This window comes from Hydra viridissima, unplaced genomic scaffold (genome assembly GCF_058129835.1).
Source record: "Hydra viridissima isolate aposymbiotic clone 2 unplaced genomic scaffold, HvirCarnegie_v1 scaffold_9, whole genome shotgun sequence".
Taxonomy (NCBI): domain Eukaryota; kingdom Metazoa; phylum Cnidaria; class Hydrozoa; order Anthoathecata; family Hydridae; genus Hydra; species Hydra viridissima.
In genome coordinates this window covers 8,392,282-8,444,505 of record NW_028324308.1, presented here as the reverse complement: position 1 = coordinate 8,444,505, position 52,224 = coordinate 8,392,282, and the positions used below count along the sequence as shown (strand labels likewise).

Genomic DNA, 52,224 nt, shown 5'->3' with positions numbered 1-52,224 from the left:
ACATATATTTCGTCTGAAGCTCTTAATCGATCATTAGCCATACTATTACGGGCAATTTCATAAGTGTTCATCATATTCAACTTCAGCTGCATTTTTTTCTTCATCTACTGATTTTTTTTTTTTTATTAACAAATAATTACTGGTTGCTTAAAATGTAAGTTAAATTTTTTCGAGAATATATGGTAATAAAACTTTTCCTTTACTGGTACAATTTGCTCTTTATTACATTGTTCGACATACAGGTTATACATTTTTGCAATAGAAAGGTCTGAATTCAAGTATCTGCATTTGGGATTATGACCTCTTGTATAATGGCTTGAAATAACAGGAAAGGAATTTATATGTTTTCTTAGATGGGAATCATCTATTTTGTTACCTGGAATATGTTGCCCCCAGTGGTCCTTCAAATCTTCCTTTGAACAGCAATTATATAGTTGCCTGTTACTTATTTGATATGTTTCTATAAATTATTTTTTGCAAACACAAACATCTTGGCCGTTAAGTCTAATAAAATATTCAAAAGACCGAGATCTTGGTCCTTTGGTGTTATTCCTGGGTTGTTGTCTTTTGATAGCATGAACTTTAATTAAACCACTTAAAAAAACATTTTGTTTATGATGATCATTAAGGTGGCTTCACAGGAAATAAAAGGTGTAAAATCAAAAAAAAAAAAAAAATTGAAAAACATGAATTTTGAGACTTTTAACAATGCTGAAAATGATGGTACAATTATTTTTTAATAATTTTAATTTTTTAAGCAACAATTTTGCATTTTGCAGGTATGATATAAAGTAGCTTCCTTAGCAACGCCTATAGCAACGGAAAAAAGCAGTATGAAAACTTTTGTTTAACCACTCTTTTGGTTTGTTTTCGTGTTCTGCAATTATAAAAGATTTATTTTAGAGGCTAACCATGTTCAGTTTTAAAAATAAAACCGTTCCACTTATTAAAATTGCATCATTTCACGATCGTTTAATTACTTCTTGTGACAAAACCATCATACTAACACAAGTTGTGTTGATACAATGTTTACTTGAAATATTTTTTTAGATTAATAAATTAAATATATAATGGGTAATTATAAGAATACTTCAAGATCTAAGAAGAGAAAATTTAGTGGTAACAAGCACACCATATGTATTAAAGATACGAATGTAACTGGTAACTTGTCTGAAAATGTTTCATGTATCAGTTCTAAAAAGTTAAAGTTTGATGTCGAAGATACAAGTAATGGAAGTGGAAAAAAAGTAAAAATGCAGATGCAGATGAAAACTATTCTCCTAAATTAAACTTGCCTGAATGGATTTATGAAATTATTAAGAAAGACTTTGATGAATTGAGTAATGACAGTTTATTGAAAAAATGTCTTCATGGGCAAACTCAAAATTGTAATGAAGGACTAAATAATATCATCTGGTCCCGATGTCCTAAAAATGTTTATGTAAAGACAGATGTTCTTGAAATGGGAGTAAACTCAGCAGTTCTTTCTTTTAATGAAGGTTCATCTGGTATTTATCGTGTATTTAAACATTTAAATCTAGACTTTGGAAAAAATACAATAACCAGTTCAGTAAAAAAAGACCGAAAGCGGTTACAGAATATGGTGAAAAAAGGACAACCAAAAAAAAAAAAAAGAAGAAAAGAGTTGAGAGGAATTAGGAAAGGTTGGATTGATAAAGATCAAGAACAATTATCAAAAAATAGCTACAAAAAGGGATGTTTTTAAAACTTTTTTAACTTATTTGCCTTATATCTGAAAATGAAGATTTTAACATAATTTATAAACTCAAAACACGATATCTCAACATTAAAAAATGCTTAGACCTTCAAATTTTCCCTAATTGTCCAATACATATATATGTAGAGAATGAACTAGAATCTTGATAATTGAATGAATATTTATTGATTGCTAAGTCTTTTTTTGAACCCTACCCCCTAAAAATTAGTCAATTTTCAGTTTTTAGGGACTTAAAAGAAATGTTTTTGTTTTTATATATTGATCTTAGTTCATCCTCTACCTCATATATCAGATAATAATATTGCAAAGTTGCGAGTTGTTTTAATTAGCCATTCTGGTTTAATCGTGTTTTGAAAAATAAATAAATATATGCTTTTTTATGCGTTTTTTATAAATAAAGTCCTTTTTTTTTTTTTTTTTTCAATAAGCATTTATATTTTATTGTTATTTTCATTAAATTGAATTTATAAAACTGATTTTAGAACAGATTTAAGTTATTTTACTAAAAAAAAAACATTTCCTGTGAAGCCACCTTAAGCTTGTAAAAATTTTTCATCACCTGTTTTCTTTGATAAAAGGTTATCTTGCGATTACTAAGTCGTAAACAGTTACAAGGTTTTTTATCAAATTTCTTTGCAGGAATAAAACTCCAAAATAATAAAAACTCCAAATTTCAAGTTAAACGTAATTTTAAATTTCGAATAAGATCAACTTCTTTTTAAAGAGAGTTTTCAAGTTTAAAATTTTATCAAATTTCTTTGCATTTATTTCTATTTTGATATTGTTTACCTTGTATCCTTTTTTGTTTCTCAAAATTTCCAGACCAATTCCCAGGATTCCTGCTGCGTTTTCTACCAACTTTTCCGTTATTTTGATAATTTTCTATATCTTCGTTATCTGACAATGTATCAGAATCTACAGTTAACTCTCTCTTGAATTAGGATGAAATATCATATCACTTTCACTTTCACTGTGTTCTATTTCCTTTAACATTTTTAGATTTTATACCCTTACAATAAATCTTTTTTATTATTTTAAAAAGTCAGAGTTTTTACAGCTATTAAAGAAAATTTATTTAATCTCTTGATAACACAATAATTTTTGCAAACACTTCAATGTAATATTTTTGTGTTTTAACGCACATGCATAAAACTCAAACAATTCTAATTAGAAGTAACAGTTACAGTTACTATGAATTTACTTGTTTTTCAGTGTTACCAACAAATATCAAAAGAAGAAGAATTTAATTTTTATTTCAAAGTTTATTTTAAAAAATATTGATAAAAGATGGACTTATTCAGAATGGCTTCTGAAATTATTATACAATATATTCAGAAGCTATTTATATAAGTGCTGTTTAACCTAGAAAAAAGTAACCAATGAGTAAATCCTTTAATAAGAAGATTATTTACTTCATCAAAATTTCCAAAAATCAGAAAATATCAAAAAATTGACTTAACCGCATTGGCTTCTGAGCAGCTTCAGATATATATATATATATATATATATATATATATATATATATATATATATATATATATATATATATATATATATATATATATATATATATATATATATATATATATATATATATATATATATATATATATATATAACGGGTGACAACTAAAAAACGAGACTGGATTTAAAGACACATATCTTCTCAAAGGAATAAGATTTTAAAAATAGGAAAACTGTTTTAGAAGGTATTTTTATTCTAGTTTTTAAATATTTTATGTATTTTTAGTTTTTATAGAAAAATGAATAAAAAAATAAATTCAAAACAAGAAGAGATTAGAAAACGTGTGTATGAATTTTATTCAAATTACAAAAATGCTGGTAAAAAGTTCACTTATGACCACTTTAAAGTTGAGAATATACCTAAAAGTACTATCTACAAGATAATTAAACGTGCTGAAAGTGAATCTGGGTACCAAAGAGTTCAAGGAAGTGGAGTAAAAGCTAAAAAAATGACCAGGACAAACATTGAAAGGCTCAAACTCATGTTTGACCATAAAGACGGAGTTTCTCAACGACAGGCAGCTAAAAAGTTCAACTGTACTCAGCAACACATTAGTAAAACATTAAAAAAAAGAGCAAATATTAAGTCAAGAAAAAAAATGACGATTCCAAAACGCTCTGACCAGCAAAAAGCAGCAGCTAGAACTAAGTGCAGCCAATTATGTCAGAAATTCAAAAATTGTAAACCAATCATTGACGATGAGTCTTATTTCACGTTAAATCACTCCAGTATCAATGGAAATGATATATTTTATACTAGTGATGTAAAATCTACTCCATCTACAGTTAAATACCATACAAAACAAAAGTTTCAAAAGAAATTACTTCTATGGATTGCTTTTTCTGAAAATGGAATTTCTCGGCCTTATTTTGTACCAAGTGGACTGGCTGTAAATCAAAAAATCTATTTAAACAAATGTATTAAGAAGAGACTTATTCCATTCATCAATAAGTATCATTCAGATGGTGCATATGTATTCTGGCCAGATTTAGCATCATCTCACTATGCAAAAACAGTAATCATGTACCTAAACAAGGAAAACGTGCATTATGTTGAGAAAGCGATAACCCTGCAAACTTGCCAGAATATCGTCCTATTGAAAATTTTTGGAGTATTTTGAAAGGCCTTGTCTACAAGAATAATTGGCATGCAGAAAATCTTAAAAAATTATGTTCTAGAATCAATTATTGCCTTAATAAAATTGATATTGAGCTCATACGGAGCCTAGCTTAGTCTATACCAGGCCTAGTTGATAAAGTCAGAAGAAATGGTTTAATTGAGAACAACTGATTATATATATAAAAACTAGAATAAAAATACTTTCTAGAACATTTTTCCTTTTTGTTTTATCCTACTTCTTTAAAGAGATATGTGTCTTTAAATCCAGTCTCGTTTTTTAGTTGTCACCCATTATATATATATATATATATATATATATATATATATATATATATATATATATATATATATATATATATATATATATATATATAGATATCAGGATTGGCCAGGAAGGCGTGGTTATATTATTGCACGCCATAATATGACCATGCAAATACTATTTCATTTTGAAAGTTTGACCACAGCTGTTAAGATGTCTTGAAAATTTGTATACATTTCAAAAATGCGCTGAAATTATCTTAACTACAAAGAAACTTAAAAAAAACTAATCCTAAAAAAAGAAAAGAAATCTTCTGAAAACAAAAAAATATAATAACAAAAAAGAAAAGAAAAATAACTTAACTAAAACTAAAATCAAAAAATTAAAAATTGTAACAATAAGATTATTTAAATTACTTTTATAATTACATTTGAAATACATAACTTTAAATATCTTATCTTTACTAATGTTTTTATAATATAATATTATGTGAAACCCTTTTAAATAAAGTAACAATTTACTACTAACGATTGTTTAATAAATACGCATATTTAAAAGTTAACAAAAAAAGATTCTGAACAATTCTTCGAAGTGACGTAAAAAAAAGAAAAAAAATTTATCGTTTATTTTGTCAGAAATGCGCCGCCTTTGTATAAAACTTAAAACTTAAATTTTTTTTTTTTTTTTTTTCAAATTACATTTATTAATTTATATATATTATATATCATACAAAATATATATATAACTAAGTAATGTAAATAAAAATTTATAAAACTTTCATTGATACTTTAAATAAAATCCTTAACAGTAATTTTTTAGTTTATTTAAAAGCATTTCGCTAATATAAAAACGTTAATAAAGGTAAAAGTGTCAAAGTTATTTATTTTTTACGTAATTAAAAACAATTTTTTTCAGCGCATTTTTGAAATGTTAAAAACCGTGGTCAAATTGTCAAAACAAAATATTATTTGCGTGGTCATGAACAGGCGTGCAATCGCAGGCTTTCCTGGCCAAGCCTTATATATACATATATATATATATATATATATATATATATATATATATATATATATATATATATATATATATATATATATATATATATATATATATATATATAATATCAAAAAGTAATTTTTATAGTAGCCTAAAGAGCTTAATTACACAAAATATATCAACATAAAAAATTTTTACCTCCTTAACATTAAGCACCAGGCTTTTATAATGCAACCATATTATTACAGGTGAAAGTTGAGTTATTAGAAGCAAAGTTCTTTCACTTTCCAAAGAAAATATCCAATACAAACATTCACATAGATTTACCTAAAAATTTATTGTAGGCGAATAGTTTCGTTTAGTCAAACAGAAAATAAAAATTAAAAATTATATACCAGTATATAGGTCTAAACCTTTTCATTTCGATGAATAAGAAGATTTTGAAAAAACAAGTTTTAAATTCAGAAAAACCAACCACATTTAAAAAGTGTTAAAGCTAAAATATTCTTATGCTTTTCATTCTTGGTTTATATGGAAAAAAAAATTGTAATAAAATTTACTAGCATTAAACTGTTTGATTCATCTAAGATTTTGATAATCTCATCAGTAACTTTTAAGATAGCTTCTTCTAAAAGTTTCTCCAATTGATCATTTTTTCTCTCCTGAAATAAAATCAGATTTATTAATTATAATTGTTAAAGGAAAAAGTTGAAATTGTTAGAAATATTCTTTTATCAATTTATATTTGTTTAGTAAACAGTGGTAAAAATTAAGAATATTTTAAAAAATTAGGACAGGTTTTTTTTCTTTCAAAACATTAATTTTAAATATCAAAAAAATTCATCTAATAGGGAAGATTTGTCTTTCATTTGAACTTTGAAACATTGGGATTTTTATTTATTTGTAAAAAGAAAAGGAGGATTGAAGCAAGGAGAATATTTCAGGAAAGAAGGTTATCTGAGGTAGTTTTGAAAATTAGTATTTTGAAAAGAAAGAATGGTTGGTTTGAATAGTAAAGAAACATTTACATCTAAAGTTAAAAAGAAAAAATCCAGCAAATAAATAAAAAACATCAAGATTACCTTATAAATTTCCAGTAAGATTTCCATTAATTTATTCAGTGACATGATTAAAACTTCACAACATGATTAAAACTTCAATAATAAAAAAATTTATGAATATTTATAAAAAATTTAATTTCTAAAATGTAAGTTAGGAGTTATAAATTTAAAAGAGCATCTTTAAAGATTGTGTTTTTTAAAAATTAACTCTATGAAATGAACTTGGTAAAACATATATTTCAGATGCAATAAATGCAACTCCACAAAAAAATTTTGCAATAAATATAACAGCAACTTGGTCTCTCTTAATCATAAAAATTATTTATATAGAACAAGATAATAGCATTATTAATCTAGTTCTGATTTACATACTGATGAGGGGGGGAAAGTCATAAGCTCGCTAGACATATTTCAGTAGATCAGCAATACAACAAAAGTAATAGCTTAAATAAACACCCATCACTTAAAGGAGAGCAATTAAAATTCTGACAAGTTACATTTCAATAAAAAATTATCACTTGAAGAGCTTCTACTTTTCCATTAAAATAAATACAGGAGAAAATGAAAAAAACCAAACTTTACAAAACGCTTAAAACTTTTCTTTACAAATTTTTTTTTGCTGACTAAGAAACCCTTAAAGAACAAACAGTATGACAAAATGTAACAACCTGAAAATGTTGTATTTCATAATAATAGGAATAAACTACAGCATAAATACATTATAAATGTAAACTGTCAGTGCAACATATCTCAAAATATATAACCTGCAAACATATTTACCTACCAGAAGAAAAACTTCAATTATAAAAAATAAATTAATTGTAAACCATGAAATATATTTAGAAAACGCAATAAACAAAATTTACAGGATTAAAAGAAAGGGAAAAAATTAAATACAAAACTTCTTAAAAAGAAATTGTAAAAGTACTAACATAAAGATTCTGAAAGTAAGAATTTTATTTTTAAAAATTCTTTAAAAGAAGACCTTGGGAATGCTTATAAATAACTAATTTGATAAAAGTATTAGCTACTAAACCTTTTAAGAACACAACATAATTGAGACAAAATTATGCCTGATAAGTTGTTGATGCAACTCGCCCACCATGACCAGTCCAATCTGCATGATGAAAAGTGCCAGGGCTACCAATTAGTTCATAGGTGTGAGCTCCAAAGTAATCTCTTTGTGCCTGTTAAAAATAAGATTGATGTTGATTATAAGAATTGTTAATTTAACACCTTCCAAATATTATCTCATGAAAAAACTTTTTTAACCTGAATAAGATTAGCAGGCAGTCTTTCAGTGCTAAAAAAAATTTTTACATAATTTAAAAACTAGCACTAATGCAACAGATCACTACTCATATACTTGAAACAAATAATCACCCACCGAAAACCATCATAAAAAGCAAGAGCAGATGAGAAGCATGGAACTGCCACACCAAGAAGAATGGCATTTGATACAACTCTTCGCCATGATAACTGAAAAACATACAATTTTGTAAATACTTTTTTAAGAATAGATTTTAAACTATTTTTAAAAATTTAAGTTAAACTCTACTTTGAAATCTATAATTACAAATGTTCCTCAATACAGTGATACCTGAGCCTTATGAATAGCTTCTGTGAAGAAATCATCTAATAGTAAATTTGTAAGGTTGGGATTTTTCTCAAAAGCATCACGAATATTACCAAGGAACTGACTAAATAAGTAATGTATAATAACTAAATTATATTATCTGTAAAACACAATAAAATGTAAGACTAAACTAGTATACTAAACAATACCTTCTTATTATGCATCCTCCTCTCCACATCATTGCAATATTACCATAATGCAAATTCCATTTAAACTCCTTTGCAACTTGTCTAAGTAGCATAAAACCTTGTGCATATGAAACTATCTTAGATGCATACAACGCCTAAATAAAGAAGGCTATAATACCAGTCACCAGTATTTTTTAATCTAGAGGCTGATTTTTTAAATTACTTTTATAAGGGTCACAGTCATTTGCAAAACATAATATTAAAATGAAATATACATTATTAATTACAAAATATATCTAAATACAGAAATGTATTTTAAATATATTTGTTTTGCTAGATACAGAAGTTTCCCAGAAAAACAGATTATAAAAAACTAAAAGCAACTGTTCCTTATGAGGATAAAAAGAAAAAATCTAAAATTTGTTAAAGCAGTTTCTAATAAGATTATTAGAAACTACTGTAATAAAAAAAAAATTTGTTAAAAAATAAAGTATAGTTTTATTAAAGTTGTTGCTTATCAAAAAGTTTAGCTTAATGAGGTTAAAAAAAGAAACTATTTTTTGATAATAAAGAAAAAAAACAACAACTATACTTTACTAAAATTATTGCTTTTCAAAAGTTCAGCTTAATGAAATAAAAAAAAAAAGAAAAAAAAAAAAAAGAAACAATTTTAATACAGAAACAAACAATAGGTCATAAACCAAACTCAAATCAAAAATCAAAGTTATAACCTGTCGTATATCTTCAATAAATTCTGCTTTATTCCCAGTGTAACTGTATTGGGATGGCCCTTTTAAAGATTTACTAGCTTCAACTCTTTCATTTTTTAACGATGAAAGACATCTTGCAAACACTGACTCAGCTGTTATTAAAGAAATGTAGAAAAATACTATTTTGTAAATGATTACAATAGATAACTTCCAGGCGGAAACATTCATTTTACAAAACCTTTTAAAATGTTTTAACAGTCAACTTTTTCACAAACTGTAGATTTTTTAAAAAGTTTTAAATTAGCACTTACACTCAAAATATAAACTATGAAAATGAAGAAAGTAAAATATTACCAATCAAGGTAACAGGCACCCCATAATCCAATGCATTAATTGCTGTCCATTTACCAGTTCCTTTCTTTGTAAAAAAAAAAAAAAAAAAAAAAGCATAGTAATAGTTTTAAAATTTGTATCTTTTTGATGTAAATTTTTACTGACCCTAAATATTCATACAAAATTCTGCTTAAAAAGTTATACAAAAACTAAGCTTCATAACTCTAATAAAACAATGACTGGTGCCAAACTGTATACATGAAAATAAAATGGTTGCTCTTATACTAAATTGGTAAATATGAGAAAACCCACTAATTTATATATATACTTGTCCTGCAGTGTCTTGTATCTTCTCAACTAAGTAATCTCCATTGTTATCTTTATATTGAAGAACAGCTGCAGAGATTTCAATTAAATAAGAGTCTAGTTCTGTTTTGTTCCAGTTTTCCATGACCTGAAGAAAACCAACTTTATGGCTGCCACAAACTTTAAAAAAAATTTAAAACCTATGATATTTCATTTAACTTAAAACTTATTTACTTTTCCAATCTCAAAAGCTGACATGCCAAGACAGGTTTTCATTAAACTGTATGCTTCACATATCACCTACAAAAAAAAAATGTCTTAAAATAAGATAAAGTCATAAAATAAAGAATTTTCTCTTAAAATATTTAGTGAAGAATAATTATAAGTGTTGAAAATTCAAGTGAGGATTTGATTTCAACTCTAACAATTTAATTAGATTTTTTTTTTTTTTTGAAAAAGAAAAAGAAAAAACAAAACCTGCATATCTCCATATTCTATCCCATTGTGAACCATCTTTACAAAATGCCCAGCACCTTCATCTCCTACCTATAAAATACTGTGAATTACTGAAACTCTCTTCATTCTGTAAAATTTTACAGAAGCAATAATTATGCTAAATTATCTTATTATGGCTTTTTAGAGAAAATGTGCCATAAATACATGCTTATTGTGTAAAAAGCATGACTGATGACAGTTATTCTGTAACACATTTTTGTTGTTTTATTTCATTTGTTAATAAAAAAATTATTAAAAATAGAGTGGTTTGGGTTTTAAAAGTTTAATATTTACATTATTTAATATCATTAAAACCTACAAATCAGTTATCATGTTGTAATAAATTAACTATAGTAGTTTAAAAAAAAAATCCTTTTGAGGAAAACTTCAATTGGCTTTTTAGAATCTTAAGAGTAGAAAAGTTAGAAAAAAGAAAAACATTCTCCTCAGAGACTGATAATTAAGAAAATACATACCCAATCACAACAAGGCTCATTTTCTTGTGTTTTTGCAGAGATTGATTGGAAAATGTGTTTGATATGTGGCCTAAAACAAAGTACTAATTTTACAGTCAGCCAGTTGCTATTCGGTTTATTTGAAAAAAGAAAAAAAAGCATCTAACTTTTAAATCTAAAACTAAGAGAGCTTAATAGATAAACATGATAGATAATTTACAGAATAAACTTAACTAATCACTTTTTAAAAGTAAGCTGCATTTTCTTGTGTTCTTAGATAAAATTATAAGATTGATATGAAATCTTTAGCAGGATACAAAAAAAAAACTAATGTAACTAAAAGAACATACCATGCTTCAGGTGCTCCACCTGGCATCAAGGATGGCCCATGCCTAGCTCCCTCTTCACCTCCACTTACACCAGAACCTACAAAATATATATTCTTTTCCTTAAGTTCTCTGTAACGTCTCTAAAAAAAAGAAATACAAATTTAAATATCTTTTATCTTTTTTATAACTTGTAGTAAGTTTTTACTTACTAAAGTTATAAAAAAAAGATAACAGATATCTTATTTAAGTAGTACTTTTAAAAACTTCCATTAAAACTAAGTTTACTACAAAGATATCCCATCTATTGTTTTCCTAAGTTATCTGTTTGAGAACATCATTCATTACATTAACACTCTCATTATCATCATTTTTTACTAAATATACAATTGTAAATATATCATCAATTAAAAACTTACATTAGAATCAGAGTATTCAGAATTTCCGCCATCAATTATTATATCTCCAGCTTCTATAAGTGGTATCTAAATAATACATTTTATTGTGAGAAAAGTTTTTAAAATATTTTATAGCATATGCATGTTATTTACTTTTTTTAAAAAAAAAAAAATTTGCTATCACCAAGTCACACTGACTGGTCTTTTATACCTTAATTTGAGAAGTCACTGCTGCAAGTATATTTGTAAATTAAAATAGTTGTAATACTCAATGGAAAAAAATAAAAAGCCAATTAAACTGCTTGTGGTCAGAAAGCCACTGAGCATAAAGATTTTTAGCAACAAAAAAGCTATTGTGGATATTCTAAATTCAGCAGGCTGTAGCTTACAATTTAATTAGCAAAATAAGAATTATTCTCACCAATTTTTCAATGTAATCATCAACAGCATCACCAGCTTTTACTAACAACATGATTCTTCGAGGCTTTTTAAGTTTAGACACCATATCTTCCAAGGAAGTGGCTCCTATTACATTAGTTCCTAAAATTGAAAAAAATTGTTTTAAAGAATATGCAAACATAAGAAAAGGAAACAAATGTAGAAACAAAGAAAAGAAACATAAAAAAATGTTAAAACAAAAATTTGAAAGATAAAACTAAAAATTGAAAAAAAAAAAAATTAGTAACAAGTATTAGTAAACCTATAATAAAGCAATAATTGAGAAAATACTTTAAGAAAACTTTACTGTCACCTTTGGCCTCATTAGCCATGAATTCTTCAACTTTTGAGACAGTTCTATTAAAAGCAACAACCTAAAAAATATTTTTTTATGAAGGAAGATCTCAGAGACCCTTGGGATTAATTTCAAAAAGAAAACAAACGTAAATAAGATTGAATAATATATTCTTATAATAAATTATATAGACTCATAACTTTCTAACGCAAAAATCTGACAGATGGTACAATCCCATCAGGGATTTTCATAACCTATAAAAAACTTTTAACTCTTTAAGTATCTAAGACTTTCTTTCAGTTTTAGACCTAACTTAATGCTGTGTACATTTTTAGATGTATGATTTAAATGCTCCTCATTTATTTTATTTGATTAATACCTAATTCAAAACAAATCATAGGATAGCAGCTTTAAAAAATGAAGAATTAACGAAGAATGAAGAATTAACAAAGGATGAAGATGTAATGAAGAATGAAGTGATAAAAATTAAACATGACTATATATTTGTTATAAAAATTTAAACTGAAAACAATCCGATTGACATACAATTTTAAATTTAATCAGTAAGTAAGTTTTACAGATTTTTTTTTTTTTTTTTTTCTAGTTTAGTACTTGAGTAACTAAATACTTACTATAAATCCATGATCATTCATGTTTAAAATCAAATTTTGGCCCTAAATAAAAAATTCTCAATATCAACTTAAAAAAATAAGAATTAGGTTGAAAACTGTGATTCCAGAATCTTTGGAGATAAGGTTTTAGTGCTTAAAATACATTATGAATTGATTAAAACAAGAGATTGGTTTCTTACCATAACAGCCAAACCAATCAATGCTATGTCCCCTCTAAAGCAAGATAATAAAGTTAAAGTAATATATGGAATACTTAACAAAAAATAATTAAACTAACATTCTCTTGCTATACTTTAAAATGTTCTGAACTTTAGGAGGATAAATATATTAACAACCAGTAAAAAATTTTTATATTTAAGATAATGTTTAAAATTTTGTTATAAATATTTAACTCAATGCTTTTAATCATGAATGATTGTTGTAGTGCTGCAACCAGGATTTTTTCCTGCATATTACAATAATTCGGACAAAAAAACTGTTTATTGACAACTAAATCTAATTTATATATAAAACTTTTTATTTACATACATATAACTGCATATATTGTATATATTGTGTAAATACACAATATATTTATACACTAGGATGCCACTAGATAATAGATCCTATATATATATAGAAAGAAATATGCTGTAATAATCCTTTTTTTTTATTTACAAATTCAAACTTGTTCAGACATGAAATTTTTTTGTTTACTTATTAACTTTAATAGAAATCAAAGATTCTAGAGATTTATGTAATTTTATGACAGAAAGTAAGCAATTTGATTGTAGTAGTAGAAATTGGTAGTTTTCTATATATACTATTATTATTTTTATTTGAAAGTTTTCCATTTCAATTAAGAATAGTGATGGTATAAAAAGATGCATACTAATGAAAAATTTGGTGTATTTTTTTTTATTATTATTAAAGATACTAGTGTCAGTTAAATCATAATGAAATATGTGTGATAGTATTCTTCTCAACAATTAGATTTTTTCATTATAAAGTATGGATTATACAGTATATAGTATGGATTAGCCTAATGGTATGGGTGTTATTTGGCATGGCAAGATATAGCTTAGTATTTCATGATGAAAAAAAGAAATATTTAAAAGTATATTAATATATTTATTCCAATTACTTTAATGTTTTTATTATTTCTAAACAAGAAATTTCTAATAGTTTGAGAATTTTAACACTGATAATAAATCTTTGGTTATAAACCCTATTGAAACTATGTGGCACAATCAAATAAATTTACTAAAAACTTAAAAAAAAAATAAATAATTAACAGGAACAATAAAAGAATTTCAAAAATTTACAAATCATTCATCAGAAGCAATAGATCATTTAATCAAGGTTAAGCTAAAAGAACCCATTTTCTAGTTCATTTTAAAAAGAAATGTACCATTCATATTTCTTTATAAAAAAACATCTTCACAAGCTTAGTATTCTATTTGAAGACCACGTTGGAAAAACGATCAAGCTACATTTTTATTGTTTTGAGTAAATTAGATTTTAAACTTCAAAAAACCATAGCTCACTTATTTGTTAAGCTAAATATCTGTGTAATTTGATCGGTTTTCTAGTTATATAGTCAATTATTATATAGTTAAACTGCAGCCGAATATAAAAGGGGCAAAAACCTAAAAAAAAGCACAAATGTAGCTTGATCATTTTTCCAGTGTGGTCTTCATTTTTATTGGTACTCTAACGTACAAATATATACACAAGATTCTGGGATAGTTGTTTAGATTAAATTCATTAACTACATTAATTCAGTATGACACTTTTCCATATTGAATTATAACTTGATTCCTTATTATTATTGTGGTGCCTGAAAAAATAACAGTACATCTAATTTTAAGTGCAGTTTACTTATTTAGAAATTTGTTCTATTAAGTGAAAATCTGAATTAAAAAACTAAATTAAAAAACTGTGATTTTTCTCTAATGTTTATTTTTAGGCTATTAATAACATTACATATTTTAAGCTCTAGCTTGTAACATTCACATCTTACAGTTTTTCTTACAAGTTTAACATATATTAGGTAGTTTGAAAGATCATAGTTATCTAAATCCAATAGAAACCCCATGCTAGAGATACTTAATTAGGGATACTTCTTTCAAAAAGTTTTTTAAACATTTCAATTAAATTCAGCTTACGTCGGTTCAGCCATGATTTATTCCAGAAAAAGGCTTTAAAGGATCTTTTGTAGGATATGTGATGGTGAAAGAAAGAAGTATGTACTTTGATAATAGAAGTAATAGGAGCCAATTGAACAACTGAGACAACCTTTTAAAATACCGTATCGGAAGTCGGAAAAAGTGTCGGATACATACACCTGATTATATCCTGATAACTAGATATGCTGGGTCACTGAGCCATAGCACCAATTTCCCACCCAGAAAATCATGTAAATCATGACCTTTTTTAATACTGCCTCCAACACCCATATTCAGCTGATGCATAAAAAGGTTGCACCCTGTAAATTTAAAAATCTTAATTTTCGCATTTGTTCATTTTTGTCGGTATAAAATTATAAAATGCAGCTTCAAACCTAATCTAGTGTTTTAAAACTATAGAAGCAAAAATAAAAATACAATAATGAAAAATAGTAAATTTTCTTTATGCTTATTTAACTGAACACTCAGAATGAGACGACTTTTGAAAGTCGGGAGTTTTCTAGCTCACTAATACAATGTGCTGCACTTATCCTACAATACAAATATTATTGTACAACGTTATGGATGTCCATGAAATTGTACAATAAAATTTGCGTATCGCGCGTGAAATGAAAAATGCTATTTCGTTCCCTGAGCGAAATTCGAGTTTATTGCTTGAATCTAATCTGTAACAAATTATATTAACTGTTTATAACGTAGATAAATAATAAAAAGTTTATTTTTTAAAGATTTGAAGATTGATTTCCATTTTAATCTTTTCCATCTCTCATCAATCAAAATCACTCTTTAAATCCTGTTTAAAATTACTAAACTCGTAGCAAAATTAAAAAAAAAAAATTTTAGGCATATTTTATGCAACTTTTATCCAATTTCTTTTGGCATATAAATAATATATATATTTTTAGCAATGAAGAAAAACACGAAGAAAGTTTGTTTCTTATGTTTAAAGAATCTAAATCTTGCCAACCTGTCACTACATCTTTGTTGAAAAGGATTCAAATCATCATAAAATATTGAATTGATTTTAGTGATCCAAGGGAACCTACTGGATTATGTGGGTGGTGCCGCTCTGATATTAGAAAGCACGAATTTTTATAACTTCTCAATTATCATAGACCAACCTTTTATCAGAGAATAACAATGTGATTTTCTATTTGAAAAATTGGCATATTGAAACAAGACATTTTGATTAAAAAAATAATCAATAGTATTGTGAAAAGGAGATTTCATTGCAAGCAACAATTACCCGTTAAGCAATTCGGTTTCGCAAGCAATTCGGTTTCGTAAATATTGTTTTCTGTTTCTAGGCACAATCTAGTGCACATTCATGTACATGGGCGTTACATCAAAAGAATGTGAAATATTTAGAAGCTTTGGGTTAGTTTAAAGCGATTTTTTTTTAGATTAATTTAGAGTAATTCATTCTTACGTAGAGAAAGTTTGATGCTATTGTGAATGCAAGCTTTGGCAATTTTCAATAAAATAGAGATTTTGATATTTTGAGTATAATTTAATTTTTTATTCTAAAAAAATTACATTATACTAAGTTACATTTAAAAAAAAATTAAAAATGTTAGAAAATATTTTTGCTTACAATAGGACATAAAAAAATTTTCAATAATTTATCTATTTTTGGTAATTTCATTTTAAATTTCAATCTGCAATTCCTCCCGAGAACAATATAACCAAATTTTGGGTTTTGTATCCTAATGACCAGTCGCTTCTCAGCTATCAATCTCATTCAAGATTTTTTTTAGGTCACGGCATCATGATTAAGTCACATTTTTAAAATCGTGGCTTTCAATATTCCAGATACTCTTAAGATGGCACTAGCAAAATAGTTAGATACACATTTAAGATGCACTTGGAACAATCACAGTTAATCGTTGTGTGAAGTAAAAAATCATTGATAACAATAATTCAACTGCATTCTTTACTGAATCAAATGCGCAAGATTAATTTTTATCAACTACAACCCAGGGCTTAGTATCTGTTTATAATAAGTAACTATTAGAAAACCTTAAGAAAGGCACCAACAGAAAAAAGCGGAATAAATTGTTAAAGCAGGTGATCAATCAGTCTACAGTTTCAGAAAAATAAGATTTTCCATAATTACGGCGTCTTATTTTAAGATTTTGATATTTTAGTATTATTATTTGACTAGATTCTTATTGTACAATTATTAATCGATATTTTAAATTCAAGTTGAGAATTGAAACAGATAAACAAATCAAAGAATCTTTAGGAAAGAAAAAAAAACTTGATTTGTTTTTGTTATTGAAAGATGTCAAAAGCTTCTCGTTCAAGTTGCCGCTTTATTTCAATTTATTTGAACTATTTGTATTTGAAAAATCAATTAATGATTGTGTGATAAAAATCGATTCAAATAAAAAAAGGTGATTCAATTAAAAAAAACTTCAAGCACATTCGTTATTTTCGAATCGCAAACCACGAACTTTCAAAATTGCAAAAAAGGACGCGGTAATTGCACAAAATCTCCGCATTCTTGTAATTAAAAAGGATATTTTACACTTTTATATAGTCAATTTTTTAAAGATCTATGTTTACAACTCTGTTAATAACAGTCTGCAAGTAGATGTACTTCCAGAACTTTGTAAAAATCCATTGGATTGACTCCAAGTGTTATCTTTCCCAAATTTCTTAAATCAAGTTCCATTTGTTACTGATACCCAGTAATTTATGTGAAGACAATTTAACATTCTAAGTATCCTCAAATTAAATAATGTAAAAACTGTTTAAGTTGAAACTCTTAAAATTCACATGGTGTTAAAAATTAATCATCAAATATTATTTTAGTACCAGTATACACAACAGGTTTCAATCTCATTTTCTTCTTTGCCTGCCAAGATGGATGTAAACTCTCAATATCATCAGTTTTAGACTTTGTTTGAGAATAATTTCTAAACTTATTTGAAGATTCTTTGAAAAGACCATTATTCTTTTTATATTTAGTTTCAGATTTTGTTGATTCCTTATATGTCTGAACACCCAATTTTTCATTCCTCAACTTCTTACGTGTACGTTGTCCCATTCGATTATGCCTGTTTTTAGTAACTTTTTTATTGCAAATAAAATTTTTTGGTTCAACATCAAACTCCTCATCTATATCATCAGTAAGTAGAGTAGGTTTTTCAAGAAAAAACGGATCTAAATGAGCTCTTATTTTTTCTTTTTCTTTCGATTGAATACCTGGCAGCAATTTTTTATTAACATCTGTAGACTCTTTATGCTCTAAATCATTTGCAACTAAGTTGTTCTGAAAAATAACCTCACATGATACTTTTAAAGAATCAGTGCTTGATTTGAGAAATTCACCTAATTTTGGTTTTGATAAAGCTTTAGTAGCAGGCTCAGAATTGTTATTTAAACTTACCAAATTCCTTTTTGATGGCTTTCTTTTCAACTTTCTGGGTTTTTTATGCGGTTTTTTTAGATTTTTACCACTTTCTATTGACTTTAATTTTTCAATAATATCTTTAGAAGAGAACATTTTCAAGTATGCTATTTCTTTATATTTGTCATCTAAGTTACTATCTTGCTGAGACAAATTTTGCAGCTTTTTTTCTGTGTCTGATTTTGATGAGGCAGCATTCCACACATCCTTGCAAAAGTCATGACAAATCCCTTTAAAAACATCAACCAGTTTTTCAGCCAATTGCTCAATAATTATACTTTTCATTGCCTCAATTTCCTTTAAAAGATTGGCAACTTTCCGCTTATTTTTTTCAATTTGAATTTCATTGCCTTTTAATGAACGTAACAGTTCAATTCGACGAGTTAATTTCCTAATTTCATAAACCCTTGAACGCTTTAGTAAGTTCCGTATTACTTCTTTTTGCTTTTGAGGGCCAATCTTTTTTTCTTTGTTAATAACTTTTTTCTTTTTTCTTTTCACCTTCTTTTTTACTAAGTTGTTTGTTAAAAGTTTTCCAGAATGAACATTTTCATCTTTGAAGATTTCTGTATTTGCATTTGTTGAGTATAAAATATCATCATCACCACTATTTATCACAAATTTATCTTCCTTAACTAAATCCATTATTGCACTACTTAATCAATTTAACAGCCTAAAACATTTAAAAAAATGTATTTTCACCTATTTATGTATGTGTGTATACATGTATGCATGCATGCATACATACATACATACATACATACATACATACATACATACATACATACATACATACATACATACATACATACATACATACATACATACATACATACATACACACATACATACATTACATACATTACATACATTACATACATACTTTTGCTTTCTCTACAAAATAGATACAAGTCTTCAGACTTTATAAGGCTCTTGATAGATGCAAGATTAGTAACAGAGCAGCAGGTATGATTGCAAATGCAGTATTGAAAGATCTAAACCTCCTAACATTAGAAACTATTATTGACCCAAGTAAAACAAAGAGACAAAGAAAGTTTTGGAGAGAACAAGAGATTTATTTCATAGTGATGAGATGAAGAAACTGGCATGGAAAACAGGATATGACTCTAGCGCTAAATGCCATGAAAATATGAAAGAGGACACTATGTTATAGCTTCCTTTCCAGAAAAAAAAAATACATTGATCATGTAGTTCCAAAAAGCAATCAAGCTACTGATGTTGCCAATGAAATCATGTCAGTCTTAAAAGAAACAGAGTCTATAGATACTCTTTAAGAAAAAGTTTGTGATGGAACAAACAACAATATAGGTAAGAACATTGGCATTTTGAGAAAAATTTAATAACAGTTGGAAAGATCACTAAAATGGCTGGTAAACTTAAATGTTAATAGATTCATGTGTCAATCACATGAGTCTATTAACATTTTTAAAAAAATTTTTTTATATTGATGATGGAAATTTGTTATATTGATTTGGATTGAATATATTGCTAAAGCAATTATATTTTATCCAAATGACATCCCAATTGTTACTTTTTTCCAATTTCTGGAAAGGTTGTTAATGTTGCTGATGAGGTTGGTAAAGATCTCAGCACAGATCAGAAATATTTTTTGAAATCAAGTTTAACTGTACAGGTAGGATGTAATTCAAATCAGCAAATGGCATTTCTAGAGTGTAGCCAACCAGGTGTTATAAATCATACTAGATGGCTCTTGAAAACTAGATGAGTCTTATGTTTGTAAAATTCACAAACAGTTGCATCAAAATCATTACAGAAACTAGTTAGTTTCATAGTTAATGTCTATAGACCTACATAGTTTCACATAAAGTGTCATAGTGGATATTAAGATGGATCTAAAAACATCTTTTTTCTTACGAAACAGTCAACAACTCAAACTAGGCCAAGATATTGTGTTTCCAGTAAACACAATATCTTGGTCTGGCACAATTATTTTGCTCATCATGAACATCTGCTGAAGCATATTTTGATATGATTGATTGGGATAGCTGTCAGGTAACAGCCTCCTCTGCTGTCACATGTATCCAGCAATGACCTTTAGACATGTTAGCAACTTTATCAATTTTTTCATGCCATTTACAAGCTGATGAATGGATAATAAAAGATGTTTCAGCATCTAGTTCAAAAGTCTATGACTAAAAATTGGCATTTACAACTAACACTTGCCAACTTTTAGTCACATTTTTATGACTAAAAGTTGGTAAGTGTTAACATTTAACAAAAAAAGTTGAATTAATATTTTTTCAAATCATTACTGCAACCAAACATTTCAATTTACAATTCACTATATATATATATATATATATATATATATATATATATATATATATATATATATATATCCTAAATGCCTTCAACATTTATCTTAATGTTATATAGAATACTATATAACATTGAGATAAATGTTGAAGGCATTTAGAAATTAAAAATGCAAAAACATTATTCTAGGTAATTATTAAGGATAAGCGTATCGTTTCATTTCCATATCATTATCATTCCGATATGATAACGGGAAAAAAATATCATCGGAATGACGAGAGCTTCGGTATATATCGAGATTTAAACTAAGTACAATGCCGGTAAAAATTTTTAGTTATTTTACATCATGATCATTCCGATGACACTTTTTTTTTCCGATATCATATCGGTATGATAACGATATGGAAATGAGACGATACGCAGACGATACGAGTCTTAGTAATTATATGTTAGTGTTAAAAAAAAAAAGGGTAATTATATATGTGTTAGAAAATATGATCATTTCTTCTAATATGCCTTATTTCTTTTAAGTAAAGACATTCCAAATACGAGTATTTTGACAGTTATACCATATCTTAATTCATATAAAGAAGCGGATGCGAAAGTTTGAGCCACCAGAATCTGGTGGTTATAGGAAAACAAAATTTAGATTTCGAAGTAACTTTTTATCAAAATTAAAGGTAATGAAGACGATATGGAGACATTAGATAACCATGCCATTTGGATTTACCTTGATGTGGATAATAACATTCAAGTTTGATTAGAGTACCCAGTCAGTGGCGTACCTAGGGTAAATAGCGCCTGGGGCAAACACCAATCTCGCGCCCCTCCTCCCCCACATAATTGCTTAATTACAATTTTTTAATAAATGATGACACAAGCTTTTAATAAAACTTTATTATTTATTATAAATAAACAATTTGTTTATGTAACATATATTAAAAATTTATTTTTCTAGCTTTATTTGCTGCAAATTTCTTAATAATATTGTCAAAATCAATTTCTTCGGTAATTTCTCACTCTATGCTTAGTAAAGCGAGATCACAGAGACGGCTTTGGCCCATCGGCGCTCTCAAGTAAGAGTTAATCAGTTTAAGTTTACTGAATGATCTTTCACAACTAGCTACAGACACAGCTATTGTTAGCAACATTTGCAATTCTATACGCATATTAGAAAAAACGTTTTCGTCTCCATATTCAACTATAAACATAAGTAGTTGCTCGGGACTTGATATTTTTTCCTTATGGCTAGTAAGCAGCATTCTTAATTTATTTTATATAATTCTCGCTTATTGTATCGCAACCAAGCCTCTTTTGCGCCCCTTTCAGGTTGGCGCCGATGGCACGTGCCCTGCCTGCCCTACCCTAGATACGCCACTGTACCCAGTTTAAAAACTGTTTTAGGAAAAATTTGGAGCTGCTCATGCAATACTTCGTTGGAACAGTATAAAAAACAGTTCCTAGCTGTTGTTATATTGGTTATACTTGACCATTATAGCTAGGAGCAAAAAAAAAACTTGTGATGTTTATATACACTAATATATATATATATATATATATATATATATATATATATATATATATATATATATATATATATATATATATATTAGTGCTTCTTTCAATCCTGTATTTAAAATCTAAGAAAATAATTTATGAGAGAAACATCTGCTTTCAACTTTCTCATTAATTTTAAAACATAAAAATAAACATCGGTTCATTTTAATTCACTGAACTGTCGGAAAATGAGAGATTTTTTTCAGGCTGTGAGATATGCACTCTTCGTAATCAAACCTTTTGCAGTTTAAACATTGCTAAATAAAAACAGTATATATCGCAAATATATCGCAAAGGGGCTATTCCTATTTTAACAAATTTTATAAGCTTGTATATTAAATTAAAGTATCAAAATTTTGCAAGAAAACAGGAAACAAAGTTAAAAAATGGTTTGTTAAAGAAAATAAGTAAAATACAAAAGGAACTTTTTTTGTTATTTTTTAAAAATGTAAATTTTTTTAAACTTTAAAGATAGCAATTATTATACTCTTTTTTTTTTCCAGGACAAAAAGTAGAAAAATTTATGTAAAAAAAAAATTTTAACAAAGGACCATTTTGGATGATCTTGAACAAAAAGATGTCTGTTTTCAAAATTTTTTCCGCGGTGAGTAAAAATCCATCAGATATAATTCAAGACAAATGTCGTTCAAAAAAAAAAAACAGCAACACTCTATTTGCGAAATCTGACGAGAAAAATAAGCTACGTCATCAACCAGATTACCGAATGGATTTTAAAGAGCACGCAATACGCTACGGAATGGATTTGCGATCAAAAAGAAATCAGGACATGAAGGAAAGAGATGCCATTGAAAAGAAGATGGCAAAACAATCAGTACCAAAAGGGGCTCTGAAGAGTAGGAAGCCAAAAAAAAATCAAACGAAAAATACGTTTGGTATAGGGAACTTTTTTAAAAAACCCAGCCAGTGATATGGATAGTCTACTAATGATAAGACTCAAAATTTCACCATAAGACTGTCACTGACAAAATTTCTGTTTAACATATTTTACTTTCACTATGGTGGAATTATTTAACAATTTTGAAAAATATACAACATTCATGATTTCTGTTAAGTGGTATAAATATCTTCATTTTGTTACAGAAAGTTCAAAGTGATGAAAAGTTTCATCATTAACCAGTATAAATAGCGTCGTTTTTATCATAAATAAAACGAATAGATAAATATTATGTCATCAAAGTATCGATAGAAAAATATCGATGCTTTATTTAATTAAATTACCGCTAATTCCACTTTGCCTTATTGAGCCCTGAGTAAAACACATTACCCGGCTTGAAGAGTACCTGGCTAGAACAGTCAAATCATCTTAAACATTTTACAGCTTGGTATATGCTACTGAAAAGTATTTTTATTTTGCTAGTTTTGGATGCTTCTGAAATTATTTACTTTACTTGGTCGAAGAAATGTTTTATTCATAAGCAATAAAAAGTTTTTTTCAAAATAAAGATCATCATGAGCCACAACCTTTTGCCAACGATCTGAAAGCTTTTGGCTTTAAATTGAGAAGTTCTTGACATGGTTTTTCATCTTCATTGAATGACTCAAATCTGAGAGTTTTCATAAAGTGTTGTCTTAATCAGAAAAAATTATGGTTTTGTAATCAGACATTTTAAAAAATCAAAAGTATTTACGAAACCTTATCAAAAACACACTAATATATATATATATATATATATATATATATATATATATATATATATATATATATATATATATATATATATATATATATATATGTATGTATGTATGTATGTATGTATGTATGTATGTATGTATGTATGTATGTATGTATGTATGTATGTATGTATGTATATATGTATGTATGTATGTATGTATGTATGTATGTATGTATGTATGTATGTATGTATGTATGTATGTATGTATGTATGTATGTATGTATGTATGTATGTATGTATGTATGTATGTATGTATGTATGTATGTATGTATGTATGTATGTATGTATGTATGTACGCATGTATATAAAGCATTACTTTAACGGCGAACGAACCTTTTCCTCAATACAGTTCTGCTTCTTGTTGAATTTAGTGGTTTTAACTTTTGATTGCTTGCACAATTTTTTTGCCTCTCCATTTGAACTTGGATAATAACAAAAACATTCTCTATACCATTCGATTTCGTGAAATCCTTAAACTTCTACGGTGTGAATTAGGCCTACACTATCCCTGGTAAAATAAAAACTTTTTTACAGAATAATTTGTGTTTGTGTTTTAGGTCTCTAATCCATTTTCTGCGTCTCTTTTACTAAAACCATTTCATTTTTTAAATCTGTTTAGCATTTACCAAAAATTAGTTCAGAAGAGTTGTATGCGTGCTATTGCCGATTGTCTGGTGACTGCAGCACGTTTCTTAAATCAACCTACTTATAAGTTCGCTCTTCAGTTCAGTTAATCATCTTAGAAAAGCATTTTTATATTTTCAATGCAAAAATTTGGTATTAAGCTTTTTTATTGCTTAAATCTAGGGTTAAGGAGGACGTTAAATCTAGGGTTAAGGAGGAACTTGAAAGAGGATGTGTGAATTTCGTACAAATAATTATTAATGATAACCGGTTTATCACAAACTGACGTTTAAATGATTTTTAAACTTTAATTTAAATGGTTTTTAAAATATTAACATTTACTATTATTAAATAGATTTTTATATATAATTTTATGAGCAATTTTTTGTTACAAGAATCGAGTAAACTTAAAAGTTACTTTAGACCAAGCATTAGCTTCGTCAATTTGTTTTTATTTGATATTCAAAGCATCTGTTGTGATTTTTCTAATAATAATAGGTAAAATTTGCAATAATTGATATATTTATTTAAAAAGCTAATTTCAAAACTCTAAAAGAAGATTTGAGATACAAACATCTCTTCTAAAATTATTGAAATTTATTGCGCAATAGTGCTTTTCAATTAAATTTGCTAAGTTTATTTTTCAAAAGATACAATTTTTGTATGAAAATAAATTTTCTCACACGAAACACTTTTGGTGCTTTAAGCGAACAAAAATTTTACTTTAATAAACTGTTAGAAACTTATTTTAAAAGACTAATATAAAATTTTGTACTTTATTTGTTATCATCAACAGAAAAACCAAACGCCGAAACTTAACTTAAGGGTTTAAGTTTCGAAGATATGAGAAAAGGAGCTCAATAAAATATAAAGCTTCTTTAAATATCAATACTTAGTGATAAAAGTGTAAAAAAATACGACAAGTTGATTGGTTGTTGTTATAGTCGATCAATTGCTCAAGGATTCACCGGTTGTTCTAAACTAAATGGCCGGCATCTGGTTCTTTTCCCATGTTGTTGTTTGTTCTGCTTTTTTTAATAGTTGAGTTTATCTGTTTGTTTTGGTTAAGGATTAGACGATGTTTTTATCGAATCTTTTAAGGTGGTACAACACCAGATTAAAAAAAAATTAACAACCCTTCAAAAAGATATTGTTTTTAAATGTGGGTTGACCAAAGAGTTTCATTTAAAAACAGCAAAGAATTTTTTTTTAACTCAGCATCAAAACCATAATGGTAGAAAAAGTTATTTAAAAAATGCCTTTTTTTAAGACTAAATTTTAAAACAACATATCTTGAAGCATCACCATAGGACTTGAAATTTTTTACCCTTTCTTTAAACATTGATTTTATCAATTTAACAAAGAGATTTTTAAAATATCAAATTAAATGAAGAATTATGATGATCTATGCAAATATTCCTTGAATATTACCCGGCAAAAATTGTTTTTGGTACACGAGTCCGAATTTGTCCATTAGGTGTCTCGCTAGCATTTTGAATATAAACATTTTGATAAAAATTTATCTGATTGTAAGTTTTTATGATTGATAGAACAAAATTTTTTATCCATAGAGGTATGGTAGATTTGGGCCTGTAATTCTATTGATTTAAAGTCCAGAATTTGCACCAACCATATTTTCTGTGAGAATAAAACTGAAGGCAGGTATAGGAACCACATGAATTGATGAAGCGCAACATAATTTAGTAAGCAGCAGTTTTATATGCTAGTATAATTCTTTTTTGGGAGAAAATGCTTTAGCAACCAAGTTTAAAATTTTTTCCCTCCATGGCTAAGCTAAAAAGAAGCTGAATTTCTTAATAAAATGCTCATATCTCAAGATAGATAAATTATTTGGCTCCGAAACCGTGGATAAACATTCTTTAATAAACTTGACAAATTAGTAATATATAAATGAAAATTCTATTTTCTAATTTTATTTTTTCTTGATTTTTTGTTGCACCACCTTATTTCTTTTTTTCTGAATTTAATGTTCGTTTAAATGTTTCCATCTGTTTTTATTTACAACCAATAAACTCATGCCAAACCCTAAGTGCTCTTATCAAGTTGATAAAAAATAAAAGAAAAAGCAAACTTCCGTCGACACTCCGTTTAGTTTCTTAAATAAAAAGAATATACCGAAATGGATTGTTATTTTCTTTTTTAATTAAATACCGTTTAAGGTTTTTTGCATAGGTTAAAACCTCCTTTTACAAAAGCGAACACGTTTCAAAAATTTTAAGTATGATGGTAAATACATTTTTGGAACGTGCGTCTTTAAAATTCAGATTGAAGAACGCTTCAAAATTGAACCAGGAGTAGATTCTTTTGCCGATCAAGGAGTAGTTTGTTGCATTGCTGTACCTGAACCGGTTGGTTCCATTATTGACTCCAAAGTAGAAGTAGCTAGTTCACTGATAATAGGTGTTGATCGTGTAGCTGAAAAAAAAATTTATGCTTGTATTAATATAATCATAATAAATTAACGTATATTAATTTTTTATAATAGTACATGAAGTTATCATAATACTGTTATCAAGCAGTTGCATTTCTATGAAAACAATTCTATGGTGGCAATTCCATGGTAACAATTCCATGGTAACAACACTATGGTAGAAATGATAAAATTTGCATTTATATTTGATCATATAACTCACGATATCTACACATCATTTTTTCCCCCTTCATTCAGTTCTGTTTTCACAATTGTCTCGGGTATCAAGACAAACCTCCGCTCTCTTGGGACGTTAATGCGCATTATCACAAAAACAGTTTCGTTGTAGTGGTTCATGTCTTTCTGGGTAATAATTAAGCTGAAATCTATGAACGGCTGGTTAACGTATAAAGAGTTACGTTCAAATATGATTACATAGTGTAAAGTTAGAATAGTGTGATGTGGAAAGTTTTACGCTTAGTTTGGTAAAACTCCCCATTTTGTTTTTACACTCGTTTTACAACTCGAACAAGATTAGTAAAATGGTTTTAATCAGAAAAATGATTTCACGGATTTCTGATACTTTTCCATGAAAATTATTTTCATTCTGATCTATATAAATTTACATACATATACCATAATGAAAATACATATATCAGAATGAAAACTATATACTTATAAACTTTCCATTTATAAGTTAATTTAAAACTTGTTTGTACAGTGTGTCCAGAACGTTTATACGATGGCAAATTTTTATGATATTGATCTAGTTTTTTTGATGATAATATTTTCAAAACAAAAGCTTTTTTAAAATTTTTTGTTAAGTAGCATTTAGTAAGCTTTAATTAACAAAATAAAAATTTTTGCAAAGGAACTTTATAAATTTATGCATACAAAAATAAAAGAGCAAGATATAGCTATTAAATGGATTTTTACTAAATTTAAATGAATTGAAATTACTCGAAAAAACTTTTAAAAAAAAGAACAATTCGAAAAATGATATTTTTGTTTATGTCAATTAATTTTTAAGGCCTATCAGACCTTGGAGAACCTTTGACAATCTCAGTTTCTATAAACTTTTTTAATGCATTTCAAACGCAGATCATTTCTGAAACACCAACTAAGTTTGCTGTACAAACATTGGATTGGTTTCCTTTTTATTTAAACCAATTTGTCACTTAACACTTTCATGGATACATTTATCGCTCATTTGGTTAAAACTTTACCAAACCAAATTTGAAAAAGTATAATACTTCATGAAAATTTTTTTGGTAAGGTATTAAGAGTTATTGTCTGAGAAATGTAGGCAAAAAGAACAAATTTTGGAAGTGATGTAAATGATTAGTTATGTCAGCAGTTAATTCATTAACTTAAAAAATTCCATCTTTGTTCCAACGCTTAAAAGGACCACAAGAAGTTTTCTCTTTATTAAAATATATATATTTCTCATAAGAACTGACTTTATTCTTTCTCTCTGACATATTTTGTTTATTGATGATTATTTATTGACTAATATTAAAAAAATGCAGTTTTTACTAACAAATTTTAATTCTTCTACTGAAAACTGCTGAAAAAAATTTTTGTTATGTAACTCAAGTAAACCATGGTATGTACCAAGTAGTCATTAACAAAAATGTCACACAAGTCGGCAGTCATTCGTCCCCTCAGTATTATCTCGTTCTATCTACAAATGAAACAAATAAAATGTTCTGTTTGATATATAAAATACATATATATACATATATACATATATATACATATATATATATATATATATATATATATATAAATACAATGTTCTACCTGATATAATATTTTATATTAGATAGAACATTGTATTTATTTATATATAATTTTTATTTGTTTTTATTTTGATGTGCTATATGTGTTTTTTTCAAGTTCTCTTGTACAGTTCCTTTAAGAAAAGTATAATATCAAAATATTCAATAGCAGTACTAATTAATAAGGCTGTAAAGTAGCCGTTGCTAAGTATATCTATACCGTTGCTAGGGTATTTTTTTTGTTAAAAAATTGGCAAAATTAGGCTACTAGGATTTCTGTAGGCTTTTTATCACGAGAGCACATGGATTTTTTTTCAGATATTGGAAGATGCATATTTAAGGAAAATAAATAACTTATACTGTTCATGGTGGACCTAAGGCCACGGTTGTTATGGGTAATCTATCAAAGCGCGTTGAACGCAAAAAGTGATTTTTGGCAGGTTACTCCTTCCCAGGTCCTTGCATGCACATGGTTTTTGTTCCGAAAAATCAATGCATGTCTTAGTGTCTTTCAAAAACACCTAAAAAAACTACGTGCAAGTATTGGCCTAAAGAGATATTAGAGCTCAAAGTTAGGGTAAAATTTCAAATGTTGTGGTTTCGGACAACGATTTTTAGACTACTGAAAATGTAATCATGTTGAATTTTTACTTTTACTGTAGAAATCTACCCAGATTAGTAAAAAAATTTTAAAAAAATGTTTCTGTCATATTCATGTTGCTAAAACTACTCCTCAATGTAGCAATTGCATTCCATGCACAAAATTTTCTCAAAACGCGCCAAATTTTGGGATCCAATATCTCCGAAATTAATAAAAATTTTAGAAAAAAAAATTACCAATGGCCTACTTTCATTGTTTTTTACAAAATATCTAAAAATGAGTGCAATTTGAAGACATCACTTCCAGACTTTGCCTAGATTTCTCAGACAAAAGTAATTAATAAGTAACAAATATTATTATTTTCCGAAGAAAAGGGAGTTGGATAGATCAAAAAACAAAAAAAAAAAAAAAAACACAAATCGTTTAAACTTAATGGCCATTTATTCCCAGGTAAAAATATGGCAACTAATTGATCAATTATCAATAGATGAGAGGGAAAAGTCGCACATGCGCTAGAAAGGTACCAATAGATAAAGGAACTCTTACTCTAATTAATAATAATAATAATAATAATAATAATAATAATAATAATAATAATAATAATAATAATAATAATAATAATAATAATAATAATAATAAAAATCAAAAAAAAATCGTTTACTTTGACAATTTTATCATTAAAAAACTAAAGCTGAATCATAAAAAATTTGCCCTCGTATAACATTTCTGGACACACTGTGTATATACAGTTTTCGTACTTATAATTTGTTGATATAGTTTTCATACTTATAACATACTTATACGTTTTCCATTTATAAGTTAATTTAAAACTTATTGACTTAGTATATATAGATACAGCTTTCCATTCTGACCATTTGCCGCACTCCTTTAATGACAAGTAAACAGGGGTTTGTTACTTCACTAAAATATAGTGACTTATAAAGCTCTAACCACAGTTCTATCTGTTGAAGAAATATTTTCAGGTAAGAATAAACCAGAGGTGTATTCAGTTTATACTCTCTTCCTAAGAGACGATAAAAGAAACTTAACCCTAACGACCGTTAAGTATTGCGATATCCAGACGTTTTTTCATTTATTTTGTTCTTCTTGTTTTACTTTGAAAAACTATGGAAATTAAAAGGCTCTTAGTGAGATGGTGCTTGATTAAATGATAGCTGTATTCTGGCTTAGTATTGGATAAGTGGAGAAGGCGCTGCGGATATTTAGACGTAAATTACTAGAAAATTGAATCCACATTTTTTTGGTTCAAATCATGACCCTTCCCTAAGACAACCCGTGCAGATTTCCATTTTGTATTGGTACGATGCTAGCTAAGTTAGTTACAACTCCACTGAAGGCAAAAGCCTTTGAACGCTAACTTTTATTTTATTGATCATCTGTAGTAAACTCATCAGTTTACCGGGTAAGAAGCGATTCCTTTTTTCTTTGAGTTATATCATTGGATAATAGATATGTAGAACAGATTGAAACGCCTCTTTAATACTTTAGAAAATTCCACTGCCTCAGTCAAGTTCGTTCATTGATTTCACTATGCAGCCTGTTCTATAAGTTTGGAGTTTTCTCCTAAATCTAAATGAAATTTCCAACGGTAGGCTTGATATAGGATATTGCTATTAAAATAAGTGACAGCTTATAAAATCGAAACTTGGAAAAAAGTTAATCGTAAAAGACAGTCGATTTCTTAAAAAGAACTCACAAGAAAACCACTTAACTAAAAAACTACATTGATTCAAAGATACAAATAAAATGTTTATTTTCGCAAACTATAAACTCCGTAAACGAAAAAAAAGAAAATTTCAAGCTGAATACATGGTGCTAACTACAAACACAATTATGTACACTTGATGGTTTCCAGCAAGAGTAATAAGAAAATAAACTCCTTAAGAAATGTCAGTAATTTTTTTGAGAATTTAACCTACAGTATAAGTTTCCATTCATGCGCTCCCAAACGATTTTACTTTAAATAAATGGGGGAGGCAAGTTAAGGGAGATAAAAATATGGCAGCTTGGTAACCAACCACCTTAATTTACTGTTTTGAAAGTTCTCGACAATAGACTGTGTTCAGTTTATAAAATCAAATACAAATCGTGCTAGAATTTTACACAAATATTTTTCTATAGCTTTATCTTAAAGATTTATAAAAAAGCTTTCAAAAAATCAACGAAAGAAGGTACAAACTTTTATTATAGAACTTTCTTATTAAGGAATGAAAGTATCAGAAGATTTATGAATCGAAACACATATATCTGCCAATAGACGTTTCTTTATCCAAGGAAAAGTTATGATTTATATTCCATCACAGATAATGAGCGCGATGGGAAATGCAGTTATTTAAATAATTATACACTTTTTCTTTTTGGGTTGTTCTGGTGGTTCGAGGGCAGCTAGAATTGCTTCGTCAAATACATTCTTTAACCCTTTCTGTGTGAGAGCTGAACACTCAACATATTTTACAGCACGAAGTTCACGAGCCAACTTATCACCTGAATCCACTGTGATTGGTTTTTGTTTTGTTTTAGCAAGCTTTTCAATGATTGCACCATCATCACGTAAATCTACTTGAGTACCAACCAGTAAAAATGGAGTTTTAGGACAATGATGTGTGATTTCAGGAACCCACTAAAAAAAATCATAAAAAGATATCATTTAGGAGAAAAGGATTATGAAAAATCCAATTTATATATCCCTTACCTTTTCTTTTACATTTTCAAAAGAAGATGGTGCAACAACAGAGAAACAAACAAGAAAAACATCTGTCTGAGGGTAAGAAAGAGGTCTTAGCCTATCATAATCTTCTTGACCTGTGACAAAAAAATATGAATGTTATAGAAAATTTAATTTAATTAAAAAGGTAAAAAAAATTGGGATAAATTACATTTTGACAAAATTTATATTTTCTAAGTAAACTTTCATATAAATACAATTTATGCTTTAAAGTTTAAATAGATTCAAGAGAGAAAATGCCACTAGTGTGCAGCCCAAAATTTTTTGGACTAGTAAATTCTCAGAACTTAAACAGATTTGAATACAACAAAGACAAATCGATTGTATTACAGAATTAATATACCTGCTGTATCAAAAAGACCCAGAGTATATGGTTCTCCTCCAATCATAACTGTAACAGCATAATTATCAAAAACCTTTAAATATGAATGAAACACAAAGTAAAACACAAAACCTATATTCTGCTGACTATAAAATATCAAAAAAATTTTAACAAAAAGGAAATTCCAAATTAAAGTTTTTTGACAGTTAAGAATAACAGTAAAATTGTTTATTTTTTAAAAATACAGGACTTTAAAAATTTACCAATCCTCCTTAAAAAAATTTAAATCACATTCATAGACTTTCTTGATCTTTTCGATCAGGTGTATAAGTATTATTGAGAACACCTCATACCTATTAAGTTTGTAGTTGTGTTTTCTTTAAGTACAAAAACAATTAATGATAATTTATCAAAACTTATTTTTATAGATGACACTTAAGTTTTTATACTCTTTTTAAATAAATAATTGTTAAATACAGCATTTTTAACAAAGTTCCAATTTTTGGTAAAATTTGAAACACTAATCTTCTTCCTTTTATAAGGAAAAATCAATACTTATTACCTTTTGAGAATATGAAGCAAAGTATAACAGTATGCATTAAGGGTTTACAGTATACTAAATTGCTTAGCTAGGACACGTTAACTTACCGTTGGAACATATTCACTAGGAAATTTATTTGTTGTATATGAAATAAGTAAACATGTTTTTCCCACAGCACCATCTCCAACTACTACACATTTGATAGTTTGCATTTTCTGGTATTTAAAAACTTTTAGTGTATATAGTAATAAGAAGCCTAAAAAAAAAGAAACTTATTTACTCACAAGTATATTTAAACAAGTAAACTAAAATAAAATATTATGATTATCTTTCATGGGAAAATTGATTCTATAATTTCTATTAAATCTAGAAGCTGCTTTAAACTAATAATAAGAGAAGAAAATAATAAAGTAGGACGTGTATATTATCAAAATTTGCAGCTACTAATCACATTGAAAGCTCAAGCGGGGCTAACTATTAAACACTCTTAAAGAAATAATATACTTAAAAAAAGAACTCCAAACAAAATGAAGTTGTTTTGTAATATTTAAAAAAGGGTTTTATATCTTTTTGGTTATTGTTAGAAAGAATATTTAGTAACCAAAAAGGTTTAAACACAACACTTAGAAAAAAAACTATTAAATTGATTAATTTGATAATCAGAAAAAATCAGACAGTGATTTTTAAAAACATTTTAAACCTATCTATTAGTGGGTGAACTACTCTATATTTTTATGTTAAATATAGTATATTACAAATTGTTTAATTTTAAAAGACAGTTTAAGGCACAGATACTATCTTTATAATTAAAAAAAAAAGTAAAATACAGAATAAATTTTATATCTGGTAAAGAGCTAATAATTTCCTAAATAATAAAAAATTTATGTGCTTTTGAATTTTTTTTTTTTTTTTTATTAAAAAAATTTGGACTTTTATGAAGTGCATTCAAATATGAGTACAAAATTATAAGGATAATTTACACAGAATACATAACATCGTGTATGGTTTCATACAGATTAAATAAATGAGTGGGTAAGTCAACCAAATAAATAGAAGCTTTATCTACATATATAATGTGGCACCGTGATTTTTCTAAAACCAAGGTAGATTACTGCAAGAGTTCTACGAAACTTTGTTAAAGTTTTACAACAATTTTTCAAGTCTGAAATATTTACTCATTTTCTACAATAAAAGATAAAGAAATAAGAAAAAATTCGTTAATAAACAGAAAACATTGTGATATAGTCTAAATTATATTGAATCCAAAAACAAAATCAAATTTCTCAAACAATCTTCGTGAACGGGCGGTGGTTTCTCAGGGTCTCCATCCACACGCATGCGCTAAATTTAGCTTTACTCGCAACTTCATTGCTGAACTGAGTTGACCGTCAAACAAAAGTATTTTTCATACTTTATTGAAATTAGTTGTTACTAAAATACAAATATTCTTGTGAAGAAAAAATCAAATATGAAGTGTTAATAAAAAACATTAGCAATTTTTTAAGTAGTTTTTACTTTTTTTCTACAAAGTTTACCCCCACCTCGCATGCAATTTTTAAACTGTTTGCATCAATAAAAAGCAATTTAAAGTTAGTTAAAATTGTTTTTAACATGTGAATAAAGTAACCTAAAAATATTTTAAAATTTTTTCATAAAACATATTTAAGTACAAATAAGTTTGTCAAAAGAGCAGTTATTGTACTTTACAGTGGCTTTATTAGTGACTATTCCCCTAAAACAAAATCAATTAATTAGATAGTATAGAAAGATTGGAAACGTTTTAAAAGGTATTCAAAAACATAAATATATTTAGTCATACAATAACCAAATAAATATTTATTAAACACTGAGATTTTATTGTACAATGTAAAAAAACTTAAAAATGTTCAGCTTTGGTATGATTGCTAACCTAAACCATATTTATTTTTAAACCAAGATAGTTGCGGCTCGATATTAATGAAAAGTAATAATTCACTTAACAGACGAATAAGTTTTGTTTAATAACTTACAATTTAAAATATGCTATTAAACTTATATGTTTTAAATTTATTTGTTAACAAACTTCTGCTGAATATAAAAGTTTAGAGATTGTAATCAAAAATTTTGACAAACTTTCAAATTAATGAAAACAAATAGTATTCGGTAGTTTATCTACGCTCATGCTGATTTAGCATAATTTTTAAAATGATACATAGTCTTGATTTTACATACTAATATTAGACATTCTAAAGCAATCAATGCACAACGCTTAATTATACTTTTCTAAAACAGAAATATCTAATTGATAACGTTATTTTTCCAGTCTTTTTTCTCTCAAGTTCATATCTTGGTTATGGCAAGGTTTATAATATGATTTAATTGCTATTAGACCAAGATGAATGAATCTTAATGCCCGTACACTGTCATTAGACTAAATAAGCTATCCATCTTTTCGTCTTTGTATTAATATATAGTAATGAAACTATTTCCGAAAAAAAGATTTTTCCAATTTTTCCTAAAAAAAACTCTTTTAATCTTTCTTGAATAGTTAATACTGTAATATGCCTGATTATCTGGGTTCTGACCAGAGAAAAGTTCGCAAAAATAACGATAAAGATGACGATAAACCAATCCAAGGTAAATGGATTAACCTACTTGCTCATTGCTGATGTTATGAATATTTCTTGCATAAAATGTTTAAATTATAATAATTTCATGATGTAGAAATAATACTATTTAAAATTTTTAGCTCTAGACGAAGGTGACATTGCTGTTCTAAAAACATATGTAAGTCTAAGTATTAGTTAATCAAATTCATATTATGACTAAAAGCAAGTTAGTTTACTATTTTATTTACATAACTAGTTACTATTATCTATTTTAATTGTTATTTTAATTATTATATATGTAGAGATAGAAATTAATTATTACTAAATTTCTATTATTTTCCATATGTAGAAATAGAAATTTAGTAATAATTAATTTCTATTTCTACATATGAAAAATATTTTTTTTTAATTTTTTTACTCATAGGGTGCTGGTTCTTATAGCAACACTATTAAATCTGTAGAAAATGATATAAAATCTATTACTAAGCGTGTAAATGAGTTGACAGGTATGAGGTTAAAATACAATTTTATTTTAGTTAGCTAAATACAAAACTAAAATTCACTATTTACTAAGATAAATTTTTATCAAGAAACAAAGCAAGGTCAAGAATATAACAATTTGTTGAGTTTAAAAATGTTTAACTTTGTTATGAAAAAGCAATAAAACAGCTGAAAGTTATTTTATAGTTAACTGCTTCAATTTACATTTTTAAGGTTTTACATTAAGTAAAATGTCATATTCTTATATTCAATTCGTGTATATAAATATAATACAATTATTGTTTGCTACTAGTGAAACCCAAAGAAATCAATTTTGTATATCAGAAATTGAAATAGTTTATTCTTGGTGATTAAAGGCTGTCAATTACTGGATCCACTTCTAATCAAAAGTGAAAGATGAAAACTAATCATTTACTTAATTTGCAGACTTAAAACAATTTTTACTCACAGTAGTGTTTTAATTAAGTTTTTGTTACAAAGACTTATATAAGTAAGTTGCTTATTCTCTGTTTTTGGTAAACTAGCAATGCCTGTTTACCAAAAACAGAGAATAAATACTGTTCTTAAATATTATTAAGGATACTATTAGTGTCATTTCTGATATTAGCAGATGATATATTGTTATTACCAATATCTGAAAAATTGCTTACCAATCAACTTCAATCATACTCTTTATTAGCATCCACATAATCATTACCATTTCCATGTAACATTTGATAAGAGATGCTCACTTTTGATATTATTTCAGAGTCCATTTGGTTCATTATTTTGTTTTGACTCCAACCAAAGTTGTAAAATATAAGTTTGATGTACTACTATTGCTATTAACTAGCTACTATTGTTATAATTTCTGCCAAAATATTGGAGATATCTTTTTCTGTTTAATTGGGTTTCCCATTATGCTTGCTTTAACTTTTTGTTTTTGTACTGCAGATGTAATATATATACTAAATATAGAAATGGGAGAATGGCTTGCCAGATTACAGTTTGAGATTTTCATTTTTTGTAAGTGATATCCAATTATAACAGACATCTACTAGGCTCATTTTATTATTCTACAACTTGTTAAGAGCAATAGCTGTTACCTTCTTTTTTTGTAACCACTCCTTAATTTTTTAAAAAGGTTATTATGTGACATTTGAAGTTTTAATACATGTTAGTTAACTATTTCAATTTAGAGCTACTGGCAGTTAAGGACTCAATCTCTTAAGAATTTTTTTAAGAAGTGCTTATTTGTTCCTTAATTATTTGTTGATCTTATCAAAATGTTTATGTGGTCAATGGAATCAAAGTTTATTAGGTGTGAAAAATAACCATAAGTTAAAAGATTGACTATATGAGCTACAGTTTGTTTGTAACATAGATTTGCAGCAACAGAAAATGTTGTTGACATTTAAAAACCTAGCCTTTTATTGCTGGTCTAGCTTTTCAAATTTTTACATGTAATTGTCATCAGTTGCATAGTATTCACTGTCATTCCTACTGATCAATAACATTTGTACCAACCTTGTATCCTATGTAACCATATCAGTTGCAATGACTGCTCTTGTTTCTTTCATTTCTCTTCATGATTCTATTTTTACTTGGGATTGCTGCAATTAATATTACTCTACCCTTTACAATTGCTTAGAGCATTTGCTTGTCTTTTGAAGTATACTTTCTATAAAATCCTGCCACAATGAGATTTTGGGTCTGTCTTCTTTAATTATTGTGGGTAGGAAAGATGTAGTTTCAGAGAAAAAAAAATCTAAAAGAAAAAAAGAAAATTTTATAAAAGTAAATAATATTTGAGTTTAAACAATATATTTTTTGAACTAAAAAGTAATAGAAATATGCCTAGCAATATAAATGTCTTACTTACACTTAAAGATCTTTTAATTTAATTTTTCATCTTTTTAACTGAAATCAGTTTTGATTTCTCTTTTAAATTTAATTTTCAATAATTTCTTTTTTGGATAACTTTTCAAAGCATTTGGTAAGCATAGAATAAAAAATAACTATTCTATAAGTATAAAATAAAAATGTTTTTTATTCTTAGGTATAAAGGAATCAGACACAGGTCTTGCTGCTCCAGCATTATGGGATCTTGCTGCAGACAAACAAACATTGCATTCCGAGCAACCACTCCAAGTAAAAAACTTCCTTTTCTTTTTGTCCTTAAAATCTTTAATTAGTAAAATATTTTATAGCTTGGCGAGGAAAAAGAATTTTCTTTTTTATTGTTAGTGATTAAAAAATATACTGTTATGGTTAATGTTATAAATTGTGCGCATTAGTTATTAATGTAAAAATGTGTTTTGATGTTGTATTTGTGTATGGTGCTGACAGATGATTATTAATGCAGTTTTAAATCTATAACTGGTGCATTTTTTTTAACAAAGTCCAGCCTTAAATTTAAAAAAGGGCTCATAACCTGTCAGTCATTACTATGTCTGGACGTTTCCCCCCAAAATATATAAATCAGCTAATAGTTAATTAGAGCAGTATTTTTCATTAATCTGTTCATCAACTAATGCAACACTTCTGTTGTGTTATAAGTTTTATACACAATTTGTATGAATTTTTTAAGGCTCCTTCTATTAAGCAAGTACATACTAAGTGCTGTACTAAAACATTTTTTAAAAGAACTGTGATTGACCCCTCAATGGGAATGCCTGTACACCCTAAAAACAGATTTTTTTCTTAGGTCCAAGAATCTGTTCTTAAAGTTGCTCCATCATTTCTACTTAAAAAGTTATGTTTAACTTAAGTCTTTACCTCTGTAGCAGTTTTCTTTATGTTTATGTACATTTTATAATTTCTTATTTGTGTGTATGTTTATGTATATGTGAATATATTATAATAACCTTTTGACCTATATTTTAAAAATTTGTTTTATTGGTGTTATTTATATTTTTGTAAAGTTCTACTTTTATTATGTGACTAGTTTACTTCTTATGTTTTTGTTTTGTCTTTTCTTTATCTTATTTAGGTCATTGCTTTTTATTAGTGAATTACTATTTGCAATGACCTGTGTTTTTTTGTAACATCCTTAACACGAAATATATTGATATTGATATTGTTACAGAACATTATATGTTGCTATATTGCATCTCCAAAAGGTTACAAAGCATACTCAATCTTCAAACAAATATCAGCTTGTTGTATTGCTTCTATTGGATGGGGTTGTTGTCTTGGCCTATAGTGTCCTTTTAGCTTTTCAACTATCCTTTCCCCTGGAATCTAAACTTTTCTTTCCCCTATCTTGCAACCAGGATTGTAAACTAATGCTTGCTGAGCCCTAGTCAACAATGTTAATGTTAGAATTATGAAGTATCTAATTGTCTTCTTGTTCTTTATTAATGAAAACACTTTTGTCCTTCTTAATAATTAATTCAGTCTAAGAAAATAACAATATAGAATCAGTCTTATTCTACCATTCCATGCTCATGTATTCAAGCAAAAGCTTTATTTGAGTACTAGTTTTTTCCGTCTCAATCGGATTAAAAGTCTTTATTGCTTGACAATATTAGAGCTGAATATTAACAGAATTGTCTAACAAATTGATTGAAATCTCAATACTGTCAAATAACAAATTTTAGTTTATCGTTGAAATATTTTAATCTGAAAGTTGATTGTTTTTACAATTAACAAGAAATTTAAAATGTACTAAAGTTTTTTCATAAATTTAAAATTTTTGAGGATTTTTTAAAGAGATTCAACAGTAAAATCTGTTGCAGGAGTTCTTTAAATAGGGAATCTGTTATTGGACTGTTTTGAATGATTTTTTTGGAAAAACAAAGAATGTCAACATAAATGCCAAGACAAGGATTATAAAAATTCATTAGGCACAAAGTTATCATAAATCACTAAGAAAATGTTCCATGATCTGAATTGAAAATTGTTTTCTATCAACTACTACCACTGTAAAACAGCAGATCAAGTTCAAATAATTTGTATAATAATTCGTTTAGTAAGTTATCAATAAATGGTTGCAAAAGTCATAATTTTTAAAACCAAAATTATGATTATCACATGGTACTTTTATAAAAATTTTTTGCAGAATTGAAAGAATTTGTTTTCATTATTTAAAAAAAACATTAAATTGAAACTATAATTTTGTGTCAATACAAGGTTGCACGGTGTACAAAAATTATACATGCTGACTCGGATGATCCACAATATATTATAAATGTTAAACAATTTGCAAAATTTGTTGTTGATCTTGGTGATCAAGTTGCTCCAACTGATATTGAAGAAGGAATGAGGGTTGGAGTTGATAGAAATAAGTATCAAATTCACATTCCGCTTCCTCCAAAGATTGATCCGACAGTTACAATGATGCAAGTAGGGAAATTTTTATTTTTTATACTAAGATTACCTAATAAAAGGTTTATTACCTATGTAAAAATTACCTATATCAAAATTAGGATTATTACTTTCTAATAAGTTGCAAGTTTGATATTCTTTGACTACTTTTTATCTTTTTGAATTTGAAGGTTGAAGAAAAACCAGATGTCACATATGCAGATGTTGGTGGTTGTAAAGAACAAATAGATAAGCTGAGAGAAGTTGTAGAGACACCGTTGTTACATGTATTTTTTTTTTTACTAATTATGTAAAAGTTGTAGTGATAAGATTTAACTTGGCTTAAATTTTAATAATGGATACAGATTTTCTTGGTTCCATGGAATTTTTTTTTATGGATAACCTATAAAAATTTTGCATTGTGTTATTTATCTCACAGCCTGAGCGCTTCATTAACCTTGGAATTGATCCTCCAAAAGGTGTTCTTCTTTATGGCCCACCAGGTATATTTCTTTTTTTGTTGCTATCCTTTATTACTTTTTTTAATCTTTTTTTTAGTTAAAGTTTGAAAAGAAATGTGAATTTATTTTTTATTACTATTTGTTATTAGGTACAGGTAAAACGTTATGTGCTCGAGCTGTTGCTAATAGAACTGATGCCTGTTTTATTAGAGTGATTGGATCAGAACTTGTACAAAAGTATGTCGGGGAGGTAATGTTAAATACTATCAAGTTAATTTTTCTCATATTTTATCTTGTATACTCACCCATTAAGTGTTAGCTGATATTTTTACCCTAAATAAAAATAAGTATATATTAGCTTAAAAAAATGATGAAGTAGATTTCTGATCCAGAGGTAACTTTTTCAAAATTCTCAGTGATTTGAAGTACAGACCTCTGGATCAGAAATTTATGAACTATAGAATCATCATTTTGGAATACCTACAGTTTAGTTAAGGTAAGAATTTTAAATGGAACATTAACTGAAAACAGAAGCTACACACTGTAAGAATCCATCTTTACTATTATTCTTGTCAATTTGTGTAACTTTTTGTCTTGCATTAGGGTTTTATACTAAAACATAGATTTGTATTTTTAAAATGTTTTTAAATGCAATAATGTAAATAAATAAATTTAAAAAAAACTACATAAAATCAAAGTTAGTTCAACAATAAACATCAAAATTAATATTTTAGATATCCTCACATGGCTTTTTGCAATTCTTCTCTTTTGTATAAATTTAACAAGATTTCAAATTAGAACTTTTCTCCTAAGAATATTAAGTTTTGGTTTTTGGCTAGTTTTTCGCTTAATTCTTTGTGTATCTAATCCCAAATAGATTTGATTGGGTTCAAGTCTAGTGATTGAGCTGGCTGGGTATTATAACTGTTTCATTTTCTTTAACCTGAACTTTAAATATGCAGCAAGATATGGCATGAGTGTAATTGATTTGCAAGGAAAAAATTATGTAAAACAGATATTGACTTAGTTTTGTTTGAAATATTGTAAATATAGTTTGAATGGTTTTTTTAAGAGCATATTAGAGGAATTTTGTAAAGTATAAATTGAACATAAAGTTTATGTAGAGGCAGAGTTTTTAGGAGAAGAGAAAATGCTGCAAGAAAGCTGCAATGAGCCATATCTTGTTGAAACTGTCACTGTTCTTTTTGATTAATCACCATATCTGTTGTTAGACCTGTAAAGTTATTACACAAACCTGCTAAGTTTACAAAAACCTTGGATTAGCTCTTACTTAAAGAAAAGTTTTTTTAGTTATTTTAAAATAGAAATTTATTTATTTTGTTTATTTGGATTACAAAAGGTGAAAAAAATACATACATGTATTTTTAAAAAATAAAAAATACATACAAGGTAACTAAATTTTTCAAGTTAAATTAACTGAAAAAAAAAAAGGAAAAAAAAAGGCTGCTTATAAGTTTAGCAAACTTCAAGTTAAGGTTTTACAGTAATGTACCAAAGTACAACGCTTATTTGAATTTTATTGTTTTCTTTTCAATCCCTAACAAACTTTAAGTCTACTGCAAATTTTAATTGGTTAAATAAATTTTTTTCTTTTTTTATTAGGGTGCTCGCATGGTCAGAGAATTATTTGAAATGGCTCGTAGTAAAAAAGCTTGCATAATATTTTTTGATGAAATAGATGCTGTAGGTGGTGAGTACTTTATAGAGAAATTGTTTTTAATGAGTTATGCTAAAAAATATTCACAAGAGGTTTTTCAAAAGAATTCTTACCATCTCCAAATTATGAAAAGTTTTCAGGATTTTTAATTATATATGATGAATTATGATTTAAAAATCAATATGCTTTGAATTTGAGCAGCTCTAAAAAATAAACATTTGTTTAATGTATGGACTATTTAAATAATTTTATTAAGTTATTAAAACTACAAAGTATTGTTTCTATAGGCGCTCGCTTTGATGATGGGGCAGGAGGGGACAATGAAGTTCAGAGGACAATGTTGGAGTTAATCAATCAACTTGATGGATTTGATCCTAGAGGAAATATTAAAGTCCTAATGGCAACAAACAGGTGCAATCATAGATTTATTGTGCATTTATTTGTAATTTTCTGTTTTATTTCATTAGTACATTAAAAGTTTTGCTGTATTTATTTTTATGACTATATATAAAGTTACATGAGTTTATATGATGTTATCTGATGACATCCCACTTAGGCCAGATACGCTTGATCCTGCGTTAACAAGACCAGGCAGATTAGATAGAAAAGTTGAATTCTCTCTGCCAGAATTAGAGGTGATTATCTTTATTGTATCCTTTCTATTATGGTATCATATTTATGTTAATATTAAGATACTTTCTTAAAATTAAACAGCATTTGTATGATAATCAAATGTTATTTCTGGCCCTGTTATCACTACTTATTGTTGTTTGTGTTTAGGGTCGCACGCACATTTTTAAAATTCATGCTCGTTCAATGAGTGTAGATAGAGATATACGCTATGAGCTGTTGGCTCGGTTGTGTCCAAATAGTACTGGTAAGATGTAATTGTTTTAACAGTGTTATTATATGTGTAACAGTGCTAGTATCAGTGTAAATATCTTTTACAAAGTAGATTTATTTTTGGCATTTTTTTTTATTTGTTTGTTGTCTTTATAGAATAAAGACTTTAGATGAAAAGAAATGTGAATAGATGAATATCAGGCTTTTAATTACTTAATTTAAAGGTTACTTAAAATCACTAGTTTTTTTTTAGTATAATTTCCAAAAATATCTGTAATTATTACTTACAAATTTGTGAGTTTGTAGAATGTTTGGTTAACCCTTATAAAATGGAATTTTTTAAAAGAGGTAAAAACAGATGTCACATCTTGCAACTTTTGAGAAATATGGATTTAAAATTTGAAAGTGTTTTAATATTCTATAGGATATCGTATTTTTAACTGCTCTTTACTGGTGACATAAGTGGTTTTTTAATTTCCTTGTATAACCAGATCAATATTTAATTAGGGGGATAACAAAAATATTTTAAAATTTGTGACATATTGAGTTTTTTCCCTGTGGTTTTCAATTTAAAGCATTATTTTGGTACTAACAACAATTTTATTGCTTTGCAAAGATTCAATGGGTTTTTAATTGAATTTCACCATTTTTGTTGTAGAAATATTCTGTCAGCTGCTTAGTTTATTAGCAAAAAAACATTAATAAAACTTCTTTTATAAAATGAGAATAATATCTCTATGATTAAATTGCAAATAATTTGCAATTTGTTTTCAAATAATCTTTTAGGGTTCAGAAAAATAATAAATTTTAATTGCGGTATTTTTTTAAACTTGAAAGCTTGTAAGAACTTTGTGATTTCACCAATATGAAATGGTTGGTGTCAGTTGTACTGGCAATTAACTATGGTGAGATCTTTTTTATATGGTTAAGAACTAAATAATAGAAACTTCTTGGAGAGTTACTTGTCATCTTGTCTTTCTTTTGGACTGTAAAAATTATGCTGAAGCACATTTTTTTTTTTTTTTTTTTAATTAAAATGACTTTAAAAAAAACATTTTTTTCTTCTTTTTTCATTAAAGTGAACATTTCCTCTTAAAATATATTATTAAGTTGTATTTCATACTTTTAACTAAATAATTTTTACTTATGTAAACCACTGCTATTGATTCATGGTGCCCTATTTACTGTATCTCTGGTGGTTATATAACACACTTTAAAACATTAGTGAAAGGGAAGATTATGAGTATTATGATTGTTTCATGAAGTAACAGGTGAGACTGCGTTTAAAAGGGTATAAATATTTTTAAAAATTTCTTTCAAATTAAAAAAGTATTAAGTAGAGAATGTAGCTGTCACCTAGATGGTTTGCAATTTCGCATTTTTTAGTCTGTTTTTTTGCATATAATATTTGTTTCTTCAATGTTTTGTAGATAAAAGACTGAATGCACAAAAATATGGAACTAATAGAATTAGTATATGCAAATTTAATTTCTCGTTTTTTTTTTTTTTTCATCACCTAATAAATTCTGTATTTCAATTATTATGCCATAAAAAAAAATTTAGTGTCTGTGTAAATACAAACACAGATTTTAGTTAAAAGAGTTCTGATTTGAGCCCTCTATCATTCTGTTATTTATACTCTGAAAGGTTTATACATGACAATTTCTCCAATTGTAATTTGATTCTTCCAAAATAAAAATGAAAATGACTTAAATTCAAATTTCCAAATATGTTAACTTGTACTAAGTTCTTATTTTTATTTCTTTTTTAAACATATTTAATTTTTAAGGAGCTGAAATTCGCAGTGTTTGTACAGAAGCTGGTATGTTTGCTATTCGTGAAAGGAGAAAGGTAATTTTGGTTGTATCATTGATGCAATTATGTATTTATGGAATCAATTAAATTCTCTTATTTTAGGTGATTATCTTTATTTTTCTTACTTATGAATTAAATTGAGTCCTTTTTAATCAATGAGGGATAATCTACATAATATCCATAAATTTAGAGTAATCTACATAAATATTTAAGAAAAGTACAGTTGATCTCTAATCAATCTCTTATAGTTTACATAGAAAGATAAAATATTTGTGTATAGTTAGCTTTTAATTTTTCATTCTGTTACTTTTTATGAATATTTATTTCTAAAATTAGGTGTTCATCACAATTGATCGATACGCTTACTTTATGATTTGCTAAACAATATTTTATTAACACCTTTGTGTAAATTGGTATTGGTTATACAGTTGTTGATTTGTAATACTTAATCTAATACACTGATAGAAGTGCTTTGCAAGTCATTTTTACAAATTTTTTTTACAATATCAGTTTTACCAACTCCAATTCTGTTGCACATATCAATTTTTTAAAATGTTTTTGTTTTTCAGGGTGATTTTTTGTCTTAAGCATAAATATTCTTAACACCAAATGTGAAAATATAAAATATGTGTGTAAGCTTGTTTTTCATTGTTGATGCATTCCGCATCTTTATCATCAAAAAAAAAAAGTTTTTTGTTGTTTGGTAAAGATTTAAGAATAAAAAAATGTCAGAGTGTAAATAAGTCAAAATGCAAAATAGTACCCTTAAAGTGGAAAAATGTCAGAACAGTAAAGGACTAGCAATAAAAGAAGCCAGAATGAAAAAATGTCAAAACAGAAATTGTCAAAAAAAAAATCTGAGAAGGAATTTTTCTGATCATTTGAAAACTGTACGTAGAAGATTTTAAAAACAAAAGTTGTAAAATCTTGGGGGTAAATTAGAGGGAATAAATTAGAAAAGTTAAAAGATTTGATCACAAGAACAGAGTTTTTTTTCAGTTAAAGTTTAAAATTATACATGTTGTATAATAATTATCATAAATTACTTCAAGATTATAAATTTATTATAATGATAATAACTAAATAGTAAAAATATTAAATTTCCATAAAACTCAATGTTATCTAATAAAAAGTAAAGGAATTAGTAAGTGCGTGTACAAGGGTGCAAATGTTAAAAAATTAACTATAAGTATATAAGATTAAAAAATTAGAAAAGTTCAATTAGAAATATAATTTTTGATAAATAAAGAAATATGGTTTTTAATAGCAGGTTTGATTCACACAATCTGTTCAACAAACTCAGAGATAAGTAACTCTTAAATTGGTTTTGATGACAGCATGAGGTTCACGGCATTTAAGATCAAGACTTAGGATAGGGTTTCTTTTAGGATATTTTAGAAAATTGTACTAAAAAAGAAAGGAATTTTTCTTAACACAAATTGATATGGAATAAAAACAAAGACTCTACAGTAATTTTTTTTAACAAACAACAATAATACAATACCATATATAGTAGATAATACCACATCATAAAATACATATAATAAAACAATTTTGGTTATCAAAGTTTGTGATAAAATTTGAAAATATCTTTATTCAGTTTAAAAAAGGAGCTTGAAGTATGTATAGAAAAATGAAAGAAAAAGGTTTTTTTTTATTTATACTAAAGTTTCACAAATGTAAGTTCAAAAAAATAAAATCCATTGAATTATATAAAATGATCTTCAGTAGCAGAATATGTCACTAAATTTTAGTACACTTAAAAAAAAAAACAACAACCCTGAAACAAGTTTTACTAATTATTAAATATTGAAATCTGTGTTAATTGAAATTGCTAATTCAGTAAGTATCTTAGGTCATGGAACTCCTTTAAAAAGTCTTAATTCACTTCAAATTTGATAAGTTTCTCTCTGCTTCAGTCAATTTCATTTTTATGGTAATAAGAATTACTAAAAGAACAAACATTGCAATAACATATTTTCAATGTTATTTTCAATCATAAAATTTAAAAACATTGCTGCATCAGATATGGTTCTAAAATATTGTCTGTTTCTAAATATTTACAATTTTGACTTTAGTCTGACACAAAAAACATTTATATTCATGAAAGTAAAACCTTCTTTACCATGTTTTATTATATTATTACATACTTCTTAGTTGCTACTTTAGAATTGTCTTCATTTTGACACTTTCTCCTAATTTTATTTGACCCTACTCCTAATATTTCAACATCAACTTCAAGTGTAATATTTCAGTATATTTAAGAATTCAGTGACCCATTGTGTTTTCAATAAACACAAATTACCTGTTCCAAATACTGACATACAGTTCCCAGACCATTGCACTCCACCTCCACTGTTTAAAACTTTTCATTTTTTGTTCTATAGACAAGATAAACTGCAAATGACAGCCATAATTTGCATTTTTACAGTGTACAAATTAAATTCTTAAAACAAATATCACAATGTTAGACATATTAGTGACAACTTATAGCTGTTGTAATGATAATTATAGTACAAAAAGCAAAATAGAACACAACTACCAAAATATTGATTTTAAAAAATTTGATAAGGATAAATTTAATCTATGTTAATAAAACTCTATATTTTTTGATATTCTAATTTTGAGTTACTTTACTTCTTTCACTAATATTGCCTTTAATATAAAAAATAGAACTTAGATTTTAGATGTTAAAGACAGCTAAATACTTAACTTTTATATCCAAAATGAAGTATTTCTTTTTGAAAATAAAGCAATTTATTGTTTTTAATTTCATTAAAATTTGAAAAATGGCTTCAGCTATAACACATGAAGAAAGTTGAAGAGCTGTTTGCTTTCTATGCATGAAAAAAGCAAATAGAGAGATCACAGATACTTTTTAACAAGTATCAATTGATTTTAGTGATAGCAGAGTTTCGTCTGGTATTTGATTTGGCTTCCATACAACACTATGGAAGGCGTCAAAGGAAGAAAAAGTAAATTTGTCCTGTTTATTCAGCTTCAAAAATATAAAACCAACTAAGATTACATGGGAAAGAAATTTCTGTGAATGCCTCATCTGTGAAACCGCAAGAGTAAAAGCCTGGTCAAAAAGCGCAACATCTGAGTTCTGAGACCAATACGTTCAAAAAAGGTGATCGAACTGTTTCTCCACCATTGGACATGGAATTCCTCACTCTTACAAGTCATCTCTTCATCAAAATCTAGTGGAGGTAGTAAGTAAAGACAAACTTGCAGCTGGCACTATTTCCAAAAATCTACTAACAACTTCACCATAGTCACCAAAAGGAATAATTCTCCTCAGTCAATAAAGTGGAAGTCACCCATTTTCCGTTCACCTGTTTTCTATTTAAATTGGATATTCATCAATGCCAAAAGAAGTGGCTGTCAGTTTTATGGCAAAGGATCAACTTCAACTCAGTACAGGGTTTTCCAAAAACAAAATGAGAAAACTTGCTTCAACATTAAATAATGTTTCAGCTCACAGAATTGTAGAACCTAATTTTAACAATGGTGGCATTTAGAAGGACTTGAATGTTAAAAAGAACATATCTTCAGCAGTTTGCTGAAAAGCATGTTGTTTTTGAAGCCATGGAACTTATCAATTGTTTGAGAAAGTTCAACAGTGTAGTCAAATACTGTTTTGGAAATGAGCTTTATTAAATTATCAACATAAAGTTCAGGAATTTCAAAACTCTTTCCTGGCAACAGGTACCAGCATCACACCTAAAGTTCACACCGCTTTTCACCATGTTAATCACTTTGTAAACAGGAAAGGAAGTTCGCTTGGAATTTTCAGTGAGCAGGAAACAGGTGCTTTACATTTTCAATTTAGATTGTGCTGGCAGCACTACAAATATCTAACTAATCATCCAGTTTATGGTGAAAAATTGCATTGTAGACTACAATAGCAACCATATGTAGCTATAATGACAACCAACATCTGTTAGAATTTTATTTAATCTAGTTTTAGAAAAATTTGATAGAAATTAACTATGTAAGAAACTACATGTAAAATTATATTTAAAAAATTCATCAAAACAGAGTGCAGCTGTTAGTTTATGCATTTTTAAGTCATTATTCTTATTGTGTCTTTTTGTACTATACTTAACATTGTAACTGCATTAAGTTGTATATTATGTCTAATAATATAATATTTGTTTTAAAAATTTAATTTGTACACTGTAAAAATGCAAATTATGGCTGTCATTTGCAGTTTATCTTGTCTATAAAATAAAAAATGAAAAATTAACTTTCTCATTAATTCTTTGAGATTGGATTTCAATGAAAGTATATATTTGGTCCACTTGGTGTACCCTATTATTCCACCAAAGGATTTGCTTGTTGTTGCTTTTTTAGTTGTCAAAAAAAATCAAAAAAAGCAAGTGTGTGTGGTACTATGAACTGACTGATCAGTTTAAGAATTAATATCTCTAGCAATTATAACGGCAATATTTTTTGGATTTACCTTTATTTTGTGGGTTATTGTTTTTTTCTCATTAAACTTTCCTGTACTTCAATTTCACAGCAATGAGTATATGGTTTTGTCATTTTTAAAGTTTCTGCTTGGACTTATTGTTGTCTTGACAATATATTCCGTTTGAATTATCTTCATTTTAGACATTCTCGGTATTGACATATGCTTTTAGCTAAAAAAAGATGAGGATAAATTATTATATTTGTAATACTTTATTCCCTTAGACTTCATTTCCTTAGAATTCATTCCCTAAGATTTAGCCATATGCAAAGTCTAGAAAGTTCTTCAAATATTTTCTTTATTAGCATGATACAAGAAAATAAAATTTTGCAACTTTTAGAGTCATCGAACGCGAAAGTTTTTTAACTTAAGGTATGAAGTCATTACAGAACGTTAGTTATTGTTAAAAATACGTTTAACTTCCAGATAATTTGATCAGAAAGAAAAACATATCATGTGAAGTTAGTTCTGCTGTGTGAATATATTTGCTCGCCAATCTATGTAGCGTCAGCAAATCTGATTTTTCTCAGATTTGCTGACAGCACTTTTTTATTTTAAAGATTTTTTAGAAGTTACTAAAAATTTCCGATTTAAATTCACCAATCAAAAATTACTTAATATTTATTAGGAAACCTTATGCCAGGAAAGTTTTTTTAATTCTAATTATGTAATATTTTAAAAGGTTATTTATTACTTTAAAGTCTCTAAATCTAAACCCAAAAGCGAATTTTATTTTTTATAGAAAGAAAAATAATTACAAATGTAACTAAATACTTAGAAATTTCATAGAACGAAAGATAGCATGTAAGATTTTCATCTGGTAAATAAATTTATCTCTAAACAACAAAGCAAAATTGAAGAAATGGATGTAAAATTTGTCCTCTTTTGATTGTTCCACTAAAGAGCCAGATAAACATTTAAAAAATAATAATAATAAAAGGGCGGGGGGAGGGGGGAGGTAAGGAATCTTTTCACACTCAGGAACGTGTCATCTTAAGTTCAATAAAATGTCGAATTTTCTAAGTATTTAGTTATATCTGTAATTATCTTTTTTTCGAAAATAAAATTCGCTTTCCTTTTTTGGAGACAGATTCGCTTTCCTTTTTTGGAGAAGAAATCTGCTTCGGTCAATCAATTTTGTCAGTCCACCACTATAGTTTTCACCTTGAGTCTTTTAAATTCTAATGAATATTTGCAACAACGTTCTGTTGAAAATACAAAAAAAATTGATTTGTGTCTTCTGAAGTTGTTGATAGAAATATAATTTTTTAATCTTTGCATTTTTTTGTTTATTTAGGTAGCTACGGAAAAAGACTTCTTAAACGCAATTCAAAAAGTAATAAAAGCTTATGCCAAATTCAGTGCCACTCCTAAATATATGACGTATAACTAGACCGACCTGATATTAGAATTTCAGCACGTTTTGCTTTGAACCCTTGTTACAGAATTACTGAAGCCTTTTCATCTGCGTTATAAGGCTTACATTTTTGGTTATGTTTCTTTTAACGTTTTTTCATGAGACTTGTGAAGTTAACAAGAAATAACTTTTTATAAAATCTTGCCTAACGTTAAAAATGACTACATAAATTTGAAGCTTATTTATTTTAAATCTATACTATAAAAGTTTACAAATCCGTTAGTTTATTGTGGTTTTGTTACGATGGTTACCTTCTTATAATTATAATTTTCCGAATATAGTGAAAATCAGCGTGAAAAACAAAATTATTTGTAAAGAATAGCTATTTAGCGTTTTTCCCTTATTTAAATTTCGTGGATGTCTACATATCTGTATCGACGCTTATGGTCTTATCCGTTTCTTTCGATTGTTTAGAGTACTTTTCATAGAAGTAATTAAAAGATTTTACCTTCATATATCAAATTTAATGATTTTTTCGTTATTTTGATTTTCTTAACACTCTTTATTCATTTCAGTAAATTCATTAGTAATCTATCAGTCTTATGGTAATGTCCTTTATATACACTACATATTTACAATTCAAACAGCTGTTTTAATTTCTGAATAGAAGAAAATTTTGTTGAACATTTAAGTTAAAAAACGAGTTAATCCGTTTCCATTTACCTATTACTGCAGGCTATCTTACATGCAACAAACTACATATAGAAGGTATCCCCTTTTCTCTTTCGGACATCATAATCAATTTTTAGCTTTAAAACAATATCTGACAGTGGCTGATTTAATATCAATATCACGTTTTTCACATGTAACACACTATCATATAGTTCAAGACAAAATATTAACACAAAACATTTTTTTTCTTATAATTAACACTGTTTTAAACATAAAATTAGTGATTTATAATATAGCAGATTTTAGCCTCTCATTCCGTCTGTTGCACAGTGTGTAATCAGGTGGTTAAAAATCAAAAAAGTCACAGTTTAAAATTCTATATTTGACCATGAAGTTTTATTTGGAATTTGAAAAGAAAAATCTAAAATGTGAATGTTCCAAGTTACTGTTTTGTAGATGTACTTATGTATTATTTTGAAAATATTTAGTGATGAAGTCAGAAGTTTCTAAAAAT

The 52,224-nt window shown here is 27.1% G+C and overlaps 4 protein-coding genes across 5 annotated transcripts; 1 reads left to right on the top strand and 3 right to left on the bottom strand.

Annotated features, from left to right (window-relative positions):
* Nucleotides 1-7,362: 7,362 nt before the first annotated feature.
* On the bottom strand, nucleotides 7,363-15,317 carry LOC145185488 (6-phosphogluconate dehydrogenase, decarboxylating-like). 2 transcript variants are annotated; one of them, XM_090098840.1, is made up of 18 exons: nucleotides 15,001-15,317; nucleotides 13,033-13,066; nucleotides 12,854-12,895; nucleotides 12,240-12,300; nucleotides 11,910-12,028; nucleotides 11,510-11,575; nucleotides 11,115-11,233; nucleotides 10,786-10,855; nucleotides 10,292-10,360; nucleotides 10,049-10,114; nucleotides 9,837-9,962; nucleotides 9,530-9,593; nucleotides 9,197-9,327; nucleotides 8,487-8,620; nucleotides 8,302-8,401; nucleotides 8,089-8,180; nucleotides 7,974-8,004; nucleotides 7,363-7,888 (listed from the first exon to the last, which is right to left on the bottom strand). In XM_090098840.1, the coding sequence occupies exons 1-18, from the start codon at nucleotides 15,012-15,014 to the stop codon at nucleotides 7,769-7,771; spliced, it is 1,458 nt and encodes a 485-aa protein (XP_089954966.1). In that variant the 5' UTR covers nucleotides 15,015-15,317; the 3' UTR covers nucleotides 7,363-7,768. The 2 variants fall into 2 exon arrangements, with proteins under 2 accessions (XP_089954966.1, XP_089954967.1); XM_090098841.1 differs by lacking the exon at nucleotides 9,837-9,962 and having other exon boundaries at nucleotides 15,001-15,153.
* A 2,189-nt stretch (nucleotides 15,318-17,506) lies between these two features.
* Nucleotides 17,507-20,173, bottom strand: LOC145185878 (uncharacterized). Its single transcript, XM_080061918.2, has one exon. It carries the CDS (start codon nucleotides 19,079-19,081, stop codon nucleotides 17,816-17,818), a length of 1,266 nt encoding a protein of 421 aa, XP_079918044.2. The 5' UTR covers nucleotides 19,082-20,173; the 3' UTR covers nucleotides 17,507-17,815.
* A 10,998-nt stretch (nucleotides 20,174-31,171) lies between these two features.
* Nucleotides 31,172-33,334, bottom strand: LOC145185173 (cell division control protein 42 homolog). The gene is made up of 4 exons (XM_080060991.2): nucleotides 33,139-33,334; nucleotides 32,512-32,584; nucleotides 32,136-32,245; nucleotides 31,172-32,063 (listed from the first exon to the last, which is right to left on the bottom strand). The coding sequence occupies exons 1-4, from the start codon at nucleotides 33,241-33,243 to the stop codon at nucleotides 31,776-31,778; spliced, it is 576 nt and encodes a 191-aa protein (XP_079917117.1). The 5' UTR covers nucleotides 33,244-33,334; the 3' UTR covers nucleotides 31,172-31,775.
* A 1,881-nt stretch (nucleotides 33,335-35,215) lies between these two features.
* Nucleotides 35,216-51,419, top strand: LOC145185263 (26S proteasome regulatory subunit 7). The gene is made up of 14 exons (XM_090097096.1): nucleotides 35,216-35,647; nucleotides 35,760-35,797; nucleotides 36,044-36,125; nucleotides 38,159-38,250; nucleotides 40,234-40,446; nucleotides 40,599-40,694; nucleotides 40,847-40,910; nucleotides 41,018-41,118; nucleotides 42,492-42,579; nucleotides 42,834-42,957; nucleotides 43,103-43,181; nucleotides 43,327-43,423; nucleotides 45,179-45,240; nucleotides 50,979-51,419. The coding sequence occupies exons 1-14, from the start codon at nucleotides 35,572-35,574 to the stop codon at nucleotides 51,072-51,074; spliced, it is 1,308 nt and encodes a 435-aa protein (XP_089953222.1). The 5' UTR covers nucleotides 35,216-35,571; the 3' UTR covers nucleotides 51,075-51,419.
* Nucleotides 51,420-52,224: the final 805 nt, after the last annotated feature.

Excerpts from the sequence above, each read along its gene's own strand:
- LOC145185488 (XM_090098840.1), bottom strand. Across the intron at positions 12,896-13,032 it reads TGATTGGTTTGGCTGTTATG|GGCCAAAATTTGATTTTAAA; the intron begins GTAAGAAACCAA and ends TTTTTTATTTAG. Across the intron at positions 10,115-10,291 it reads TAGAATATGGAGATATGCAG|GTGATATGTGAAGCATACAG; the intron begins GTTTTGTTTTTT and ends TTTTTTTTGTAG.
- LOC145185878 (XM_080061918.2), bottom strand. The coding sequence starts at position 19,081 with ATGGATTTAGTTAAGGAAGATAAATTTGTGATAAATAGTGGTGATGAT.
- LOC145185173 (XM_080060991.2), bottom strand. The coding sequence starts at position 33,243 with ATGCAAACTATCAAATGTGTAGTAGTTGGAGATGGTGCTGTGGGAAAA. Across the intron at positions 32,585-33,138 it reads CTAGTGAATATGTTCCAACG|GTTTTTGATAATTATGCTGT; the intron begins GTAAGTTAACGT and ends TCATATTTAAAG. Across the intron at positions 32,064-32,135 it reads TTGAAAATGTAAAAGAAAAG|TGGGTTCCTGAAATCACACA; the intron begins GTAAGGGATATA and ends GATTTTTTTTAG.
- LOC145185263 (XM_090097096.1), top strand. The coding sequence starts at position 35,572 with ATGCCTGATTATCTGGGTTCTGACCAGAGAAAAGTTCGCAAAAATAAC. Across the intron at positions 38,251-40,233 it reads ATTCCGAGCAACCACTCCAA|GTTGCACGGTGTACAAAAAT; the intron begins GTAAAAAACTTC and ends TGTCAATACAAG. Across the intron at positions 43,424-45,178 it reads GTTGTGTCCAAATAGTACTG|GAGCTGAAATTCGCAGTGTT; the intron begins GTAAGATGTAAT and ends TTAATTTTTAAG.